This window comes from Vicugna pacos, chromosome 2 (assembly GCF_048564905.1).
Source record: "Vicugna pacos chromosome 2, VicPac4, whole genome shotgun sequence".
NCBI classification, from domain to species: domain Eukaryota; kingdom Metazoa; phylum Chordata; class Mammalia; order Artiodactyla; family Camelidae; genus Vicugna; species Vicugna pacos.
In genome coordinates this window covers 123,523,232-123,595,320 of record NC_132988.1, presented here as the reverse complement: position 1 = coordinate 123,595,320, position 72,089 = coordinate 123,523,232, and the positions used below count along the sequence as shown (strand labels likewise).

Genomic DNA, 72,089 nt, shown 5'->3' with positions numbered 1-72,089 from the left:
TGATGACTGTCAGGACCTGCTAGATGCCATGGGGGAGGGACTGCATGATGAGGAAGGAGTCTGGAAAGCAGGTGGCTGGTCCTGGGCAACTGGCTACAGTGCTGAACAATTCAAATCGGCTGCCCGAGAAGTGGAAGGTAGCATACAACTCATCCTGGGCTATGAATGATAAAGCATTTGCCCAAGGAGGAAACTGAACCCTCACTAGGTACTATGTGCTATATGCTTGTGTGAGCCAAATTTGTATTACTGGAGATGAACACGGGCCTAGGTTAAAAATCGTTCAAGGATATCTCTTGCCAGAAACCAAACAAAATATTTCATTGCTAAAATTTTAAAGAAATAATTAGAAGAATAAAAAACATTTAATTTCCCAACCAGTAGAGGTGAAAAATGGGGGAGAACAATCCCCTCCAAAACCTTAACCAATTAAAAAAGAAAAACCATGGAAGAGACAAAAAGTATAGGAAAAAAGATAAATAAAAATAATACAGTATAAATATGTCCAAATATATGTTATAACTATAAATGATCTAAATTCAGTGGTTAAACACAGAGATAGTCAGATCAGTTTAAAAAATTAGAATTGAGTACATACATCTGAAAGGTTGAAAATAAAAGAATAAATAAATATAAACATATAAATATATTATTTATCTATCCAACTCTCAAAAATACCAAACAAAAGCTGGATAGCTTTATTAAAAGTAGACAGAGGGATTTAAGACCAAAAGCATTATTAGAGATAAAGATGTTGTCAATCTAATGATAAAACTGTAATTCACCAGAAAGCTGTAACAACTCTAAATTTGAATATCAAAAATATAGAAAATCAAAAATTGACATTATTACATGGAAAAATGGACTTATCCATAATCTTAGAGGTTTTATTATGTAATTCACTATAAATGCTAACTCTAGTAATTAGATATTAGTAAGAATACAGATTATTTGACAACACAATCATCATGCTTGACATAATGGATGGAAATAGAACCTTATATGCAACAGTTTGAGAATAAACATTCTTTGGAAACATCTGTAGATCTTCTATGAAAACTGACCATGGATCATGTCTCTCAAAGCAAAGCCATAAGCAAGTCCCAATAAACTCAAAAGAAATAACATCATAGAGATCACAGTTCTGAACAAAGTGCAAATAACTTGGAAATCAGTAAGAAAAAGAAAACTAAACAATCCCAAATATTTGGGAAATTAAAACTCCACTTGTAAATAACTCACAGGTCAAGGAATAAATCATAGTGGGAAGTTAAAATTATTTAGAACCAAATACTACTGGAATGATAATATACAAACTTGTGGGGCACAGTTACAATGATTTATATCCAAGAATATTATGCCTCAAATTCTTCCATTAGAAAAAGAAGAAGAAAAAAAAACCCTGAAAACCAATGAGTTAAGCATTTATTCAAAAAATTAGAAGAGAGAGTGAAATAAAATTATATATAAAGTGACTTCTATTCTTGTCTATGATGGAAAGATTATATAACATTAATCCAACTACTGATAATAATTATTCAAGAATAATTATACTGGGTAAAAATTAAAAAAAAAACTGCTTGAAGTCATCAGAGATCAGCTAAGGTAGACAGGATGTGAGCATCCAAGATCTTAAAGGGAAGATAAGCCCATTGAGGGCAACATCACATTAGCTTCCATTTCTTTCCCCAAGGGGATTTGCTAATTTGTGGAAAAAGGAAAAGCAATAGAAAGCAGCAGCTTGTGGTTTCTGATAGTCTCACTGAACTGGAGAGATAGCAGTTAGAGTTTGGATGATGCAGGTGGCCAGGACTTGAGAAGTCTAGATCTCAATTAAGTGGGAGGTGCACAGAAGTGAGCCTCAAATTCCACATGTACTTTCCTTCAGAGCTCTTTTTCACTCTCTAAGCTGCATGTGCACCAGGCAAGGAGCCGAGAAGCCAGGGGGAAAGCAGCTTCTGTGAGACTGAAGAGCTTGGCTGGAGAGAAAGAGGTTGCAGCTGGGACCTATGAAAGTAGAAGGGCCCTGGTTGACACACCTGGCTTTCCATGGAGACACCTGAAGAGTATGCGCTAGAAGTCAGAGCTGTGCCCTAGGAGCAAAAGCAAATTCAAACTATAGTCCTTTCTCCCCAACAAAGACTGAAGCCCACCATCAACTCATCAGAGTGATCCGCTGGTACTCTGAACACCTGGTAGGAAGAGAACATCACCCAGAGCCTTAAAAGTTTTTTTTTTATTGTTATGTACAATGTCCAACATTCAATAAAAATAGGAAGCTAGAAAGAGGCTCAAATGACCAAAAGCAAAGTTAAAAATAAAGCGGAAACAGTCCCTCAAATGATCACAGTATGATTGTATGCTCACAAAAATAGAGGGGGAAATGGAGCCTTTCATTAGAGAATGCATCAGAGAATCTGTAAAAAAGGAATCAAATAGAAATTTTAGACTTGAAAGTCTATAATAAAGACTAAGAATAATAATTTCATAGATTGGTTTAATAGTGGATGAGACACAGTAGAGGAAAGGATTCGTGAATTGTAAGTCAGTGAAACAAAACTCACTGAAGTTCAATACACAAACATAACTATTTCTATACATCTGTAATAGCTATAGAATATAGAGTATGTCATTAATGGTAAAACAAGTATCTAGCAGTAAATCTAACAAAAGAATATAAGACTTTTATGGACAAATTTATAAAGATCTACATAATTGGAGAGGGCTTCCTTGTTCATGGATTACAACAGGGCTTCCCAAACTTTAATATGCATATGAAACACCTGGGATCTTGTTTGACCGCAGACCCCAATTCAGCAGATCTGGGGTGAGGCTCGAGATTCTGCATTTCCAGCAAGTTCCTAGGTGATGCCCATGCTGCTAATCTACAAACCACACTTCGAGTATCAAAAATTTAGAAGACTTGAAATCACAATTTATAATGATGTACATAATTAAATAGTATAATTAGTGTAAAATGTACGATTTACCCTAATATGTCCATGTGATTCAAAAAAAAAAAAGGACAGTTCTTTGGTACACCTTGATAATCAGGCTCTAAAATTTATATGGAAAAGCAATGTGCCACAAATAGCTAAGGCAACTTTGAAGAGTAAGGTTGAACAGGGTTTACCCTGTCAAATACAAAATGTTTTTATAAAGCTATAATAAATAAAATAGTGTGGAATTGACACAGAGAAGACAGATAAACCAATGGAAGAGAATAAAAGGCAAGAAGCAGACCTACACATGAATGCAAAGTTGATCTGTGATACAAGTAGAAATATAGAGCAATTAGAAAAAAAATTTTATCAAAGTTACTGGCACAATTAGTTATTAGTATACAAAAATAAAATTGAATCTTACCTTATACCATACTTAAACTAAATTCTAGGTGGGTTTAAATGTTACATTTAGATAGCAAAACTTTAAAATTAAAAAAAAAGTAGGAAAATATTTTTTATGACTCGAAGTGTGGAAGGAAGGATTTTTTAACAAGGCAAGTAAGTGCAAATGTTAAACTAATTAAGAGCTTTAACTATATTAAGATGAAAACTTCTGTAAACCAAAAGTTGCCATTATAAAAAGTGAAATGAGGTGAGACAGGGAGGAGACACTTTCAAAGCAAACTACTGGGAATTTGTATCCTTCGAATTCTAAAGCATCCCAAGATCAAGAAGAAAAGAAATTTGAAAGAAAACTGAAGTAAGAGGGAGAAACACAAATGGCACAGGTACAAGTGTGCAAAGATGGTCCCTCTTACTGGGGACGAGAGAAATAAAACACAAGTGAGGGTCACTAGAGGATCCGATCTCAAGCCCGCAAGAGTGGCAGATACTAACATGCTGATAATTCTAGGAATTGATGAACATGAAGATCCAGGTGAAATGACATTTACAACTGGTGGGAGGGTGATTTAGTTGTAACTTTGGAGAGCAGTTTGACAAAATCTATTAAGTGGACAATACAAATCCCCTATTATCCAACAACTCCTTTTCTGGGGATTTTCTCAGGAAAAATTCTTGCAAGTGTGTACAAGTGAGCATGTACAGGAAAGGTGACAGCAGCATTTTTGGTAATTGCAAAATTTACAAAAAACCTAAATATGTATAAAAGGTAGAATTAATAATTAAATTATAGTATATTTGTGCCATAGAATACAATACAGAACTGAAAGTAAGTACATTAGAGATTTATGTATTATTAAAATGGTGAAACAAAAATGTAGTTGAAAATGAAAGTAGCAAAATGATACTGTGTGATACCATTTTATAAAGCTAAGAAATATATGAAGCGACCCTGCATATTATTTGGAGAAATGTATGAGTGTGTGAAGGACCTAAACACACCAAATTCAGCACAGTGTTTCTCTCTGAGAGGGGGAGTGGGAAGGAAATTGGAACTGAAAGGAGATACATGGAGGCCTCAAAGGTATCCATAATATTCTAGTTCTTAAGCTGGATAATGGTTGCACAGGTATTCATTATACTATTTCTTACACCTTTTTGTATGTCTGAAATATTTTACTCTAGAACAATTTTTAAATCTTCCAGACTTGGTAAGTCTGGACGACACTGCTAGGGGCAAATGCTTGATGCTGGATGAGATCACCTCTGCCATCCAGGGCGCCACTGAGAAACTACCGTGGATGACAGCTGTTGCAAATAAGCTAACAGTAGAAAGATATGAAGCATATCAGGAAATCCATTCTCCTAAGAGAGAGGCAACAGACACAATAAATGAGAGAATGTCCAGTTGAGAAACTGAAGAAAACAGACCATTTTCCAAAGGACTTCAAAAATAATTACATTCAAAAATGTTCAAAGAGCTAAATAAATCAACTGAACTCATCATGTTAGAAGAAATTATGAAAACAGAGTAAGCAGACTTGAAAATAAGCAGATATCGTAGAAATGAAAAATATTGCCATCATGATTATAAAATTCAACAAAACATGTCAAAGCAGACCAAAGCAAGAATTAATAAACTGGAAGGTGAATTTCAGAATGCAATGTGAAGACCTCAAAAGATGTATGATAAGAGAGAGGCAATGAAGGATGTGAAGAGTGAGAAACTCCAGGATGTATCTACAAGAGTCCCAGAAGGGGAGAGGGAGGAATGCAAGAGGAGTAACATGCTAATATGTTGGTGGAGAATTTTGTAGGAAGACATTAGCTTTCAGACTGAAAAGTCACACACAAAATCTCAAATTGAAGAAAACTGAGGTGGGGGTGGGCAAGAGAAACAGAGAGAAAGAGAGAGAGAGAGAGACTGTAGTACATCAAATATAAAGATAAAAATTTTGAGACCACCAGAAGAGATAAGGTAGGAAACCTATGAGGAAAAATGATCAAATTGACATCGGATTTCTCATCAGTCAGAAGGTAATCTGGAAGAAAAAAGAATAATGCCTTCAAAGTGTCAAGGGAAAAATGTAACAGCCAATCCAGAATCTTACACTCAACTAAATTATCACTCAAGAATGAGAGTGAATTAAGATATTTTAAGAAATACAAGCAGAGTTTATTACTTATTGGAAGAACTTTCTGATAAGGGAAATAGCATCTAGAAGGAAGAAACAACCAAAGTGATAATGATGAGAAAAACATTAATAAGCATTTTCACAATTAAAAATTACACTGAGCAGTGAAAAATATAACTAAGGTGAGAGTTAAAAAATAAGGTTTTATGAAATATGAATTATTTTGTTAAGGGGGGAGTAGTTTAGAAAGAATTAGAATATTCTATTTTCCTCACTGTCTTTTGGGTGAATAAAAATGATTAACTTTGCACGTTGTTAGAAAAATATAGTAAGATATGAGTCTTAAAAAAATTTAAGGGCAATCACGTGAAGAATAAAAATTACAAATTGCAACCTAGAAATAGCTAAAAGGTAACTGAGAAACTCACAGGTGAGTAGAAGGCAGGAAATTAAGAAAGAAGGAGGGGAGGAGGGAAAGGAGAGCAGATTTGGAAGAAGAGAAGGAAGGAGAGGAGGAGAAGCAGCAGAAACAACTAAAAAACTCAATCAAAAGAAAAATCTAGAAGATGGTAGGAATTAACCCAAATACATTAATGATAACAATATACCATTTGTAAGAGTTGGCTTTATTTATCAACTTGACGAAGCTACAGTCCTCAGTTACTCAAGCACTAACGCAGATGTTGCTGTGAAAGCACTTGATAGATGTGATTAAAGTCCATAATCAGCTGACTTTAAGTACTGGAGAATATCCTAGATAATCTGTGAGGGTCTGATTCAATCAGTAGGAAGGTCTCAAAAGCAGAGCTAAGGCTTTCCCGAAGCCTGTGGGCAGCAGCTTGAGTTCATGCCTGGAAGTTTTAGACTGCCCTTTCTGACAGCCTTCCCTACAATTTCCAGACTTGCTAGCTAGCCCCCATAATTGTGTGATCTAACCCCTTGCAATAACTCTCCTAATATATGTCTCCTACTGGTTCTGTTTCTCTAGTTGAAGGCTGACCCAAACATTATGTAAATGGATTAAACTCACATCTCTGCATGCACAGATTTGCAAATTGCATTAAGAACAAATAAAATGCTTTTTATGAGAAAGATATATAAAACATAATGAAGATTGAAAATTAAGGAATCAAGAGAATCCATAAAGTGGCACATGTGCATCAAAAGAAAGCAGTGACAGGGACAGGGGTGCCTCTGATGAGTCTCTGATGACATCAGGACCAACAAGAGAGTCTCCCATGCTGTTGCCCATTCTTCCAGTGAGCTCCCAGCCCTATGAGTCTCTGGTAAACTTGGTGATTCCTTTTAATTTCACAGAAGAGCCCAGACCACTTCCCTTAGGTTAAACCTGAACATTTAAAATTTTAATTTCAAAATAATTACAGATTCACAGTAGGCTGCAAAGACAGTATAGAGAGGTAGAGTGTACCCATCACAGTTTCCCCAGAGGTCACGTTTTATGTAACTATAGCACAACACTGAAACCAGAAAACTGACCTTGCTGCAATGTGTGTGACGAGCTCTGTCTTTTTATCACATGTGTAGATTCTTGTATTCATCACCCCAATCAAGATACAGACCTATCTCGTCATCAGGAAGATCTACCTGTGCTTCCCTTTACAGTCACACCCACCCTCCTCCCCTACCCTTCTTTAACCCCTGACAACCACTCATCTGCTCTCCGTCTCAATACTTGTGTCTTTTTGAGAATGTTATACACCTGGAATCATGCAGAATGTTACCTTTTGAGATCTGGCTTTTTCACCTACAGAACACCCTCAAGACCCATCCAACTTTGTTGCATGTCTTATTAGTTTATTCTTTTTTAATGCTCAGTATTATTCCACAAATCTGTGCATGTTTCCAAGTTCTAAAAAATCCAGTAATTTCATAAATAAAATATTAATTTTTAAAATATTTAAACAGGTGGAAGCTCTTAGGATTATAAGATCTTAGAAGTTTTACTTTAAAATAGTCTGAGGTCACTAATTTCACTGTATTGGGGCTTACATACTCTCCTAATTTGGGGGAAAAGAGATCATTTATGTTCTTACCAAATTGTAAACAGAATGGGCATAATTACTCATTTAGGACAGAAATATGTGGTAAGTGCCAGCGACATCTCACTGTGCCGGACGCTGGTGAGCATGGAAAGAGGAACGAGATATTGATCTTGTGTTTAGCCCAGAGCCCAGCACATAGCAGGCCCTCGACGGCTATTAACTGGCTGAATCAATCTTGCTTTTAAAAGGAATTTACAACTTGGTGGCAGAGATCATATAAATAAATGAGAATCACAAATAAATGAGAGTTAGAAGATGGCATATATATCACAAAGAAGGTAGCACAGTGGGACAGTTCATGGGAGAAAGATTATCCTTTGAGTTGTGAGGACCAGAGAAAGCTTCAAAAGACTGCTGATGTGTGTTTAGCATTGAAAAATGGTAAGAATTAGTATAAAAATAAATTGGAGGGAACGGGAAATAATCACAGTAAAGTAACTGACAGTTATTTCCATCTTTCTGTGTGCTGGGCACTCCACTAAGCATTTTACGTAATGAAATCAAGCCATCCTCACAGCATCTGGGTTATTACCTGCCTGTTACAAACAAGAAGCATGGAGAAGTTGTGTGCCCTGCCCAGCATAACAGCTTGTCATGGGCTGAATCTCTCCCTCTGATGGAGTAAAGAGTGGAGAAGAAAGAAGCATGGGAGGTGAAAACAGGGAACTGTGACTCCAGTCTAGAGTGTGCAACTAGGGGCAGGAAGAGAAGCCCACAAAGATAGGCAGGAACCAGGCCCTGGAGAGCTTTGAATGCCATGCTAAGTGATTTGGACATGTTTTGGAATGCTTGTGAAGGTTTTGAGCACAGGAGTGACTTGAGGAAAGCTGTTTTGTTTGTTTCATTTTTGGCTGTATTCAAAAATATAGCATTAAGAAAAAGCACATAAATTTAGATGTGGGAAACTCAGTTAACATCAGTCCAGGCAGGAGCTTAGAGGGCATCTGTGAGAATGAAGATGATGGGCAGTTGAGAGATGCTGTGAAGATGGACAACTCAGGACCTGGTGACGGGCTGGACCAAACAAGAGTGGGTGGGGCACAGGGATGGGAGCACCCACTGTACCTTAGGGGCTTCTCACCTGCACACCGGGGCAGACAGCGGTGACTTCTGCAGGAACTGGAAGAGGAGGAATATGTTTCAAGGGGAAAAGAGAAGTCAGCTTCAGATGTTTTAAATGAAGGATTCCAGAAGCACCTCCAGTTTTCAGGTAAAGCACTGAACTCCTGGAAAAAGTCTGGAGGGGCTGAAGGTGGATGAGCTACTTTGGTACAGAAATGTTTGGATTCAAGGCTTAAAGGAATGGCAGTGGGAATTCACACTGGGTTGTAGGGAAAAAAACACAACGGTCACTCATCCTAAACTTGTCATGATTTCAATTTACAAACAGGAGACAATCATTCTTGTTAGCAGCTGCTGCCCTTTTGAATCACCAGCAGATGCTTGCCCGAGCAGAGCTGTGAAAATTTCCAGAATTTTATATTTAACTTCCCTATTTAGTATTACTTAGGTAAAATTTTAGATTTGGAGCAAGTGACTAGAATTACAGAAACTGTAATAATTTTAGAAAGCAATAATAATAATGACAGTGGCAATTTCTGAAATTAATAACCTTTTGGGCCTGCCTGGAAGGCTTTTAAAAATCGGATTTGCATCTCTAAAGTTTCAGAAGTTCTTGCAACAGGCTACTGGAAGTCTACTTTTTATTTTACTGTTTTTAAAATAAGTTCCTTTCTGAAATTTAGGTGTTAAGTTGAAATATTACATGCAGAAAAGACCAAAATGACTCCCTTACCTATCTGTTATCCCCTAAGAAGTCAGTACTGTGTCACCTCTTTGCTTAGAACATGCCTCTAAGGGTGCCCTAGAGGAGGGACTCAAATCCAGATCCATAAAGCGGCCTCAAGCAAGACCTTGAACTTGTACATGAAAAATTTAAAAATTTGAGTGAACTGCATGCATCTTCCTGGAAACTGGTTTTACAGAGCTTCATCACAGTCTCCAAATGGTCTATTAAGACTCCAGAAGCTAAGACCATATCCTAGGATCCTTCTCAGTTCAGGAGGGAATGAAGCAGCAAGGAGCATCCACTCTTAGCTGCCCCTGCAGGGCGGCGTGCTGTACTGGGAAAAGATCCAGGCTGGGATTTAGGAAGTTTTTATTCCAGTTCCCGCTCCACTCTGAACTTTCATGAACTTCACACAAGTCACTTAAGTGCTTTAGGCCTCAGTCTGTTCATCACTTAAATGGACAAGAATGTGTCTGACCTGGACAGACTCAAGCAGCTCTCACGAGAATAAACCAGTGTAGGGGAAGTGCCTTGAAAAATGCAAAACACTGTAACGTGGGCAGGTACTCCTCGGTGCCCTGGTGGCTGCACCGTTGGCTCCTTACTTTTCTGGCTTCTCTGCTCCTTTCCTTTCATAGAGGCCATTGGTTCCCTCAAGTCTACATCTCTGCTCTTTTCTCCATGTTTTTCAGGTGCTGCTTCTTGCAGCAGAGACAGAAAAAAGAAATGGATGCAGAACAGGCAAGGGGTCACTTTAAGAACGTGCTTCTGAGAGGAAAACATTAACACTTCGCTTTTGTAGTGTGCTTTACAGTTTTCCAAAGCATGTCAAGTTAATTGTCATGCTTCTCTGTTACCACAGAACCAGGAGGAAATTTCCACCACGTCCATTTTATTTGCTCTGGAAACCAAGGCACAGAGAGGTCAGAAGTCCAAGGTCATTTGAGTTGTCTATGGTTGTGCTAGGGCTGAAACTGGGTCTTCTGACACTGGAGTCCCGGCTTCACCATAGTTCCCCTGGGTCTCTTCCTAGGTAGGAGGTGCAGCCTCAATCATGATAATATTAATTAGTCATATAGTGAGACGGTATTCACCAGCAAAGGAATGAAACACCCTTTTCCCTGTACAATGGTGCAAGAAAAACTGTCTTCCATCGTGCCTGCTTTCAGATGAGGTTTGACCTTGCCACTGAGTCTTTCTCTTGCTGCTGACTCTGCTCACCCTCCTTCAGCTTGATTCATTTGGGCCCCACTGGGCTCTGTTTGGGGAAAGGCCCATCTGGGAGTGCTCAATACATTCCCCTGTCAAGCAGAGGAAAAGAGCTGCATTTGCAGAATAAGGAAACTTCCAAGTGGGCTCTGGCCAGAAGTCAGCTTGCAGCTTTTGCAAGTAGCACTCGATCCGGGCACTGACATAACATGCCTGTTGCTTATAACATCACAGACACTGCTACGTGTCTTTTTATTCTTGCCCATTGCCATGAATCCTCTAACCCAGAGTACTGCTCAAACTTTCAACATTCATTCAACATGCAGGGACCTCACATACAATTATTGAGCACCTCCCATGTGCCGAGTGCTCTGGGGAATAAGAAAATGAAAGTTGATGGGTCTGCTCTGAAGCCTGCCAGCCTGCAGGAGACAGCAAAGGTAACAGGGATGCATGGAGCTTCTGGAGAGCTCAGGGCTCTGGGAAGAGGAGAGACTGAGTGGCCAGCCCTAAAATGTTAGCTGCCATGGTACTCCGCGTGATACGTCATTAGGGAAATGCAAATGAAAACAATAATGAAATACCATCACCTGCCAATTAGAACGGCCAAAACCCAGAACACTGACACCACCAAACGCTGGCAAGAACGTAGAGCAATAGGGACTCTCATTGGTTCCTGGTAGGAATGCAAAATGGTACAGCTACTTTGGAGGAGAACTCGGCTGTTCTTGTAAAACCAAATATACTCTAGCAATTGCGGTCATCTGGTATTTACCCAAAGGAGTTGAAAACTTATGTCCATACAAAAACCTGCACACCAGTGGATGTTGATAGCAGCTTAATTTATCATCATCAAAATTTGGAAGCAACCAAGATGTCCTTCAGCCGGTGAATGGAGAAATGAACTGTGCTCTATCTAAATGATGGAATATTATTCCATGCTAAAAAGAAATGAGCTCTCAAGCCACAAAAGACACGGAGGAAACGTTAATGCATATGACTAAGTGAAAGAAGCCTATCTGAAAAGCCTACATGCTGGTGTTTTCAACTATAAGACAGTATGGAAAAGGCAAAAGTACGGAGACGGTAAAAAGATCAGTGGTTGCCAAGGGACAGTGGGAAGGAAGGCTGAATAGGTGGCACACAGAGGGTTTTTAGGGCACTAAAACTACTCTGTCTGGTATCATAATAGGTGCATGTCATTATATATTTGTCAAAACCTACAGAATGTACAACACCAAGAGTGAGCACTAATGTAAAATATGGACTTTGGGGGATAGTGATGTGTTAATATAGGTTCATCGATTGTAGCAAATGTACTGTTCTGATGGGGGATGCTGAAAATGGAAGAGGCTATGTAAGTGTGGGGGCAGGGGATATATGAGAAATCTCTGTACCTTTTTGCTGTGAACCTCAAACTGCTCTAAAAAATAGAGTCTATTAGGAAAATTATCTCTCCAAGGGCTGGGGAACTGCATTCCACTGCTGGAGCATGCCCCACAAGGCTATGTGAAAAGCTGCACAAATTTTTGTTGGCTTTTTGACCCATCATGTATGTCATGTGACACACACTCAGCACAAATTCATGAGTGTCCCTTGTATGTGCAAAGCCTTCTCTGGGTTGCGGGAGCAGGGGGTGTCTGGAGGAACAGTGGGAATTTGGACAGGGGTCAAAGTCGACAGCAGAGGTAGACCAAATAATTGGTCTGAACAATTCATGGAGAAGCAGGACACCCTCAAATATTCAGTTCAGACCTGATGAGGACTGAGGCCTTGAGTGAGGTCTTGAAGGAACTAAACTTGGTGGTGGGTAAGGGGACAGGGTGATGTCGAGAGTGTTACCAGGAGTCTGGGGGCAGGAATGAGCAAGGCAGACAGGTGAACAGAGAGGGCTCTTGTGTGGCTTGGGGCAGCATGTTCATGGGGGCAGTGGCAAGAGAGCCTGTTTTTACCCAGTTGTAAAAATGGGTTGGGTGGTGGATCAGTTTCCCAGCGCTGCGGTAACAATGACCACATTGCTGGCTCCCGGCGATCCTTGGGGATCTTTGATTTGTAGCTGCACCACTCCAGTGTCCATCTCTGTCATCTCATGGTCTTCCCTGTGTGTCCTCACATGGCCTTCTTCTTAGCAGGACACCAGCCACTGACTGGATTTAGGACCTCCTCTAACCCAGTATGACCCCATTTAAACTAATTACATCTGCCAAGACCCCATTCCCAAATAAGACCATATTCTGAGGTTCCAGGTGGACATGAATTCTCAGGGGGACACCATTCAACCTAGTACAGCCTTTCCATGAATGGTGCACTTTACAACATGCCTATCAAGATCCTGCTTCTGGACACAGAGACAGACTCTCCTGACCCAAAGGCAGCTGGCCCCTCAAGGTGATGGAGGCTCCTCCCGTGACCACCAAAACGCCCCCAAATCATGTCTAACCAGCATCCTTTCTCTGAGATCACACTGAGATGCCCAGCGGGGAGCTTTTCCGTCCTCTTCTTATTTGTTACTTTCCTATTGTGGGCAACAGGAATGTTGCTATCCTCCCTCAAATAGTTTGCCTCTGCAGACAATGCACCGCTTTCCCGTTTCTATTTTAGAGCTGCGCACGCATCTGTTAGAAGACCGGAGTGTTATGTAATACCTACCATTTTTGTCAGAACCTCATCTCACCCCATTGCCTGGTACAGGAAGAAGTTACTGGTGTGAAATTTGCTGGTTTTTTTTTTTCTAGGTGAAGAGTATATTCAGATGGATTTCATACCACACATTCATAAGCAGGTCAGTGTTTAAAAGACTGTATGTACTGTGCTAATGAAGATGAAATCCACATGTCTCCCGTATAGCATGCCAGCAGCCACTGTACCAACATGGCTGAGTACCCTGCCTTTGCCACTCCAACTATTTTAAAGAGGTGCCCTGGAGGGAAGCATGCAGATTGACTCACAGAAAACGTATTAAAGAGAGGAAGATGACCAAGAAGATTTTCCCTTCTAACCGGTTATGATGCTTAAGGGTTCGTACACTTGGAACTTGTCATCAGGACTTTTTCAATTTATAAATGAGATCTGCAACAGTCATAGGGAACTTCGGGGAGGGGAAAATGATTTCAGGGAAAAGAGATTTCTTTGTTAGGATCTGGGCTTTGTGAGAGGTGAGAGGGACTAGTGCAGAGAATGCCAGGTCTGGGACGCCATCAGGGCTGCAGCCGAGGCAAGGCCAGGTGTCACGGCAGGGGGGCTGGGGCAGGGCTGGGAGCACAGACATGCAGAGGTGAGTCTGCAGCTGCTCTAAATGTGGAGGCCAGTCTGTGAGAGGAACAGCAGGAAGATGCTAAGTACCACTAGACCGAAGTTCAGAGTATTGTCCAAACAGAAGGATGAGGTACGAAGTTGGCTGGAGTCCAGACAAGAGATTGATACTGAGAAAGCCTGCCGTTGGTTCCTGGGATCCCAGTTATGGGAAAACTAGGGGTGCGAGGGACAGACATCCAGTCCAGCTAAGTTCTGCAGACACTCCAACCTGAGCTTGGGGTTGGGGTAAAGAAGGGTCTTGGTAACCTCTCTGGAAACTGTACCATTTGTAGGAAGGACTGACAGACACCTCCTATATGGGGTTGAATGAGGTCCACCTCATTCATGTCCACCGGAACCTCAGAATGTGAAACAGTATGTTACCTTATTTAAAAAGGAGGTCTCTGCAGATGTCATTAGCTAAGCTGAGACGAGTCATGCTGGATTAGGGCGGTCCTAAATGCAACAACTGGCATCCTTACAAGAAGAAGGCCATATGAGGGACACCAGAAGGAAGACCATGGGATCGCGGAAGCAGAGACTGGCATGACTCAGCAGCCACAAACCAAGAACGCCAAGGACTGCTGGGAACCAGCAGAAGTCAGGGAGTGGCAGGAAGGATTCCTCCCTGGAGCTTCCTGAGGGAACCTGCTGCAGAAATCCATGCGCCCGTGACGCCCACCCCTATTGCCATCATTTCTCTCTAGTCCTGGGTCTGTGTGTCCCACACCCGTTGGGTCTGTGAGCTTCTTAAGTATGATGCTGGGGTCCAGGGGCCGGGGGAGGGTCACTGTCTTTTGCTACTTAGCTTTGACATATTGAAGAGAATTGGGCTTAAATTTAAGAGCCCTGGACTGTTTTATTATTCACTCATGTTATGCATTTAACCATTCAGCAAATATTTATTGAGTCCCTAATGTGGACCAGGCCCTGAGCTAGGCCCTGAGCTAGGCCCTGGGGGGAAACAGATGATCACAGAGTCTCTGATGTTGAACGACACATCCAGTCAACCACACGCCCACAAAATCATGCATCAAGGGTGATAACAGAGGATTATGAAAGTCCTGAGGAGACATCCCAAAGCCCACCGAGGGAGACAGGGGAAGGCAGAGAATGGTCCTGGGTGGTGAAACCCAGGGTGAGCAGGAGCCAGACGAAGAGGGAAGGAAGGTATTTCAGGGAGAAGAGACACAGGAACAAGCAGTGAGGTGACATACATGGCGTTCACAGAGACCGATGATCAGACTGCGCGGCTGGGCTGGAAACATGCAAAGCAGGGAGCAGTGAAAATAAGGGCAGCAACATGTATGGGGAACAGATGGTGGAGAATCTCGAATACACGTTAGAGTTTGGACTTTGTCCATGAGTAACAAGGAGCCACTTGCAATTTTGAGCGGAGAGTGGAAGGGTCAGAACTGCGATGTACAGGCCAGACCAGACTGGGACAAAGCTGGAGGCGGAGATGCTGTGCTAGCTGGGGTGAGAGGTAGCGCTGCTCTGAACCCAGCCAGTGGGAGGAGAGCAGGCAGTGGTGTGTTTTAGGAAACATGTAGGAGGACAGCCCAGGACGCCAGGCTCGTGAGCTTATATAAATTGCTTCACTTCTCCCAGCCTTAATTTCTTCGTCAGTAGAATGGGGGTAATGACATTCTATTCACAAAGCTGTTGAAGGATTAAATTACGTCACCAGCATGCAGAGGGTTTGCAATCTCTCTAACAGCCCCCGGGATGCGGCCGTTAGTAGGTTTCCCCAAATATTTCTGGGATGACCCACCCGGTGTCTCAACAGTGGCCAATCTGGAGAAACAGGTAAATGCTGGATAGTTTCACATACTGATTTAGAAATTTAAAATGTAATTTTTAAGGCCCAGGTTTATAAGTATTTCTATGCTCTTTCTAAAAGATATAATTATGTTCTCTGCTCACATAATTTTATCCATTATAAAAACTGAACATATCACTGTCACTTTCATTACAGGATACTGGCAGAACTTGCTTTACCTAGCAGATGTGTTCCTGAAAATTTTACTTGTAAATTGATTTTAAAATGAGTCAAATCATACTTTACTCACACTAGGGAGATGAGGCATTTCAAAGAACTCTCTGGTTGTGACTCCTTGGGTAAAATTAATAATTATCCTTAATTTTTGAGGGATTAAATGTGAACTTCCATATATCTAAGTGGGGGTGGTAGTGGTCAATATATAAGAATATGTATGTGTGTGTATGTGTATATATATATATATATATATATATATATATATATAAATGTATATTCTAATGTACAAAAAATGCAGAGTGTTATCTGTTCAAATCTGCCAGGCCGTCTCTCTCTCTCCCAGCCTGTTGCTGTGTGGCTGCACTTTTTAACACCCACCCATTGCAATTTAAGACATTCCCCCACCAAACATGTCAAGTTAGTACCCACATTCATCTTCTCCCTGCTTGACGTAGATCCAGCCTCGACACATCCGTGACTGACACGAGATCAATTCACTTGCACAATGTAATCTTCCGTGAGACAGTAAATTATAAACTTCCTATCTAGTATCCAGTCAGCATCTGATTGCATTCTGATTTGTTTCTTGATGTGCGGGTGGAGTGCTGAGACTTGGACATGGCAAGTCGGATGAGTCATATTTGCCTAATTATAACTTGTAATTGTAAAGCATAACAGCATTAATATGCTAAGTGATGCAAATCGATACTGAAAATGTTCGAGCAGGAAAGATTTATGGCAACACGGATTTATAATAATCATCGCCATTCATGAAGCACCTACTATGTGCCTGGAACTGAATTTGTTACATATATACGTAATATATATGTGGATATATACATATATATGTTTTATATCTATATATTTATCTCTCCCTTGACTCTAGCAGATTGACTTATTTTTATTGTGGATGACAAAATGGAGGCCCACCAATATTAAGGCATTTCCTCTGAGTTAATGCTAGGACCTGGTAGAGCTGAGATGGGAGCCCTGAACAAACATTAGGCCTCAGGTCCTCTTATTTAGGACACCTGGTCCCCAGCCCTGTGTGAGCCACTAAGCTCACCTTTGTGCACAAGTGCCTTATCTGGCTCAGAGGGGTTCGGCCTCTCTACCTCCGAGACCCCTTCTGCTTCCTGCTGTTTTTCATGAAGTTTCAAGAAGGCCTTGGGCTACTTTTAAACAGCCTGGCATTCCACCTCACCTCCCCGTAGTCAATGAAATCCAACTTGAAATCCAAGAATAGCTAAACCTCCACTTCAGTCCCAAGAACCATTTCATTTACTGAAATACTTACCACACTACCATCCAATTACTATGTAAAACACCTTGGGATACCATTAATACAAAAGGTTACATATTCTAAAACCCAAATGTCATTTTGTATTAGACATTTTCTTAAGGGCTACTTATCTCAGGATGAATTCCAAGAATGAGTGCTTAATAATTATTTTGCATTTAAACAACCTACTTATGAATTCCAGGGATACACTGTGGCACAGTACAGCTTCTGCAGGATACAGCAATTATTATAAATGCTGGTGGATTAACTGCCAGAGCATTGCAGCCTGACAAAATGACACATCTGTATTAGATCACTGGTGGGTCATCAGGCGAAAATCCTTCTTTCCCCTTAACCCCCAATCCCACCCCAGAAAAGAGGGTGGTGTGTAAAGTTTCTCAATCTCACAAGGAATAATATAAAACCTATGAGAACCTACATATTTAGACCCCCAAATACTGGGGCTGGCCACAGACATTTCATCGTTTGGGGAACTGCAGGGCAAGCAGTTCCCTCTTCAAAGGTGCTGGGAAGATAAATTTTTAGAAGCCAAGGTATTTTTACATAGACTCATGAATTTGACTTAAAAGCCAACTCAGCCACAGAAATTTGGGGTTTAGGTCTATTTAGCTTTATAAAGTTTGTCCTTGAAAGAAAAGGTCATAACTCGGGAGAAAAGAAGGTTTAGATCAAAACGTGTGGATTTATTCTTCTGTGCACGTCACGTGTGAGTGTGTGTGTGTGGCACTGGGGTGGGGAATAAAAGTTCAGTTAACCTCTTCTGAACCCAAATAGCCAAGTTCCATGCCACTTTAGTAAGTAACCCTTGGTGATGAACATTTAATAGTCTCATTAAATCATAATTTCAAAGATTGGCTTTTTTTCCCCCAAACAAATAAAACTTTGTTAAATTCTAATAAGAATCTTCGAAACAGCTGTTTCGCGCTTCGGAATGTGTAATGGCCTTATAATTGTATTAGATGTGGCATGGAAATGTTTATGTTTCCTTTCTAGTCTGAAATGTGCTAAACAGCGGAAGCCAAAGAAAAGGGATTCATTATGAATTCCAAAGGACTCAAGGGCCGTGTTTCTGGAGACGGGCGGTCCTTAGTCAAAGTCTGAAGTGGATGCTAGGCTGTGCAGGGCCAGACTGAGGCAGGCAAGCTGGTTTCCATACAGTTGCAGTTTTTTCTGTGCCTTCCTTGACACCCTGTCCTTCACCTCGAGCATCTAAACACCTGCCTGAAACCCTGGATCTTGGGAAGACCTGCCCTGTTATCATAGACTCTTGGGTTGCAAGAGGCTCAAACTCCCCAGGGCCAGCCCCTATGTCCACTCAGCACAGTGCTGGAACCCCCCAGCAGGGGAGCTGCAGGGTTGCTGGTTTTGCTCCAGATCTGCTAGCCAACGCTCACCCTCCAGTCCCAGGAGACTGGCCTGCCTGATTTCTAGCCGCCGGCTTCCTGGCCTTCTGGTTCTCATTGGGTTTGGCCAATGGGAGCAGTGCTGTAAGGAAAGCATACTTAGGTAAATACTTTCCTGGCTCCTTCCCTGTGGGGTAACCATGGGTTTTATCTGTCTCTCTATCAAAAACCTCAGTGCCTGTCCAGAGGCCTTGCCTGCACAGTGCTTTGCCTGGAGTTTCTGGGAAATGCTACCTCCCCGAGTTCTTTCAAGCCTAGAAGTGGTAACAGATCGTAGCTGTTAACAGCCCTGCAATGCTTCTTATAGTGACGTGCTGGTAAATCAGCTCTCCGAAAACAAAAAGCAAAAACAAAAATAAACTCAAAAGCCTGATTTGTGGTGTTTGACGTCAATGCTCCATCAATGGCCGATGTCAAACTACCAACATGAAGTCTGAGTGAGGCAGGGGGGAGGGGGGCAGGGCACAGCCATGAAAAGAATGACCCAGCAATTAGCACCAAGATGGCAGAAGATTCAACTCCCAGTGGACCTTGAGCATCATTATACGCTCATTGAAATACAATAGCTGCTAAATGGTCCTCCCACAGGCGCCATAAAGGCTGACCATCAGAGGTCAAAAAGTGGGTGGTGGCCCATTCCTGGGACTCCCAGCCCCTTCCCCAGAGTAGTTGGAATAATCCTCCCACTTGTTAGCATATGAAGTTACTGAACCCATAAAAACTAACACCGCAGGGCCGCTCTCCCTGCTGAGTAAGACAGCCCACACTCTGCCTGTGGAATGTGTTGTCTCCTGGGCCATGGCCTCCCTTGCTTCTGAGACAGCCTGCACTGTCTATGGACTGTGCATCTCTCTGAATAAATCTGCCTTCAGTCCTCAATGGCTCACTCTTGAATTCTTTCCTGCGTGAAGCCAAGGACCATCACTTGATGGGGTGCACCCCAGGGACCTGACTGAGACGTGGGGCACGGCCAGCCTCTCGCCCCACATTTCCCTGTACCAGGAGCACACGCTGTCGGCCGCGGTGGGCCACTCAGAGTGGCCGCAGCGCACGGCCGCTTCTCCCCAGCCCGCCCGCCCTCGGAAGGCGCCTCTGCATCCAAGCTCCGCACTGATTACCCGCTTAGACCGCGCTGTCTGCTCCCTCCCAGCCCGTGACTGGCACAACCTCGCTCTGAAACAGTGGACCTTCCAGGGATAGGGAATCCTCTTCATGGAAGCAGAGTCCCTCTGGGGCCAACTTAGACAGCTACAAGTTCTTCTACAAGCCACAGGAGTGTCCTCACCCCTGCGTCCCCAACTTGTACCCGTTCTGCTTCCAAAGCACAGATATCTGAGCTCATCTCTTTCCCAATAAGGGTCTCCTTCCAAGTGGCCTAGGGTGCTGCGGGAAGGAGTCACCCTGCCATTGAACCGACGGTGGGCAACTCCCATCCCAAACGCAGGGGCAGCTGCCCAGAGAGCCTGTCCCTGCCTGGGTCCAGGATGGCTCCTCTCAGCCAGCCACTGCTCCCGGGGGTTCCCTCCCGGGGGCCTCCTCCCCATCCTCGGGCTGCAGCACTTGCGGTCGGGGTTCATGTCTGACGAGGTGTCCCACCCTGAGCTGTCCTTTTTTCCATTCAGGATGAAACCCCTCTCTACTTAGTGTCTCCAAATCAAATGAGGGTTTTCAGCTAATCTGCTCCAGCCAGAGGACCCAGTGGTTCATCAGGTAGAGCTTCCCGTTCTGGGATGGCTCAGACCGTAGAAATAAGAAAAAGCTTATGTATGTCCCTTGAAGCTAAGGAGGGGCTGGGCTGTACTTCCACTGCTGCCACCACCCCGCTGCTGCTGCTCATAGTAATCCCCAGCGTTTACTGTGCACTTACAGGTGTCGCATCCTGTCTAGGCACTAAGTGTGAGATTGCTGTTCCCAGCACTCTGCTGGGCTAGGAGAAGAGGAGGAACCCGTCCAGAATCCCTGCAGGACAGCAAAAGGAGGAGCTTCTTAACATGGAAAAACCTTGCAGAGAAAAGGAAAGAATGCAAGAGAATCGAGGAGAGATGCAAAACAAAGGACAGCCACCGGATGCGGGAAAGCGAGGAGGAGCTGGTACTGGGGAAGACAAGGGGAAGTCAGGAGACAAGGGAAGGACAGAAGATGAGGAAGTACTAAAGGATAAGGAAAAGCCTGAGTGTGATGCAAAGCCAAAAGAGGGAAAGCCAGCCAGCAAACCAAGGGCTGGAGGAAAGCACCCAGCTGGGCTGATGTGCCCAGGAAAGCCAAAAGAAAGACCAATAGGGGCCAGCTCAGTGTCTCAAGGAACATAAGGAGGCCATACAGGATGTGCATTTGAGCAACGAGATGATAAGAGTATGACGAGATGGCTAGGGTGGAGGAAAAGATGAAGAAAACCATACAAAAATTATGGGGCGGGGGTGCTATGTGGATGTAAAAAAAGCTTACAGGACGCCTTCTACCCAAGGAGCCCAAGGGAACTCAGGGGTGGCTGCAGGACCCCACAAAGGGGCTAGGAAGACATTCCTTTTGCGTAGTGCCCCTGGCAGGCACTTGCCGGGCTGTGTGCTTTAATGTTTTGCAAATACTTTTGTGTCAGGTGTCACTCATGTTATCAACAAGATTTGGTCCATACTAGAGTGCTCTATCAGTAGGGGATTTTCAGCCATATGCTTTGCAAAGATATTATGAATCTTGGAAAAATAAAGCAGCTTATAATATCAAAAAAAGGGTATAAATGAAGAGAGTTTAGGAAAGGAGACACTTACTCTTACAGGTATGCAGTCTGGATGAAGAGAACGATCAGGGATGGGGCAGCAGCCACAGACGATGGACAGTGGGAATCACAACCGCTCGTGCAACAATGGAAAAGGGCAAGGAAGGTCATGGTGTTTTAGGATCTAGAGGCAAGAGCTGTGGCGGAGGGGGCAGCATCCACTGCCCCAGTGAGGGGGCGCTCAGTGAGAGCGGACTGTGTGGAGGTCCTGGAAGGTAAGAAGTTCCCTGACCCTCCTCATCCCACCGTCCATCGGCTGAGCCACAGAGGAAGTCACAGGGCCCTGAGCTGGGTGGTACAGTCCACAGAGGGCGGCCTCTTGGGTACTGAGCACCGCGGTGGAAGGCGTGGGAGTGGATCTGAGAAGGGAGCTGATCACCTAGTCTAACTCCAAGAGGCAAGTTTACTGTTGTTTCCAGGAAACACAGCAGATGGGTTTGAACCCAGGGAACTTAGTGGGAGAACTCGTGCCTTTGACACTGTGCTACACTGTTTTCCAAAAGCTCACATTGGAGGGAGAAGGCGGGGGGGGGGATGATACTGTTTCCTACAAGTTAGCTACCTTTCAACATCCAATCCCCCACAGATGTCATGGCCATGAAAATCGGAATACAAGTAAGTTACCTTCTCAGAAGGAGGGTCATCCAAAAGGTCCATCTAAGGCAGAGTAATTACTACCTGAGCTTGTGATAAAATCAATGGGTCTATGGGTAGTTTCTACCTGTTGCTCTTATTTCTATGCCCTCTCCCACCTGACAGGTCCTTGGGTGCCCAAGGGCAGCCACCCTGCCTCCTCCTGGTCTCATCTGTCTCACCAATCCTCACACCCCTCTGCTGATGTTTGGTTTGCCTTCACTGGATGCGCCCCCCTCCTCTGCATGCAGCCCCATGTGCACCCCTCTTAAAGAAGGCTGAGAGCAGTCCTCTTGGAGAAGTCCTCTGTTTGCATACAGGGAGGCAGAAGATGGAATCGTTTTAGAGAAATCTTGGACCCAGCTCCTCCAAGGAAAAGCCTCTATATTTAAAATCCTTCCATGTTACCGAGATCAAATTTCAACTCTTTTTCAGATAGATTCTGTTTCTCTATGAAGGCAGCAGAAGGCTACACATGCATTGACTGCATTATTTTAACTCATTGAAGCACCTTCCTAGAATGACAATTAAGCCCTCGGTTTTTGTAAGGAAGGTCACTCAAAAAACTTTCCTGAAATTTCTATACAATCATTACCATAAGCAGCCTCTACGATGTTGCTTATTATCCTTTATAGAACAAGGACCGAGGGAATAAATCATCCCAAGAATGTAGTACAAGAAATTGGTATTTCTTGATAATATGCTGTTTCTTCTTTGATAAGCTAGTGAGGACTGTGAAAAGCATCATTTTCTTTTTTTGCCTTGACTAATGGGAAATTCCAAGCCAACTTATTCACGGCTCCGTTGCAGTAATCCGCTTTACCCTAGGCTTTCTGGCCCTACTCCTGTTCCTTTATTCCCACTTAAATCATCCTACAATACATGCGTCCTTTATTCTTTTTGTAAGTTAGCAATAGTAGTATTAACTAGTTTTGTGTGTGTGGTAGGTGGACAAAGTGATTTTTATTTTCTTTTTTGATCCCAGCAACGGCCCTGTGAGGTCTGCTGGATTACTGTTAACTGGAATGTTTGCAGGTGACATTCAGAGAGGTGAACTAATCGGGCCCAAGCCACCTGCCTGGAAGGGGTGGCCCTTTCAGAAAGCAGAGCAGCATGAGTTCAAGCTCTGGAGTCTGGCTGGGTTAACAGCCAGCCCACTTGACCTTGGACAGATCACTTACCCCTGAGTTAGTAAGCTTCAGTGCTTGAGTCTTCAGAATGGGGGAAATACTCACACCTAATCCACGGACTCAGAAGGATGAAATGAGATAATCCATACAAAGCACTTGGCACCACACCTGACACTAGATAAGAACCCAACACGTTACTGATATGATGCTGATGAGGAAGAGTACTGAAATTTGCTCTGTCTTTGTTTTCCCAAGGCGAGCACGCTTTCTAGCACCAGGCTGCCTTTCAGAGATTACAGGTACATTCTAACTGCTCTGCATTCAAAAATTTCTGGACTTTTCCTAGCCCCTGTGTTGACTTGCAATCTAGCAGACGCTTTGGTTATGCAATGTAACTAGAAAAAGTTCTGCCTGGGAGCGGGTTTTGGTCATGTGTAAATGCACCAGAGAAATGGTATGCGTTGGCCCCTGAGGATGGGTTTTTGCCCCAGATCAGGTGCTCTCACCTCCCAGGGGCACATCCTCTCAGAATGGAGCCCATAAAGAAACAGGCTATTTGAGCAGGTCACTTCCCGTTCTGGGCTCTGTTTCCTCATCTAAAAGTGGAGCGGGTGGGTGGTGGTGAGAATGGATTCCAAGTGCCCCTGTCTGACTGAAAAACAATGGGGCTCCTCTGCAGGAAAACTTCCTAAAAGGCTCCCACATCCCTCCTCCTGCTGGCCTGTCCCCGCCCGCCCTGGCATGTTCTTACGGCACCGTGTGATCCACGAGGGATCAGAGGATGCAAGGATTCACTTAGCAGATGAACACCTGTTATCAATCACCAGCTCTAGCGAGAGGGGGACTTCGAAGGAAGGAGGCATCTACCTGTGAAGTCTGAAGGTTGAGGGGGTAGGAGAGTGGATGACACTCTCGCTCTAAACAACAACAATGCACCCGACTGCATTTTACAAAACACTGCCTTACGCGTCGTCTCGTTCTCCTGACCAACTCTGAGAAGTAGATGCTGTCATGTTCCTGACTTTACAAAGAGCTTATGTGAGTTGCCTGAGCTCACACAGAGAACGGTCTGCAGAGCGAAGACCTGAAATGAGAGCTCAAAAGCCAGGGGACGTTCCCATTACATCACACTTTCTGCTTCTCTGTGGCTCAGTCCAGAGCTCCGTTTTCCTGAGCCACATGTTTATATTACTCATAAAAATCTGAAAGAGCCACTGCCCCTGTTTCCCCAGACAGCCTGTAGCCATGGTAAACCAGGAAGGATGGCCCTGCCCAAACACAGACACTGCTAAGGTGGCCTGGGGGCAGGTGACGTCGGAGCTGTTGGTGAAGTTTCTTTTTAACACCGTTGCCTTGACTTTCAAACTGTAATTATGTCTGCACACTCCCCACCCAGGGGAGCCCATCAGTTCCTCTGAGATTTTTGAGTTATATCTAATTTTACAGCCGAGCAACTGATTTTTTTTTGTCTCTGCAGGTTTTGCTCGCTCAGGCACCTCGAGCTGTCAAGGGGCACGTCGTGTCCCCGGCAGTGAGTCACAGACCCGTCAGACCGGAAGTTCTGCATGGGCTTTCTGAGAGGCGCTGAAGTGCGGATCAATGGTCCTCAAGGCGTCACAATCATTGGGAAGGTCTGTGAAAGCACAGGTGCTGGCCCCACCCCCAGAGCATCTGGTTCAGTTGATCCGGGGTGCAACCTGAGGGTTTGCATTTCTAACCAGTTCCAGGATGAGGCTGATGCTGCTGGTCTGGGGGCCACATCTGAGAACCGTTCACACAGAGTGAAGCAAGTGAGCGTTAGCATCACCAAGATTTGGGTACAACTGTGCCTCAGCTTTGGGGCAAATTACAAGACCTCTGAGGGGTCTGGCTTCCTCACTTCCAAGTGATGATAATGGTACCTACTCCACAAAGTTGCTGACAACGGTAAATAAGATGGTCCATGGACAAGAGGGCCGTTTCCCTAACCATTAGCTTCTGGGTCCCTGCAGATAGCAGAACTCAAGTTTGTTTTCTAGTTTCCTAGATGACCTTGACCCCCAGTAAAAACTCACTTGTGGAAAAGCATCAATAAGCATGTAGAGTCTGACAAAGGGTTTGTAGAGGACACAGAAAAGGAAGTTACATCCCACCCCACAGCCAACACCTTGACCTCTCTCCTTGGACCCTGCTGTTCTACCAGCATCCCTCTCTGGTCTCTTGGCCACGACCTGGGTATCACGGAGCTCCTTAGCGTCACCGGATGTCTTCTTTAAGTTGTTCCCAATGTTAACGTCTCTTGAGTTAGCAGGCAGGCCAGTTTAACACTCTGCTAGCCTTTTCCCTCCCATGGATGCCCAAACTCACCATGACGTTTGCAAACCAAGGTCCTCCAGTTAGGAGCCTGTCAGCTCCTGAAGGCTGGGCCTGGCCGTCCTTCATCACTTGAGCTTGCTTTTGCCCTCCTAGTCCCCATCACGAGCAGTTTATTAGAGCATCTCCCCCTTGCCCACCTCCTGTTCATTGGCCACCTCCCAATAAAGAGAATAAGATGTCTTCCCTGTCTCTATGAGCTATTATATGACTGTTCTCCCAAGGGAGTGATGGTTTAGGGAAGAGGCGAAACAAACAGCAATGGGTGGTACTCAGGCCTCCCTCACCTTCTCCTGAGGGGTCTGAAAGTGCTTGCTTCTGAGAGCAAGTCTGAAATAATTCCCCTAGATCTGATAGCTCATAGCTGAGGAGTGGTCCTCATCCTCCTGGATGACACCTCCAGTGGTGTGTCGGCAGGAGCTGTGCGTGTGAGTGCAAACAGAGTGGCATTACAGGGCAGCATTGGTCCCCAGGTGGGTGGAACCCATGGCCAGAGGTTTCCTCATGATTCCTCACCGGCAGAGCCAGGACCAACCCGGGGCTGCTTGCCCCCTCAGCTGGACTGATGCCTGTCCCCTTTCTCAGCCTCAGCCTCTGTCAGGAAGATGAGGTTCCCTGTCTGCCAAGGCATTTTCCCCCTTAGCGTGATAGCTTGTTTTCCCATCTCCTCCTCTACTTATGACACAAAGTCCTGGTTCCAACACACTTGATCTCCTCCAAGGGCTGTAACTATCACCTCCATTTCCCTCTGTAACTTAAAATCAGCTTCACTGAGAACAAGAGCTGGGGAACTCCCAATCCCGACCCCACTGGGAAGTGAGCTGTGACGCTGCCCCACCATGTTTCTCATGAATGGCTCTGTCTAACTTATTCCTCCAAGCCTCCCTTTGCAAAGCACATTTAAAATCTGCATGTCTCTTAGTTTGCTGCCACTGTCTCTTGAATCCCAAAGTCAAGGTAAAAGTCTTTTTTCCCCTCTGCAGTTCCATTTGCAGCCAAGGTCTGGAGAGTCTTCTTACTCCTGAGTACCCAGATGAGCCACAGTTGAGATGCTATTCAGTTTGGGGCTGCGATTAATGCCTAAGGTTTGATCTAACCAGCTTTTCATTACCCTTCTTTGATTATACACCCATGCATCACTTTGCCTTCTCCCTGCAGCCCCAGTTAACTACCTTCTTCTTCTTGTGGTCGGAGGAATTTAGGATCTAAGTTGAGAAAACTCATGAGTTCAAATCGGATGTGCGGCCACCTGGCTTGTTTGAGAAGGCTGTTTCACCCCTCTAAGCCTGCATCCGTGTCAAAAAGGGATAAAACAGGGCTCGTGCTAACATCTGCTCCATGAAGGACTGAGCGAATTCATACATATGTGAGGGCGTTTGTAAACACTTGGTACTTCCAACACACACTTTTCTTATTTCTAGGTGCACTCACCTATTCCTCTCATCCCAGACTTCCTCTCCAGCTGGTACTAACTGAGAGTTTGGGCATAATGGATAGAGTAGGACACTCTTTTACTAATTTTTACCCCAAGTGACTAGGCTGTCTTTGCTTCCATGGACGGAATCACATCCAAGTTGTTGCCACGTTAATCACAGGCCAACTGGGAGTCAGCGATTTACACTTGTGTCACTTCCTCCAAGATTCGATTACTGTAATTGCCTATTGACTATGTGCCCTGCCGGCTTCCACACCAGCTCCAGCTGTCAGGGTAGGGAGCTGTGGGCCGTGTGTGTCATGGTAAAAGGGGAGGCTCCCGACACGTACACCAAACCAGCTTCTGAGCCTCTTGGTCCACCATTCCCAAGGCTTTGTTTAGTGTGCTGATCCACAAATTGCTCCTTTTACCTCTTCTGGGTCCGTTACAATGTGTCCCTAGCCAAGGATATCTCTGGATTGTAACCATGGATTTTGTGGTCAATTCCTGCCCAATGCAATTACCCACGCTTATACAGAGTCTTGTTTAAAGACATTTATTTTCATTTGGAATTGTCTGATGCCCTAACTGTATTTTTTTAAATGTAAGCTTTCTGCTTATCTCATGCAGCTTAAATTGATTTTTATGAATCATTTGGCTTCTCTACTGATTTTTCCATTTTTTTTCATTAGTGTCCTTGGGGGAGGGTGACAGTGGTGGTTGACTGTTTGCTTTTTCAGTCAACCAAGTCACGAGCTATCTAACCTCACCCTCAGATGAGAGGTCAGGTGCAAACTTCCATTTTATTCAATCTATAAATTGGTTTGAAAGAGGAGCCAGGAATGCATTTAATTCCTGCTATTTCAGGTTTGAGAGCCCTGTTCAACATTCCTGCTGATTCCTCTGCTAAACTTTACACAAGTTGTCCCATAGCTCAGCTGTCTTGCAGAACTGAATTTAGCTTAAATCACTGCCATCTACTGCGATTGCCCCAGACAAATCTTTTCAGTCATCTAACTCTTAAATGAAAAGTGCTTCCTCACTGCTCATTTGATGGAGGGTAATGAGGTGCTGTTTCTACAAGATTACTTACCTGATGAGACAGGAGGACGCAATTGAAAAGACCCAGGCAGGACCCCAGATGGCTCTGGCTGAGCACTGCTGGAGGATGGAGGTAGCATTTTTGTAGAAAGAAGTCAATGCTTTCCTTCTCCATTTTGGCCTCAATAAATTAATGTGGTTCTTTGTCTTCAGAAAACAATCTTTCAACATCTTCTTTTTTCCCCCAGCACCTAGAGCAGTGGTTCTTTCTCTTCAGCATCCATCATTATCACCTGAAGTTCTTCTGAAAACACAGATTCCCGGGTCCTAACCCCTGAGTTCCTGATTCAGTAGGGATGGGTTGGGGCCTGACAATGTGCATTCTGAACAATTTCCCAGGTAAAAGTGATGCTCTGCTGGTTTGGAAACCACACTTGGAGAACCACTGGCCCGGAGTTTATAAAGCCAGCCAACATAATCAACTATTTTTTTCAATGTATACAATTGTATTCCTGGCCCTGTAAATACTCTTGGATAATTAAATAAAATGAACTAAATTGCTATTTAGACAAACAATATATTTTAATGAAAGCCTTCAAAGTAAAATTAAGTCAGTGCTCGGTTTCTTTGAACAAGCACGTATTAAGCAAAGCCAACATGTATTTGCCTTTGCAGAAACTGATACTCGAGCAGATACAGTTATAATCAAAGGCAGAGACCTCACTTGATTTTTTTCATCCCAACTCATGCATCCTAATTAAAGCCATATGAATGAACTTAAGCTATTAATTTTACATAACCTGATATACATACACTGCTGAATAAATCCAGGGTCCTTTAACCAAATTAGAGAAGTTAACTGTAACGGATATATTTGTTGGCTGGGCCCTAACATATAATTTACTTAAACCAATATTAGAATTGAAACCGACGTGTCTGTATTTCAACCACATACTTTTCTCCAGCATATGTGATTGTTACATAAATAGATACACATTCCTCTAGACCATTTCATATTCATGAAGCCAATGAATTAGCTGCCTTCAGCAGATGTGACAGAATAATCACCCTACCTTCCATTTCCTTTTTTCCCTTTTTAAACATGAACTTTAAAATATACTTTTGTGAAACAGGTCAGCTAGGGGAACAGAAGGGAGTATATCATGAGGCAGAATTAATGAGCTGTCTGTTGGGAGGAACACAGGGGCAGCAGTCAGTGGTTGCAGGGTCTGTACCGGTTCTGCAGCTGCCTTGTGTGTCCCGGGACAAACCACCTACCTCCTCGGGGCCTCGTTTTTCTCACTTGTAAAAATGAAGATAATGCTTCTCTAATCATACAAGAATTAAAAGGAGATAAATATACAAGCTTACTTTGAAGTGGGCTTTCAACCACTGCACAGAGAATAGGGATTATTGTTACTGATAATTCCCATGTCCTCAGATGCAGTAAATGGTTGCCAGTGGCCAAATAAAGTCATAGTTTAGCAGCAGTTGTACCAATTCCATTGAATGTTTCTCCTTTTCCTGTGACAGGCTCAGGCTAGAGTAATGTTCTGAGTGACCAGACAAGAGTACTGCTATTTATTCCATGATTCAGCCACATTATGTTTCTCGGTGGCCTCCATGACTGGCAAGAGTAATACCCAAGAAGGAAGAACAACTGCTGGCTGTTATCGGTTATGTTTGAGTGTTCCAAATGAGGGAAGAAAAAGTAGCAGGTTTTTATTTTATTTTTTCCTAAGCAAGTAAGAATATAAAAAGCATACTGTAGCTCAGCAAGTCCTGAGTAAATAACGAGTTACGTTCTTCCAGGGAGCGATAACGAGAAATGTCTCATCCGTTTTGGACAATGCATATAAAAAGCAAATCAATGTTGATCCCGCACGTATGGGGTATCATTGGGCAAATCCAATGGGAGTTTAATTGAAGACTCAGTTCCTCACAGGTGTCTGCAGACTTTGACCTGACTTCTACTACAAGAACTTTTCACCTCTGCATTTAAGTGACTTTATTAGTTGAAGAACGGAGAACAGCTATTCAACACACTGTCTGAAATTCTAAAACTTAACGAACTTTTCTGTAGTGTTGCTCTTCTCTGTTCCGAGCTCTCTCTCAGGGCCTCGTTCTAAGATAACTTCCCAACAACAGTTGCCTTGGGCAACATTCTTATTGCCTCACCCAGTAATTTTCAAACTTTCTTTTTTTCCTACAATAAATTATGTTTAAAAATACATTTTATATTCTGACCCAGTCTAGACCTATATACATATACATCTATGTAATAGAAAAAAAAGATTTCTAGAAAAAAATTTCATCATCATATGATACCCCATGAAATTTCTTTGATTCTATATTATTGTGTAATATTTCATTAAATATTTTTGGTTGATACTCAATTGATACCAGGATTTACCGGTTAGAAAATATAGTAAGAACACTGAGGTAGACAAGAGTTTTCTCTTCAAAGCGCCTCTTCCAAAGAAGCGGAGGTTTGTGTAATCACGTGAGCATGTTTACTGATAAAACTATTCCTTGAGATATTTGTTTTCAAACTTGATTCTGACTGAGTTGAAGAATCATGGTCTTTAGGGCCAGATTTTACCAGGTTTGAATCCTGTGTATTTGAGAAATGATTCATAAAAATCTGAGTTTTTGTTTCTTCAATGCAAGCAGGGAATAGTCTTGCTTACCTCATTGGCTGTAGTGAACGTTAGTGTGATAATACTGTTTGTGAAGGTGCATATTCTAGGTATTCAGTATATATTGGTTTCCTTCTTTCTCTCTAACTTCATTTCATTTTTTTCTTTTTTTCTTTCTTCTTCACTTCTTAAGAAAGCTATGTTTTGATATCTAAAGGATTGAGCCTGAAATGGTTAGAATGGAAGAGATAATGCTTGCAGTATATATGGTGATGATGTTTGCCAAAAAAGTAAGGCCGACACTTCATGGAGGAGGCTGTCAATTAGAGACTGAAAGAAAGGAAATATTCTCAGGAAAATCCTACTAGCACATGTGGCAGAGAAAAGAGCAAACGGTATTTGTGACTTTGGACAGCCACAGTGCTGGGAAGTCATAGGATCTCCTGTTTGCTCTCTATTTTATACTTGCTAGCCTCTCTAGCCTAGAGAGACCACAAATTGGAAGTCAGTCTTGACAGAAATTATCTTTAAACCATATTAATCCAAGCATCATGATTCCCAGAGGCTTCCAGCGTGGATCAGCCCCAGGGAAACATGAGATCTTTGTTTTCCTATAGCCCCTTTCTTTGTTTCTCGTTCTCTCTGCCCTTGTCCCGTCCAATACTCCAGAGTTTTCTTGTTGCCTGGAATCCTCGCTCAGACTTTTCTCCATCTTCATATTAGGGTCAAAATTCATCTCACCTTTGCATCTCTAAATTAAAATGACAGTTTGCTTCAGATTCTCCTTAAGTATAAAAAGCAGTTATATAAGTCAGTTTACTCAAAGTAGCAGATATGAAAATAACTAGAAACCAGTTAGTAGTCTGTGCCTTCTTGATTCTGGGAGAATAAAAACAGACTTTTTGTGCTCAAACTTCGGCTTGCTCTTGAATCACCTCAGAGCTTCACTCCTAGAAATTTTAATTTAGTAAACTGGGCAGTGGGCTGTGGATTTACCTTTTCACATATTTTATAGGTTTTTCACATGATTTTAATCTTGCTTTTAATTAATACTTTGATAATTTCTGCCCAATTCAAAGGGTTGTTTTACAAATGAAAGAACAGATGGAGAAATATTTAGGTGTAAGAGTTTCCTTTCTTAAAATTGTACTGGAGAAAGGATTACTCACAAAACTTGTGTCTGAACTCCACTCTACCTTTGAATTACCACCATTTCAATGTGGATGATGAAATAAGGTTTTCGTACTGTGTGCATTTTAAGAAAGCCCCCAGTGAGTATCTACCCTATGGCTTAAAGTGTTACTCATTAATGGTTCCATTGTGAGCTCCTCACAGAACCTGTGGAACAGGGCATGCATCTTAAATTAGATTCTGCAAAAACTTCATCAACCAATTATAATATTATAGATGTTTTGAGCTAGGTTGATGCTTGAATTTTTCCAAATGGAAAAACCAAAGCCAGAGAAGGAAAAATGAGCATAAAGTCACACAAGACATTTTTATTTACCATTTATTCATTACAAACCATCAAGGTAGAAAGGGTATGCAACATCATATCTGTCTACCAGCATAAAAACTGAAACTCAGCATGTATTTGATGTGTTTGCAGTAACACCTCTAGTCAATGACTGAGTTAGGAATTCAGTCAGATCACCTGATGATACTTCAGGGCTCTTTGACTGCATTTTGCTTTATACTTCAGGGTCAAGTATGAATATTTTTTTAAGAAATGTTTATTAGAGCAGCAAGGTTGATGTATTAGATATTGTTGCTTACTGACTTTTAACCACATTGATTTAGCATATGATTTAAGGAGTCAGAAATTAGATTGATCTTACTGGGCTGTTTTCCAGTCATAGCTTGATTCACTCATGTTATGATCAGTTGCTGGTCATTTAGTGGCTCTGATTCTGGGTATTGTTTGAGTGTCAGCCCTGTGGAAGCAAGGATGCCATATGTCTCCCTTCATCTAACTGACTGGTCCAGGACTGTTTACATGGAAGTTTGACATAGTTCTCAGCAAGGGGGCAGAATCTGCAATGCCCCTTAAGGCCCATGCTCAGAACTAGAACAACATACCCTTGGTCACATAAAGTCACAAGGTAAGATTTGTGACAAGGAGTGGGTAAATAGACAAGGGGTGGAAAAACAGACTCCACCTCTTGGTAGCAGGAGCAAGTTATATTGCAAAAGAGTGTAGAAGAGGAAGAATTGGGGTAATCTGTGCAACATATTATTTAAAAATTGTGTTTTTTATGTTAGACAAATTAACAAGGGATATGGTATATATATATATATATATACACACACAGCCAAAAATATTTAAGGATTTACTATGTGTTACAAATTTTCATTTATGCTTTTTTTCTATTTTCCTGATTTTTTTAAATATTGGAAAAATGCATTCAAAAAAGCTTAAGCCCACAGAATTTTTGAGAATACTTTAATTAATGGAAATCAATAAAGTACAAGAAAAACTCTGGAGTGTGGCTAGAAAATCTTTCCAGTTATGAGGGTGTTCATTATCCTTTTCCATATCGACATGATGGGCTGACACGAAATAAAGTTTTGTGCACCAAAGAGTATTCAAGTAAGTGTGGATGTTCTGAATCTGAGGGTTGTAAAATTCCTGGTTGGATTATGCGTGGAGAATTAATGGATCTGCACCATCTCTTAAAATTCTTTTAATCTCCTTGAACAATTAGAGATATTCAACAAGGCTCTAAAATAGAGGCACTTAGGTTTAGTTGGGTTTAATTCATAACTCTTCCACTTATGAGATATGTAGTTTGCCTAAGTTACTTCATAGGTGTTAGCCTTAGGTTTTACATCTGTAAAATAAAAGTAAACTTGGAGTGGCCACGGTGGAAGAATAGGAAAACCCTGAGCTCACCTCCTCCCATGGGTATACCAAAACTACAGCTATTTACAGAGCACCTATTAATGAGAACAACCTGAAGATTAGCAGAAGAGATCTTCTATCATGAAAGAAATGAAGAAGGAACTGCAACAAGGTGGGTAGGAAGGGTGCATACATGGTACATTCAAGACTCATATCTCACAGTCAGTGACCCCCAAACAAGAGGATAATTACACTTGCAGAGGTCCTCCCCAAGGAGTGAGGGTTCAAGCCTCGCACTGGGATCCTGCACCAGGAAGAAAAGCCCCCCAGAACATTTGGCATTGAAGGCCAGCAAGGCTTACTTTGGGGATGGCCAGAGGGCTATAGAAAACAGAGACTCTAATTTTAAAGGTCATACAGAAAATGCCATGTGTTCTGAGACTCAGGGAAGAGGAAGAAATTTGAAAATAGCTTGGATCAAACCCACTTGCTGATGTTGGAGAGCCTCTCAGAGAGGCAGAAGGAACTGGATTCACCCAAGGGGCACGCACAGATGGCAGCCTTTTTGAGGAACTCATTCTACTACAACTCATTCTAGTACTGGTGAGCGCCATGTCGGAATCCTCCCTCTACCTTATTAGCACCAGACCGGGCCTCAAACACCAGCTTGTCAGCACCAGTCTTAGGATCCCCAGGCCAAGCAGCTAGCTGGACAAGGACACAGCCCCACCCACCAGTGAGCCAGCTTTCATAGGACCCCATGAGCCTCCAGCTGCTCTTGGACATGGCACTGATCACCAGAGGGCCCAGTAACTAACCCCACCAGCTGGCTGGCTGGCACTAGCCCTGGAACACCCAGAGGCCTGCATCAAGTCCTGTCAGGACCTGGCCCCACCTACCAGAAGGCAAGAACCAGCCTCAGGGCCCCCTGAGCCCCAATCCTGCTCACCATGGATTTAAACTTGAGTGGGTTAAAACCAGTTCAAGGACACCTCAGTTCCCTCAATCAGCCACCCTGGGATCCAGCGCCACATAGAATGGCTGAATAGATACAAAGATCCACACATATGCTGCCTTCAAGGCTCACTTTAGGTCTATAGACACACACAGACTGAAAGTAAAGAGATGGGGAAAAGTAGTCCTCACAAATGAAACCAAAAAGAAAGCTGAGGTAGCAATACTTATATCAGACAAAATTAACTTTAAAACAAAGATTGTAACAAAAAGCAATAAAGAGCATTACATAATGATCAAGGGTCAGTCCAAGAATAAGATATAATAATTGTAAATATATATATACACAACATAGGAGTTTCTAAACACATTAAACAAATATTAACAGACATAAAGGGGGAAACTGATAGTAACACAATAATAATGGGGACTTTAAAATCCTACTTACATCAATGGACAGATCATCCAGACAGAAAATCAATAAGGATACAGTGCCCTTAAACAACACATTGGTGCAGATTAACTTAATATATGTATATAATATAGTATAATATGTATAATAATATATACATATAATATAGAGAGAGACTATTCCATCCAAAAGCAGAATATGTATTGTTTCTGAGTGCAAATGTAACATTATCTAGGATAGATGGCATGCTAGGCAACAATCAAATCTCAGTAAATTTAATAAGACTGAAATCTATCAAGTATCTTTTCTGACCACAATGCTATGATACTAGAAATCAACTACAGGAAAAAAAAAAAACTGCAAAATCACAAATGTAAGGAGACTAAGTATTTTACTAAATAACTAATGGCTCACTAAATAAATGAAAAAAAATTAAAAATAACTGGAGATAAGTGAAAATGAAAAAGGAGCTACACAAAACTTACAGGACAAAGCAAAATCATTTCTAAGAGAAAATTTTATAGCAATACAAGCCTATTTCAGGAAAAAAGAAAAATCTCAAATAATCAACCTAAACTTATACCTAAAGGAAATAGAAAATGTTGAGCAGAACTCAAAATTAGAAGAAAAAGTGATATATTAAAATCAGAGTAGAGATAAATAAAAGAGATTGAAAAACAGTAAGAAAGATTAATGAAACTAAGACCTGATTCTTTGAAAAGATAATCAAAATTGATAAATCTTTAGTCTGATTCTTCAAGGTAAAAATAGAGAAATCAAATAAATAAAATCAGAAATGAAAAATGAAGAGTTACAAACCAATATCACAGAAATACAATGGTTCCTAAGAGATAACTATAAGCAATTCTATGCCAATAAAGTGGATGGCTTAGAAGAAATGGGGAAGTTCCTAGAAATATACAATCTTCCAAGACCAAACTAGGAAGAAATAGAAAATATGAACAGACTAATTATAATAATGAAATTTAGTCAGTAATGAAAAACCCTCAACAAACAAAAAGTTCAGGACCAGATGGTGTCACAGGTGAATTCTACTGAACATTTAAAGACAAGTTAACATCCGTCATTCTGAAACTATTCCAAAAATTTGCAGAGAAAGTAATGCTTCTGAACACATTCTACGATGCTGGCATCACTCTGATAACAAAACCAGGAAAACATATCACAAAAAAGGAAAACTATGGTCCGATACCACTTAAGAGCATAGGTGTGAAAATAATCTACAAAATAGTAACAGACCGGCAGAGGGCGGCGCAGGCGGAGCCGGGCGGGCGGGCGCGCGAGCGAGCCAGCGGGCAGCCGAGCCGGCGGGCGAGCGGCGGCGGCGGCACCGGCACCACAGGCCGAGCCGGCGCGGGAGGAGTTCCAGGGCGATGGGGCCGCGGCCGGGGCTGACGCTTTGACAGCTGGAAAGAGCGCGGAGCCAGCGCCTGGGGGGGAGGGAGGGGAGCGCGGCGAGGAGAGCGCGAGCGAGTGAGCGAGCGAGCGCCGGGGAGGGGGCCGGGAGCGAGGGGGCAGCTCGGGAGCAGCCGAAGCGGTAGCGGCGGCGGCGGCGGCGGCGGCAAGGCTCGGCGCTCTCTTCTCTGCAAACCATGTTTGCCAAAGGCAAAGGCTCGGCGGTGCCCTCGGACGGGCAGGCTCGGGAAAAGTTAGCTTTTATATGTCTACGAATATTTACTGCACGTCGGAGCACAGAAATCTGCACAGACCTTCTTGTCGGAGATTCGATGGGAAAAAAAATCACATTGGGAGAACCGCCTGGGTTTTTGCACTCGTGGTGGTGTGTATTTTGGGACCTTTACTGTGCAGCTCCTGAAAGGCGAGACACTTGTGAACATTCAAGTGAAGCAAAAGCCTTTCATGATTACAGCGCAGCAGCCGCACCAAGCCCCGTGCTTGGCAACATTCCCCCCAACGATGGGATGCCGGGAGGCCCCAACCCACCAGGTTTCTTTCAGGGTCCTCCGGGGTCACAGCCCTCGCCGCACGCACAGCCTCCACCTCACAATCCCAGCAGCATGATGGGACCCCACAGTCAGCCTTTTATGTCACCGCGATACGCAGGCGGCCCCCGGCCCCCGATCAGAATGGGAAACCAGCCTCCGGGAGGAGTTCCTGGGACACAGCCACTGTTGCCCAGTTCCATGGACCCCACGCGACAACAAGGGCATCCCAACATGGGAGGATCGATGCAGAGAATGAACCCTCCCCGAGGCATGGGGCCCATGGGGCCTGGCCCACAGGGACCCCCTGGTGGTGGCGGCCCCCCAGGAACACCTATCATGCCTAGTCCTGCAGATTCAACAAATTCCAGTGACAACATCTACACAATGATTAATCCGGTGCCGCCTGGAGGCAGCCGGTCCAACTTCCCGATGGGTCCAGGCTCGGACGGCCCGATGGGAGGCATGGGCGGCATGGAGCCACACCACATGAACGGCTCGTTAGGGTCAGGTGACATAGATGGACTTCCAAAAAATTCTCCTAACAACATAAGTGGCATTAGCAATCCTCCAGGCACTCCTCGAGACGACGGCGAGCTAGGAGTGAACTTCCTCCACTCCTTCCAGAATGACAATTATTCTCCAAGGATGACGATGAGTGTGTGATTCCCCCCTCCTCGTCTCCGAGACGCTGAGAGAGCCAGCACTGCAGGCGGGAAGATGCCAGAAATTATGCAAGAAGAAGTGAGGTGTCATTACCCAGGAGCTGGGGGAGGGGCGTCTCTTGCTCCCCCTCAACCCCCACCTTCCCCTCCACTCCCCACCCTTCCCAATTTTAGTTTCATGCAATAAAAAGGCCAAACTTTTTATTCCATAAAACATGAAGGACAAAATTCAAAATAAAAATATATTTCAAGTCAATGACCAGAGAAATCCCTTGCCCTTCCCCGAAAGGACCTTTTATGTACATGACACTTTTTTGTTGTTTTTTGTTTGGGGTTTTACCGTTGTTGGGATTTTTTAATTTGTTTTCAGGGGGGATTTTTTTGGGGAAAAATTTTTAAAAATGGAAGCTTCTAGCAAGCCCCCCAACCCACCCCAATCAATCTCTTTGCTTTCTTCTTTAAAAAAAAAATGAAAAAAGGACAAAAAAAAAAACCCAAGCCCTGTTGTCCGTCTGTACCTAAGCCCTTCCACCAGGAAAACTAGTCTAGGTGCGAGGCCTCACCTGTCTTTGTAGCCATCTAAAAATAATAATTATTATAATAAACTGGGCAGTTTACAATCGGTGGTTTCTTTCAAAAGGCCTTCTTTGGAAAGAAAAAAGGAGTTACCCTCTCCACTTGGGGTTTTTGGTTTGTGCTGACAGGCAAGGGAGGGGCAGAAAACTGTTTTGTTTTTGCTTGGTTTCTCCCGGCGAGGTGGCGACAGCAGCTGCACAACTTGGACCCCAGACCCCTTTCCCCCATTATGTGGCCGGAGGGGCCAGACCACCGACCGCTTTCAGGATCCCACCCCAGCGGAGATGCGCTGTGACCCGGTGGCATGCACTGTGTTCCCAGAACTGCTTCCTCCTCTCTCTTCTGGACCTCCCTGCCCTCCAGCCCCCTCAGCCCCCACCCCAGTCTTCCCAGCGAGAATCCTGCCAGCGGGGTGGTGGCCTGGAGCAGAGTTGGGGAGGCCGCCCCCAACAGGATGGCTATGATCTGGGACATGGAAACTGCGACCTCCGAGTTCTCATCCCTCACCTCGTCCCCATCGTGTGTGCGGGCAGTGTAGGGCTGGAGTTTGGGCTTTCTTTTGTTTTTTCCTCTTGATTCTTCCTTTTTCAAAGATGGGATATTAACCAGAATTGCTCTGTATATGCTTGGAACTGGATGGAAAGACTTTGGAATAGCTGTGAGGGGCAGGGGGACACCAACAACCAAACAGATGTGCTGTTTCCGGTCTTGTTTTTATTTTCAAAAACCAACAAACTCGACAGTGGAGCCTGTCCCCTCCCAGGAGGGGTGACTCATGGCCTCCCTCACCTCACCACACCCCCATTGAAACCTCTGTGTCTTGCCCTGAAGACACCTGAATTCTTTGTACATTTACACCCTCCTCCCCGCTCCCCTGTAGCTGGCCTTTGTTTTCTTCCCTCCCTTCTGATCCATGTATATCATATTATGTGAGATATCATCTGCCTGAAAAAAGACCTTGTGCGGATTATTGGGAATAAAAAAATAGTAACAGACCAAAGTCACAACAGATTATAAGGATCACACACCATGATTTAATGGAATTTATCCCAAGGATGCAAAGATAGTTCAATATCTACAAATCAATTAGTGTGATACACCAAATTAACAAATTGAAGAATGAAAACCTTGTGTTCATCTCAATAGGTATGTAATAAGCTTTTTACAAAATTCATTCATGATAAAAACTCTTAACAAAGTGAGTACAGAGGAAACACACCTCAACAAAATGCATGCCATTAATGACAAGGCCACAGCTAACATCACCACAATAGTGAGAAGCTGAAAGCATTTCCTCTAATGTCAGGAACAAGAAAAGAATATCTACTTTTGACACTTTTATTTAGCATAGTATTAGAAGTCCTAGCCACAGCAGTCAGACAAGAAAAAGATAAGAAGAATCCAAGTTGGAAAGAAAGACATAAAACTGTTGTTGTTTTCAGATGACTTATACCATACGTAAAGATTCCTAAAGATGCTAGCAAAAAACTATTGGTGCTCAGTGAATTCAGTAGAGTTGCAGGATGCAACATCAATGTGCAGGAATCTGCTGTGTTTCTATACACTAACAATGAACTATTAGAAACAGAAATTAAGAAAACAATCCAACTTATAATCATGTCAAAAAGAATAAAGTATTTAGGAATAAATCTAACTAAGAAGGTAAAAGACCCCTACTTGGAAAACTATAAGATACTAAAGAGAAAAATTGAAGACAACACAAACAAATGAAAAGATATGCCACATTCATGAATTGGAAGAATATTGTTAAAATGATCATACTACCCTTTGCAATCTCCAGATTCAATGTCATCATATCAAAATATTAATGACTTTTTTTTACAAAACAGGAACAAAAAATTTTAATTTATATGGATAGACAAAAGACCTCAAAGAGCCAAAACAATCTTGAGAAACAACAAAGATGGAGGTATCACACTACTTGATTTGATTTCAAACAATGCTACAAAGCTATAATAATCAAAACATTCTGGTACTGGCCTAAAAGCAGACACATAAATCAATGGAACAGAATAGAGTCCTGAAATGAACCCACACTTACATGGACAACTAATTTATGATAAAGGAAGCAAGACTACACAATCGAGAAAAGACAGACTCTTCGAAAAATGGTGTTGGGAGAATTGGACAGCTATATGCAAAAAGATCAAACTATACTTTTCTTCCACCATGCACAAAAATAAATTCAAAAAGAATTGAAAACTTCTATAATAAAATACAAGTACTCATTGCCAAGTCATTATTAACATTCTATTTCTGGGGGATATGTATTCCTAGACAAGGGCAAGAAAAGCAAAAATAAGCAAATGGAACCAAATTATACTAAAAAGCTTTTGCACAGCATAGGAGATTATCAACAAATCAAAAAGGCATCATACCAAATGGGAGAAGATATTTGCAATGACATATTCAATAGGAAGTTGATATTCAAAATATACAATGAACTCATTCTACTCAACATAAAAAAAGCCACCTGATTAACTATGGGTAGAAAACCCAAATACACATTTTTCCAAAGTAGACATACAGAGGGCCAACATGCACATGAAAAGATGTTCAGCATCACTAATTATCAAGGAAATGAAAATCCAGACCTCAGTGAGATATCACCTCACACCTGTCAGAGTGGATACTGTGAAAAAGACAAGAAACAACAAGTGTTAGTGGGGATGTGGACACAAGGGACTCTTCAGCACTGCTGGTAGGTGTGTAGGTTGGTGTGGCCACTGTGCAAAACAGCACAAAGTTTCCTCAGTAAATTAAAAATAGAGCTACCATATGATCCAGCAATTCCACTGCTGGGTATTTATCTGAAGAAAATAAAAACAATAACTTGAAGAAATATATGCACCCCAATGTCCATTGCAGCATTATTTACAATAGCAAAGATATAGAAGCAACATAAGTGCCATCAATAGGTGAACAGATAAAGAAGATGTGGTGTATATCTATATGCAGTGGACTGTTATGCAACCATAAAGTGAATGAAATCTTGATATTTGCAAGGCAGGTGAAAAGATATACTACACCCATGAATTTGAAGAATATTGTTAAAATGACCATCCCACCATTTGCAGCAACAGAGGTGGACCTAGAGGATATTATAGTGAGTGAAACAGTTCAAACAGAGAATGACAAATACTGTACAGCTGCACTTATATGTAGAATCTGAAAAGCAAAACAAATGGGCAAACAGAAGAACAGAAACAGAGTCATAGACACAGAGGAAAAACAGATGGCTGCCAGAGGTAATTGGGGTGGAGGGACAGGAGAAATAGGAGAGGGAGATCATGAGGTACAAACTTACAGTTACAAAATAAATGCATCAAGAGTATAAAATGTACAAAGTGGGGAATATAGTCAACAACTATGTAATATTTTTGTGTGGTGACAGATGGTAACTAGACTTATCGTGGTAGTTATTTTGAAATGTATAGAAAATTGAATCACTGTGTTGTGTAACAGGAACTAACGAAGCGTTGTTTTTACACTTCAAAAACAAACAAACCAATTCATAGAAAAAGAGATTAGTTTTGTGGTTACCAGAGGTATGTGTGGAGGAGGGGATTTGGATGAAGGTAGTCAAAAGGTACAAAAGTCCAGTTGTAAAATAAATAATTACTCGGGATTTAATGTATGACATGATAAATATAATTAGCATTGCCGTATGTTACATATGAAATTTGTTAAGAGAATGAATCCTAAGAGTCCTTATCACAAGGAAATTTTTTTTCAATTTTTTAAAATATTGTATCTATATGAGATGATGGATGTTCACTAAACTTACTGTGGTTATCATTTTAAGATGTATGTAAGTCAAATCATTATTCTGTACACCTTAAACGTACACAGTGCTATATGTCAATTACACCTCAATAAAGCTGGATTAAAATAAAGTAAAAGTACACTCTTACTGTATCAGTTTGTTGTAGGATTAAATAAGATTATGTATAAAAAGTGATTTTGTAACCTTTAAAGGGTTACAAAACGTAAGATGTCAACTTCATCTGAAGTTATTCCAAAACTTTCGAAGAATAGTATTTTTCTATAGATTTTGAGATCATGATAGATTTACAGGTATAGAATGACAGCTCTTAAATTTGCTATTTCACTTGATAACCTGACCAGTTTGTCTACCGCCTGAATATGGATGCTTCTTTTTTTTTCAAATTCATTTTTGAATCTGTTGTCCCAACCTAAAGGCTTTTTGCTTGTACCTCTTTAATCAGGATTTATCCATGTAAATTAAATCATGCTTTCCAAGGCATGAATCAAAAATGTTTCACCTTACGGAGAGTTTCCTGCTACTCCAGTCCCATAAGGAAACATAGTGGAGAGTGGCCAAGATGGTGGAGTAGAAGGATGTTCTTAGCTCACCCTCTCCCACAAATACACTAAGAGAGACATCCATGGACCTACCCACTCACTCAGAATATCTGCTGAACTTTGACAGAATGTTGTCTTCTTCAAAAGACAAAATTCCCCCACAAAACTGGTAGGAGACAAAAAATAAGAAGAAAAAGTAAATTAGTGTGGGGCCTGTCCCATGGGAAAGGAACAGCAAAGGAGGACTAGTGCTCTTAGGCTGGGATGCCCCCTCTCCAATGGAGTGGGATGGAGGGGTAATCCCCAAGGCTCAGAGGAGTGCACAGCAGCCATTTGGCCAATGGAAATGAGAGAAACTGGCACAAAGTTTCCCTGCGATCCCCAGCCCTAGAGGCGAGTGAGCAGGGGTGGGCCAGGACTGGCTGCCTGAGCCAGATGGAGGCTGGGGCTGACTAAGCAGAGGAAGCATCAGAGGGCTGGAGTGTGCTGCGGGCCGTGGCTGGGAGTGCATACAGAACAGGATAGCCTAGGTCCCCCACTGACAAAATAGCGACACTGCTGGTGCACAGGCAGGGGAGGGGCATAACACAGCTGGGCCACAGCCACCGCCTCTGCAAGCCTGCAGCAGTACTGCTGGTACATTCACAAAGAGAAGTGGGGCTCAGCCATATTCGCTGGTGCATGGCTCTCAGGTGGAGGTGGGGTTGAGATCTGAAATTGCACTCAGGGCTCCACCACTTCACACTCAGGACTGAGATTTGTTTACAGCCCCAGGCAGAGGGGACCAATTTGCTCCATGAATGACTTTGTGGACCCATGCCTCTAAGACAAATGAGCAAGGAGCGGAGCTCTGGCACCCAGTGCGGGTGAGGGCTGGTGCAGCATTTTCGGTGGGCCTGCCCACCACATGCAGAGGCAGTGCTGGGGATAGCACTGACACAGTAGAATGACTGCACAATCACTACAGGTCTGGGGCTCAGCAAGCGCAAGTCTCTAAAACAAGTGAGCAGAGTTCACACAATGCTGGCAAGCACAGGAACAGCATTTGGTGATGGGCACAGCACTGGCCTGATAGCATGCCATGATCCAGGTGTATGGCCCAGAAGGTGGCAGACCTGCTCTGTAGCTCTGAGGGCAGAGATGCTGGGGGACACCAGAGCAGAGTACTGACACTCCTGCAGCTCAAGTGGGGACAAAGGCAGAGTCAAAAAATGTACTTGAAGCACTCTAACCCAGCCTACCATGCACCACAGCTCAGAGACAGTTCTGGAAGCCTCCTCTCCAACCAAAGGGGAACAGACCCAGCCCCTGTCAGGGCTGAGACAACTACAGGAAAAACGAGGCCGCACTCAACAACCAGGACAGGCACTGACCACCACAACATTGGACACACCCACAATCAATGGGATAAAGGCCAACACACATAGAAGAAAGACATGAAATCCTCCCACAGTAAAAGCAGGACTCATAACAATATCAGAGGTGCACAGTCTACACAGGACTGTATCCTCTAAAAAAAAAAAAAGAAAAAGACCTTCAAGACCACAGTAGACAGCTGATCTTCCATAATCCACAGTGCCAAACAGATTTAAGTAAAATGAAGAGGCAGAGGAACTACTCCCATACAAACAAACAAACAAAGAGAGAATTCCCCTAAAAAAAAAATCAAGGAAATAGACTTCAAAAATATACTAGATCATGACTTCAGAATGGGGATGATAAAAGCACTGAAGGAAATGAGAGAGACTATGAATACACATGCAGAATCCTATAAAAAGGAAATAGAAACTAACAAGAGGAGCCACTTAAAAACAGAAAACTCAATGCCTGAGATAAGAGCTGAGTGAAAGGCAGTCAAAAGCAGACTAGATAATGCAGAGGAACAAAATAGCGACTTAGAAGACAGGATAACAGAAGTAACCCAATCAGAACAGCAGACAGAAAACAAAGTGAAAACCAATAAAAACAATATAAGGGACCTATGGGGTAATATAAAGCATGCCAACCTAAGCATAATAGGGATCCCAGAAGGAAAAGAAAGAGAAAGGGGGATTGAAAGGTATGTAAAGAAATTATGACTGAAAACTTCCAAACCTAAAGAAGGAAACAGATATCAAGTACAGGAAGCACAGAGGGTCCCAAACAGGAAGCGCTCAACCAGACCCACACCAAGACATATCATAATGAAGATGGCCAAATTTAAAGAAAAATAAATGATCCTAAAGGCAGCAAGAGAAAAACAAAGAGTGAGTTACAAGGGAAACCCTGTAAGGCTTTCAGCTGATTTCTCTAAACAAACACTGCTGGCCAGAAAGGAGTGACAAAGTACATTCAAAGACCTGAATGAGAAAAAGCTGCAACCTAGGATACTCTATCCAGCAAGGCTATCCTTTAGCCTAGAAGGAGAGAGAAAGAATTTCACAGATAAGAAAAAACTAAAAGGAGTTAGTGATACTAAATCTATGCTAAAACAAATATCAAAAGGTCTACTCTAAATAGAAAAGAAGCAGGATGTTATGAAAGGAGAAAACCATAATTGGAAATGAGATAACTACATTGAGTTGCAAGAGAATAAACGAAGATGTAAAAGAGGACATCAAAATAATTAAAGGTGGGAGAGGGGAGCAAGAAAATATAGATTAAAAATTTTTTTTTCATTCCCCTTAGGATGTGTTTGAGTTTATATGACTATCAGTTTAAAACAAAAAGATACACTAGTGGGTTAATATACTTGAAAAAGAGGGTAACCACAAAGCAAAAGCATACAATAGAATCACAAAAACCAAAAAGAAACCAAGCTAATATGAAAGAAAATTATCAAACCACAAAAAGAAAAAGAAAGGAACCAAGAATAAATATCAAATCAACAAAAAAATTAAGTTTAAAATGACAATAAACACACATTTATCAAAAATTATCATCAATGTCAATGTCCTAAATGCTCCAAACAAAAGACATAGAGTGGCAGATAGGACAATAAAACAAGAACCTACAATATACCACATACAAAAGACCCACTTTAGGGTGAAGGACACATATGGATTGAAAGTGAGAGGAAGGCAAAAGATAATCATGCAAATGGAAATGACAAGAAAGCAGGAGTGGTAATACTTATATCAGACAAAGTGGCTTTAAAACAAAGGCCACAAAGAAAGATAAAGAAGGATACAATATAATGATTAAAGGAGCAATATAAGATGAGGATATTACACTCATTAACATATATGCACCCAACATAAGAGCACCTAAATACATAAAGCAAATAGTAAAAGACATAAAGGGAGAAATTGATGGGAACAAAATCATAGTAGGAGACTTTAGCACCCCAGTAACACCATTGGACAGATCTTCCAGATCGAAAAATCAATAAGGCAATGGAAAAGCTAAATGACATAATAGAACAGTTGGACTTGGTTGATATTTTTAGGACATCACATCCCCCTAAAACAGAATAAACATTCTTTTCATATGCACATGGAGCATTCTGTAGGATTGATCGCGTAGTCAGGCACAAAAGAGGCCTCATTCAACAAATTTAAGAGGATAGAAATTATTTCAAGAATCTTTTCTGACCACAAAGCCATGAAACTAGAAATCAACCACAGAAAAACAAATGGGGAAAAAAAAAAACAACAGCATAGTGATTAAACAACATGCTACTAAATAACCAGTGGGCTAATGGCAAAATCAAACGAGAAATTGAAAAATACTTTGAGACAAACGGCAATGAAAACACCACCCCACAAACCTATGCTATGCTGCCAAAGCAGTCCTAACAGGGAAGTAAATAGTGATACGGGCTTTCCTAAAAATACAAGAGCAATCTCAGGTAAACAACCTACTCCATCACCTCAAAGAATTAGAAAAACAAAAGCAAGCAAAGCCTAAAGCAGCAGAAGGAAGGAGATAATACAGATCAAGGAGGAAATAAACAAAACAGAGATTAAAACAGTACAAAAATCAGTCAAAGCAAGGGTTGGTTTTCTGAAAGAGTAAACAAAACTGACAACCTTTTGGCCAAGCTCTCCAAGAAGAAAAGAGAGAGAACACACACAAAATAAGAAAGAAAAATGGAGAAATTACAACCAGTACCATAGAAATAAAAAAAAAAAAGAGTGAGAACACTATGAACAACTACATGGAAGCAAACTGGACAACCTAAAAGTAATGGGCAAGTTTCTGGAAACATACTGAATCAAGAAGAAATGACCATTTGAACAGAATGATCTCTAGAAATGAAACAGAAACAGCAATTTAAAAATCTTACTACAAGCAAAAGTCCAGGACCAGTTTGCTTCACTGGGGAATTCTACCAAACTTACAAAGAAGAACTCATACTAATCAGTCTCAAACTCTTCCAAAAGATTGAAAAGAAAAGAACACTCCTAAACTCATTCTATGAAGCCACCATTACCCTAATACCACAATCAGAAAAGTCCTTTCTCTACTCATCTACAGTTTTATATTTTCCTACCACACTCTGTTATATAAAGTCATGATCCTCTGTATTGGTCCCTCTCCATTCCCATTCTTACGTATCCTAAAAGACCTATGAATCCCCACTGGCTTGGCTAATCTCTTAGAGTTATATGACCCACATTTTAAATTAGTGATGACAGCAAAACAACTCAGCATTCCAAAGGGCATATGTATTTTCAAAATTTATTTTCTGTATGTGAAAGTGCTTAAAAACACACTCCCAAGTTCTAAAACTTAACTCCTGTTCACAGTAAAATGAGATTACAGGAAAAATGTTTAACCTTCTTACCATCCTCCCAGGTTTCAAAATCATGCATTTATATAAGACTTGGCTTAAAAAATTGTAGAATAGATAAACAATATTACACTGTATAGCACAGGGAAATATACACAAAATGTTATGATAACTCACAGAGAAAAAAATGTGACAATGAGTGTGCATATGTCCATGAATGAATGAAAAATTGTGCTGAACGCTGAAATTTGACACAACATTGTAAAATGATTATAACTCAATAAAAAATGTTAAAAAAATTCTTCCTTTTGAATGAATTTAATTTTCCTTAGGTCTATTTTAAAAAGCAAGGAAACACTTTCCACACCAGGTTCTATTACCAATAATGGTCAGCTCCTGAAACACCATGTCCATTGCCCTAGGGTTTCCTACTTACCATTTCAATCCACCTCCCCAGTAAAAGTAACCTAACCTGTTTGATTGTACAATCTCACATGAACGCACTCCCCCTCTAAACACACACACACTCACACACCTTTTTCTAAACAGCCACAAGTTGACACTATTAGAAATAATACATTTCCAGTTTGGACCTCAGCCTGCCAAATATTTTTCTGGAGGAAATATGCATGAGATAATTTCTTCAGATACACAAATCAAGAGCAACTTCTACCTTCACTGGAGGTGGGATAATGTACTGAAAGCTGCCTTCAGCTCTGTTTTATAACATTCGTGCTTTCCCCCCCAAAACAAGATATCCCCCATTTTCCTTTCCATCATCTGTATGAACCTTGCCCCTCCTGTAGGAGCTAACCTATCTCAGTTCTTCCATATGGCCTTTCCTTAATTTTTCTATGTAGTTAAAGAAGCTTCAATAAAATTTTAATATATTCAAGTCCTCTCTTCCTAATCAAGAATAATATTCATTAAAGCTAAAACTCTATATCCTTCAGCACGTCTATACCCAGCACTGTATCCATCTATGGTCTTGGACACAGGAGGATGTGTAAATTATTATCATTGTTTGATAGCTTATGTCAGATAATGTTGTCAAATCAAGTGTGACAACTAAATAACATTCAAAACACTTAATTTTTAAAATTTTATCAGGTACTTTCACATTTTTAATTAAAACATAAATTCCTAGTGAAACACAGGATATCAGTTTTATATTGCAGCCTTAACAAATTATCATATATATGGAGGTTTAAAATATCACAAATTTATTACTTCACATTAGGTCAGACATCTGAGTTGACTCAGTTGAGTTCTGTGCTTTGGGTTTCAGAAGACTGAAATCAAGGTTGTCGCTGACTGGGATTTTATTGGGAGACTGGGAAGAATCCACTTCTGGGTTCATTTAGGCTGTCGGCAGAATTGAGCCCCATGTGGTGGAAGGGCAGAGGCTCCAGCTTTCTGACTCAGCTCTCTGGTCAGAGCCATTGTCAGGTTTTAGAAGTTGCCTACCTTCCTTGACTCCTTGGCTCACGATCCCCTCCATCTTCCAGGCCATCAGTAGCACAATAACTCTTTCTTTTGCTTCAGATCTCTGACTCTTGCTTCTGCTGTCTCTCTTCTCTGGTTTCCTTCCTCTGTTGCTCTCTTTGGCCCTCCTCTTTACTCTTTCAGGGTGTATGAGATGATACTGAACCCACCTGGGTAATCCAGGATACTTCCTCTAGGGTCAGCTGACTGCATTTTCAGAGTCCTTCAAAGCAACCCTTATATGAGTATGTGACTGAATAAGCAGGGGGCAGGAATACCGTAGGGGTTACCTTTAGAAGCCTGCTTACCACACGCAAGACTCAAAAAGCTGCTCAGGTGATTTTGATGGTTAGCCGGGTTTGGGAACCATCTCACCAAATAATTGGTGAGGGCAACAGTTAATTTGGGATGTACATAGATGTAGCTGATAAAAGACTGGGGTCATAGATAATGGTCATACACAGTGGAAAACTTTAACTTGATTTCACCAAGTCAATTTAAATTGGCCATAAATACATTTACATGTTAACCCTAAAAAGAAAAGAAAGGGAAATAAAAATTAAAACCAAGAAAATTAAAGAAATGTGATTTTTTTTTTCTTTCCAAACCAATTGTCCTAAAGTTCCAGTCAACTGGATATAAGAGAAGTTTCTATATATGTGGCCATTAAGTCAGTTAATCACAACCCTATAATTCTAGTCATTACATTGGCTGAAAAACCACTGCACACAATCTTTATCCTGGAAGCTTTCATAGTGGCTTATTTTATGGGCTTTATTGGAGTTTATATTTCAGCTGTTGACATATTTCTCATACTCTTGTTCCATTTATTTTTACATTTCTAAGGTGGTCTCATTTCAATTCTTCTTTGTTTAGATCTTTAAACCAACTCCATACTAATCAAGAGATGAGGAGAGCTTAGATAACAGGTTGAAGGGCCATCTGAGTACACTGGTCAGAGTTCTCCAGAGAAACAGAATCAATAGTATATATATACACATAAAGAGAGACAGAGTGACACAGAGAAACAGAGCAAGAAACAGAGAAAACATTACAGGCAATGCACAAGGCTACAATTACAGAGGCTGACAAGTCCCAAGATTTGTGATCAGCAAGTTAGGTAGAGCCACTGGTGCAAGTTTCCATCTAGATCCACAGACCTGAGATTCAGAAGAGATGATGGTGCAGTTCCAGTCCAAATGTTGGCAAGCTGGAGACCCAGGAAGAGCTGTTATATCAATTTGAGTCTAAAGATGGGAAAAATCTGAATCTCCCACTTAAGGCAATTGGACATGAGAAAATTCCTCATTACTCATGGAAGGGTCAGTCTTTTTGTTCTAGTCAGACCTTCTACTGATTGGATGAGGCCCACCTACATTAGGAACACCAGTATGCTTTACTCTGTCTACCTGTTCAAATGTTAATTTTATCCAGAAACACACTCATAATACTGTCTGACCAAATATTTAGGAAATCTCTGACCCAGTCACGTTGGCATATAAAATTAACTGTCATACTGTGATAGGCTGAATAACAGCCTCCAGAGATACTTACATCATTATCCCTGGAACCTGTGAATATTATCTTGTATAACTAAGGAAATTTTGCAGCTATGATGAATTTAAGGATCTTGTGCTGGACAAATTATCTTGGATTATGTGGATGGCCCCTCAATGTAGTCGCAAGGGTTCTTTTAAGAGGGGGACAGAGGGAGGCATTACTAGAGTAGAAATCAATATAATCACTGAAACAAGGTATTATACTGCTAACTTCGAAGACAGAGGGAGGGGTTATGAGCCAAGAAATACAAGGAATTCAGCTCTAGAATTGGAAAAAATGAGAAAATTGGATTCTCCCCTTGGAGCCACTGGGGAGACCATAGCTCTGCAAATACCTTGATTTCAGCCCAATGAAACTGACTTGGACTTCTGGCCTCCAGAACTTCAAGAGAATAAATGTATGTTGTTTTAAGTTGCCAAGTTTGTGAATCTGCTATAGCAGAAACAGGAAACGACATCTTATGTAGAAGCATCAGCAGATGACAGTATTTATGTTCTTTATTTCATGGGAATATCTCATCTCCTCATCACTGCTCCATCCCCACCTCCTGCCTACCTATTCCTTCCTATCACAGGTCAATCTGAATGCCAGGGAAAGAAAGGGAAGGGGTTGTTTCTCCTGACTCCTGTATAGCTCAGTGATTCAGTCTCTATTAGGGAAAGAATATAAAGCTTCCTTTTATCCACTCCATTCAAGCAATTTATGTCATAGTATTTTCATTGTTTCACCTTTAAAATACTATCAATATTTTCTAATCATACATATTAATCAAAGTCTAAGCAGAAAACACAATTCCAGTTCAGATAGTTCACTATAACAAAGGAACTAATTACAGAAATGTAAGTAGAGTTAAGGGAATTGACAAGGAATACCGTGGCACCTAGAGATCAGCAAAAATTGAAAACTATTGTCAAGCTTAGACCTGAAGGAGCCAAGGGGGAAGCTAGTGACACCAGCAGGGAGGATCTGCTGTCATGAGTTATAATCGTGGAGGGACATGGCTACTACTAGGTAACATGTCCAGAAGAGGCAGAGTACAAGGAAGATGTGTAACAACACAGCTGTCTTCCTCCCTCTAAGCTCCTGCTGAGGCCTCCCATTAGCCACACTCATCCAAAATCTGAAGGGCCAGTCAAGGTGATGGAGTTCATAAAGTTTTCCCTCTTGTGTCTCAAAGAGCAAATCAGGATTTAAAACTGCATCTGGTGGGGATGAGCAGAAGAAAATAGAACAACAGGCATACTACAGAATCACAGAATGGTAGAATTAAAAGAGAAGGGAGTTCAAGATTTGTAGCTACAGACACATATATATGAAATAGATAAATAATTTTATATCATATAGCATAGGGAGCTATAGTCAATATCTTGTAATAACATGATGAAAATGAATATATGTATATTCATTTATGACTGAAGCATTGTGCTGTGCACCAGAAATTGACACAACATTGTAAACTGACTATATCTCAATAAAAAAAATGCAACAAATGTCTTTAAAAAGGGGAAAAAAAAGAAAAGCAAGTGAAATTGGCCAATATCTTTGTCTTATAGGTGAGAGGTCTTGACTAAGGTCCTGGCTGGAATGTCTGTGCAAATGTAATGTACGGCTTGGACATGCTGAATTGTGTCTACATGCAGTATTGTCTTCTAAACAGTGATCTGGTTTTGTACCACAAGTAGTTAAAACCTACCTTCATTTGTCTCTTGGTCAGTTATTCTTCTGACACTACCAGAGACTTTGAGGTTTTCTGAGGCAGACTCAAAGTGTTTTATTGAATTAGGTGAGGGACTCTCAAGCTCTGGGACCTGAATTCTTCACTACGATCGTGAAAAGAGCAGACTAAGCAGGGTTTGCGGACATGTTCACTGGAGACAAAACCACTTTGCCACCAAGGACTATACGAGGACAGGGATACACAGTATCAAATGCTAGAAACTCAGATAAATCTAACCCTCAATGATTTGGAATGATTTGGGAAGTTTTGTTTTAAGCTGATGCACAAAGCATTCAGATATCTGAAACCTTAGAAAATCATAGGCGTCACTTGTCTGGAAAATATTCAGATATCTTGGCAGAAAAAATTGTGGATCCAGTGGATGTGAGTATTCAGGCTAACTGATCCCTTCTCATCAAGCACAGATGATTTTTGATTTTAGTCTAATCGCTTTAATAACCCATTGCCTTACCTCCCTTGAGATGGAAGAAAGCAGGCATTTCAGAAGATACTGAGAGGCCCTCTGCCATCTGTTTATAGCTGTTACGGTGTAAAGAGTCTGCAGAAGGTACACAAGTCAAGGACTCTCTTTATGACAGCTGTCAGTCTCCTTGTAATTAAAGAATTTAATGCAATTTAATGACATTATGATATCAGTGTTTTAGTGTCTGTGCTTTTAGGGATGGTCTCAGGAATGGAAGGCTATAGAGTTAGCAACAGATTCAAGAAAAAGTAAATTTTTGCTCAATTTTAGAAGATACATAGAGCTTAAGAAGCAAGAGTGGAGGAGAGAAAACATTTAGAGGGGCTGAAAACATGTTGGGAGTGAGAGTGAGGAGGTGGGTCTGTGAAATAAGAGATGAGAAGCAGTGGACAGGTGAGAATGATGGAAAGAACCAATGAGACTAGTAAGAGTTCCTAAAAGTGAGGTGGTAGGAAATAAAGCAAAAGGAAAAGTTCATGCTTTTGGCAGTGACACAACAAAGACCCTGCTAGTGGAGCTGAGCCCACCAACCATTTGCTGAAAAGACTAGAAGAGAAAGTGCCAGAAGGGAGGGAGACCAGCTAAGTGCCTATGACAATAAACCGCCCCTCGGGGTGTAAATACACACAAAGTGAACTGTAAACCCTTAAGAGCATGTAAGCATCTATTATCCATTTTATGTAAGAAAAAAATATCCTTTTTTTTTTTAATGGAGGTACTGGGGATTGAACCCAGGACCTCACACAGGCTAAGCATGTGCTCTACCACCTGAGCTATACCCTTCCCTCATTAAAAGACAGTAGAAAGCTCCATAAATGGAAGTCACTTGTGTTGAACATACTCACTTTTCTTCCATGCTTGACAGATGAACAATCCAGGTAGGCAGGACGGTCTTAATAAATTGTCCCCAGCCTCCTCCTTCAGCTTCACCATCTCCTTGGATTCTCTTACTGTGATTTCTGCTGCTACCTTCTAGAACATTTTTCAGGAAGACACTGTTCCTGTTCTTGTTTAAAACAGGGCCAAGCAGGGACATACACCCTTTTCTGTGTTCCTATGATTACAGTTAAGATGAGCTCCAATATTAGAAACAGGGGAAAAAATATAAACTTGACCTAGAACCAAAGAGTAACAGAATGAAGGCAATTACCCACAGGCAGTAAAGCTTGCAAAACTCAGGTTTCTAATCCTGAGGTAACTGAACCCTCAGCTCAGGGATCTGAGCAATGTCTCCTCATCGCTGGTTGCTCTCTTCTGACTTTCTGACCTTATATTATGGCTCAGTTCTAGTGTCTTGCCTGGTGGTCAGCGTTATACGTTTTCATCATCATTTGCCAGAATTGTGTTCATTGGACATGAGAAATGCTCCCGTAGTTTTTGGCTCTGACAGCTTGTGGGAATGTCCCCTCAACTCATACAAGGAAGAAACCGTCCATGATTATGGCAGAGCCAATGAGTCTCCACTCAGCTTCAGATGAATCAAAGACTTAACAAACATAACACACGTGGAAATAAAATGAGTATGTAGACAGTGACTACCACCTCTATCATACTGAGAAATCAAGAGCATAGCAGAGTCGAGGACACCATGGATCAACTCCTCCTGGATGCATAACATGGTGAGTTTCTTAGTGTGGTTGTAGATGTGGGCAGTTTAAAGCAGGCATGTTCAAGTAAGCATAACAAATACAATTTGGGTGCCCCCTCTAGAAGTGTGTCAAGATAAATAAACTAGCATGTATTGGACCCAATATCATGAAAGGTGGGAAGGGGAAGATGGAAAGCAAAGAAAATCTAGTTTTCAAACATTCAGAATAGAATATGGCTTAATGGATGAGCTGATAGGAGTCTAAGGAAAGAGTAATTAGCAGAAAGAGAGACATGGAGAGAAAGAATATTCAAGAAAGTAACATTTAATCTTTCATTTTGGTGTGGGGAGGAGGTAATAATGTTTACTTATTTTTAGAAGAAGTACTGGGGATTAAACCCAGGACCTTGTGCATGGTAAGCATGTGGTCTACCACTTGATCTATACTCTCTCCCACCAAGAGGGAGAGAAAGAGAACATTAGATGTTCTTGAAAGAAACAAAGGAAGAAAAACTCCTACTTTATCATCTGTCTCTGGGAGTCATATCAGTTTGACAGCCCTGAGATTTTTCTCATGATTGAAGCATTTAGCACAGTGCCTTGTGCTTTCTAGATACTTGATATTTATTAAACATGAAATGAATTAGAAAAATGTCCGTGATCCACTCTTCCACACCACCCCACTCAACCAATGGTGGGTGTAGACAATAAGTTCATATCAAGCATCTTCCAGTGCTGCACACGCTGAAGTGTGAAGAAGACGGGCAGCAGCTTCTCTTTTCACTGTCTAGAGGAGTCTATCCACTGAGCATATTTAGAAAAACAAAGTAGTATATGAATATATGGCATCTGAAAGCTCTTTATGGATGGAAAATACTGTACAAATGTTAGGATTACAAACGTCAAGTGGGGTGGTGGAGACTGAGTGCCACGGCAAGTCTGAAAGAGAAACTCACTATTTGTAGGTCCATGTGTGAAAGGATTCCCTAGGACCTCACCATTCCATTACCTGAAGAAAAAAATTCTCATTTGACTGTCATGTACTTGGAGCTCCATATATGTTTGATAAAGTTCTGTGCATTGAAGTGCACCAATATCAGTGAGGAAGACTTCTTGAAAGACTTAATATTTCATGTCAGCAGGCCTTGGAGGATGAGTAGCATTCAGGTAGGTGGGGAACTGGGGTGAGGGGCAATGTGGGGAAGGACAGAGCATGGTGTTTGAATTGCTTGGAGCAGTTACATGGGAAAGAGAGTACATTTTAGGGAGCCACAGGGACACTCATTAAACATTTATAGAAAGATTAATTACATTAACTTTGATGAGTCTAGAGAAATAGAATATAAAATTGTGATATGGTTACAGATTAGTTGTCTACTGTCCTTGACCCAGTTTGTTAAATGTCTGACTTTTTGATGGTCCACACCTTCTCTTATCTCCATTTTTGCTTTCAGTAAGCCACTGAGGGGACGGGTCAAGCCCTGCCAGGGGATTTGTCCCAAGCTGAGATTCCTTCAGGCTCATTTCAAATAACTCTGTCATTCCCTGCAGACAATTTTCCTTTTGACCTTAAAGTCCCCGGTTTCCTTCTCAGGACCTCCCACATTTTAGCTGAAGGGCTCTGGCTACTGGATTTGGATTTGGCCTCCTCTCTTTTCTCACATGAGTTTTCTGCCAGGGGTGTGTTGGCAACCCACCAAGTCCTCTTGTGTTCGAGCATTGCCCTGCTGCCAAAGAACTCTGCTCAAAGTCTTCGCTTCCTACAGGCAGCTGGCCCTCCCCTAGAAGGGTGTTATGCTCCATTCATGCTCTGTGCTTTGTGCAGCTGTCACACATCCTGTCACTTCCACTCAGATAGGTACATTTTTCTAAGGAAGCCTTCAGTGGAGGAGAACAGGAGGCCTAGTATGTGAGTCATTTGTTGTGTGTGTCTCTCCAAGGCACAAAAGCTGCCTGCTTTGCATAGCTTGGACCACACGAACTTCCTCATCATCTTAGGGAGACTGAGCAGGCTTTGTTTACCTGCGGATTTGAAACTGTTTCTGTTCCTAGGAAAGTGGCATTCGAAGCTGCCCTAGGTCTAGATTTTTCTGTCATTATGCCTACTTTTCCTCTGAACCTTACCACTGCCTAGTTATCCATTATTGGAAAACCATTTTATCTCAAGATGACAACTTCTCAATGCAGATAACAAAATTCGCTGTCTCCTTCGTGGGGTTTTTTAAGAACATGAAATGTATTGATGGCGGCAAAGCGCTCTGCAAGCTGTGTGTCGGTAGTTTCCCAATGCAAATGTTCCCTGGGTTGAACAGGTAAGGTTATTAACTGTAGAATTAGCCATTTAATATACACAGTAATGACATCACTTAATTGACCTAAAAAGTTTAGCAGCAGACTATTAGACTACAAGATCTCTGATTTTTCTCCTCTAACACTAGTAATTGATAACTTTCTGACTTTTTTTTCCTTCCATAGGGAGAACATGTTCATAGCTAAGTGTGAGACCCAGAATTTGTCCTGATTCCTCTGCTTCTCCATCTCAGTGCTGATTTTATTGACAGCCCCAGAAAAGATCCATGAAATTGGTTGAATACCTAGTCTGTGAAGTATTGTGTTTATGCTATGAGCACCAAAGTGAATAAGATGTATGCAGATCCTTCCATGAAACACCGGTGTGATTATTCAGGGGAAATCCTGTTGTAATCTCCTAAAGGTACTCTCATTTAACTCTGCTACCTCCTGCACCTTGCAAGTTCTAGACACAAAGCAGATTAAGTGATCAATTAATCAATGGGTTGACAGTTCTGACATCTCTACAAATGCCAGACAATCCACAGCAGGCTGGGCTTCTCAGACATCTCAACTCAGGGAGAGGATGAGTAGAGGTGAATACAGATTGTACTCAGACTGAATAGTGGCCTAATTGTGTTACTGTAAGTCTGAATACAGAGATAATTAGCTTGAATGACTGTGGAATATAGAAACTATATCATAGCTCCACATTTATTTTTATGAAATCAGTTAGCAGCAAATGAAGCCCATTGAAATGAATAGAAGCTAATTGGAAGTAATAGAGAATTACCTGAACATATATTGCCAGTAAATTAAATTAATTGAAGGTAATTGATAGTGACTGGAATTAATAAAAGTAATGGAAACAAATTGTACTTAATTGAAATTTATTGAAATTGAATTAAACTCAATAACTCAAAGTCTATTAAATTTAATAGATTCTAATTGATATTAATTATGGACAATGCTTAATAATAACATACCATTCTTCAAGGCCTCCAGCTGCATTTGCACATTACCATTGTCTTTACCGTGGAAAAATAAATTCTGAGAAAACAAATACATTCATAGGGATGCTGCTTTAGAATTTTAGATTTCTCTGTGGAGCAGCTGAATTGGAAGAATTCAATTCTGATAACAGAGCTTCCCCTGAAGACTTAGGAGATAAAAACTGTTTTACTTCTTTTAGGAAGGAGCGTTTTATTAGAGTCTAATGAGAACATTTTACCTGTTAAAACACTAGCTTTGATTTGATGAAGACTCTTGCAGGACATGTTGTATTTAGCACCTGCCATCTTTACAGCAGTGTTGTCAGATTCCTTTATTTCATTTTAAATTTATTTTTCTTTCTTTTTTCCTCCCTCAGTTACAAAGGATCCACAAAAGCTAAGGGGTTCTCATAGATGTGCTAGAGGATGCAAGGACTTGCACTTTCAGCTTCTTCTTCCTCGGCTTCAGGCATTTTGAGAAAAAAAACATGCTGGATTTTCTGTTACGGAATTATATCAGCTGGGTCCTTCTACTTTAGCAACTGTAACAGTTAATGCATGAACTTTTTTGTATATGTATATTTTTTTATTGAAGCATAGTCAGTTTACAATGATGTGTCAATTTCTGATGCACAGCATAGATTCACTTATACATGAACATACACATATTCATATTCTTTCTCACTGTAAGTTACTATAAGATATTGAACATAGTTCCCTGTGCTATACAATATGAATTTATCTGTAATATATATATATATTAGTTAACATCTGCAAATCTTGAACTCTCAATTAATCCTTTTCCACCTCTTCTCCCCCGGTAACCATAAGTTTGTTTTCTATGTCTATGAGTCTGTTTCTGTCTTGTAAATAAGTTAGTCTTCTTTTTAGGCTCCACATATAAGTAATATCATGTAGTATTTTTCTTTCCCTTTCTGCCTTATTTCACTTAGAATGACAATCTCCAGGTCCATCCATGTTGCTGCAAATGGCATTATTTTATTCTTTTTTAAGGCTGAGTAATATTCTACTGTGTAAATATACCACAACTTCTTCATCCAGTCATCTGTTGATGGACATTTAGGTTGTTTCCATGTCTTGGTTATTGTATACAGTGATGCTATGAACATTGGGGTGCATGTGTCTTCAAGTTAGAGTTCCCTCCTGATATATACCCAGGAGTAGGATTACTGAATCATATGGTAAGACTATTTTTAGCTTTTTGAGGAATCTCCATATTGCTTTGCATAATGACTGCACTAAACTACATCCCCACCAACAGTGTAAGAGGGTTCCCTTTCTCCACAACCTCTCCAGCATTTACTGCTTGTGGACTTTTGAATGATGGCCATTCTGACTGGTGTGAGGTGATAAATCATTGTAGTTTTGATTTACATTTTTCTGGTAATTAGCAATATTGAGCATTTTTTCATGTGCTTGTTAGCTATTTGTATAGCTTCATTGTAGAATTGTTTGTTTAGGTCTTCTCTCTATTTTTGGATTGTGTTGTTTGATATTTTCACTTATTAAGTTGTATGAGCTGTTTATATATTCAGGAAATTAAACCTTTGCCAATCTCATCTTTTGCAAATATTTTCTCCCATTTTTAGGTTTCCTTTTTGTTTTAATTATGGTTTCCTTTGCTGTACAAAAGCTTGTAAGTCTAATTAGGTTCCATTTTTTAATTTTTGCTTTTATTTCTATTGCCTGGGTAGGATGCCCGAGGAGAACATTGCTAAGATTTATGTCAGGTAATGTTTTGCCTATGTTTTCTCCTACAAGGTTTATCGTGTCTTGTCTTATGTTTAAGTCTTTAAGCCATTTTGAGTTTATTTTAGTGCATGGTGTGGGGCAGTGTTCCAACTTCATTGATTTACATGCAGCTGTCCAGTTATCCCAATACCATTTACTGAAGAGACTGTCTTTACTCCATTGTATGTTCTTGCCTCCTTTGTCAAAGATTAATTGGCCAAAAGTTGTCAGTTCATTTCTGGGCTCTCTATTCTGTTCCATTGATCCAGATGTCTGTTTTTGTACCAATACCATACTGTTTTGATTACTGTAGCTCTGTAGTATTGTCTGAAGTCTGGGAGGTTTATTCTTCCAGTTTCATTTTTTTCTTCAGTAATGCTTTGGCAATTCTGGGTCTTTTGTGATTCCATATAAATTTTATGATTATTTGTTCTAGTTCTGTGAAAAGTGTCCTGGACAACTTGATAGGGATCGCATTAAATCTGTAGATTGCTTTGGGTAGTATGGCCATTTTGACAATATTAGTTCTTCCAATCCAAGAACATGGGATATCTTTCCATTTCTTTAAGTCATCTTTAACTTCCTTAGTGAATGTTTTGGGGTTCTCTGCATATAATTCTTTCACTTCCTTGGTCAGATTTATTCCTAAGTATTTTATTGTTTTGGATGTAATTTTGAAAGTGATTTTTTCATTTTCCTTTTCTGATATTTCATTGTTAGTGCAAAGAAATGCAACCGATTTCTGTATGTTAATTTTGTGTCCTGCTACCTCGCAGAATTCTTTTGTAAGCTTTAGTAGTTTTTGTGTGGAGTCTTTAGGGTTTTCTATATATAGTATCATGTCATTTGCATATAATGACAATTTTGTCTCTTCTTCCCATTTGGATCTTTTCTCTCTTTTTCTTGCATAATTGCTATGGCGAGGACTTCTAATACTATACTGAATAAAAGTGGCAATAGTGGGCATCCTTGCCTTGTTTCATGTTTTACTGAGAAGGCTTTCAACTTTTCACAATTAAGTTTTGGTGGTTTGTATACTTCACGTTTTCACCGACCTTGATGCTTACTAAATAGCATTGCTTTGGGAAAAATTAATTTTCTCTCAAGAGATCTGCATCAAATTTATTTCACATGAAATATTTATTAAATGGTTAGAGAATTGAAGATGATGTTCACCATGCAGAGCAGGAATAAATGCCAAACCACTTGGCTTATATCAGGAGAAGCCCAGGATTCAGTATGTAAATCAGTGATTCTCATGCTAGCCATGTATCAGAAGCATCTGTGTGACATCCTGAAATTGTTCTGGTCAGAGGAAAGGCCCAGGCATAGCATTGTCTCAAATCTCCAGGTGATTATGAAGCAAAATTAGGGAGAGCCAGTAGGCTAAATGAAGGTTTGTCTTAGACTTCTGCCTCCTTTTCCTCCTGTCTGTTTTTAATTTACCCCAGCCCTGGAGATCTTGGGCCAATTTTTTCACCCATCTTTGTTTTAAAAATTGATTGTAGATACTCAGTTACTTTTGTTTTGTTTTGCTTTTTCATTTTCATTTTTTTATTGAAGCATAGTTGACTTACAGTGTTTCAAGTGTCCAGCAAAGTGATTCAGTTATATGTGTATTCTTTTCTCCACAGCAGGCTATGCATATGTGTGTGTGTGTGTGTATTCTTTTTTCAGATTATTTTCTGTTATAGGTTATTACAAGATATTGAATATAGATCCCAGTAGGTCCTTGTTATCTATTTTTTATATAGTAGTGTGAATCTGATAATTCCAAATTCCTACTTTATCCATTCCCCCTTTCCCCTTTGGTAACCACATATTTGTTTTCTATGTCTGTGAGTCTATTTCTGTTTTATAAATATGCTCATTTGTATCTTTTTTTAGATTCTACATATAAGTGATACCATATGGTATTTTTTTCTCTGTTTGACTTACTTCACTTAGAATGATCATCTCTAGGTCCTTATATGTTGCTTCAGATGGCATTATTTCATTACTTTTTATGGCTGACTAGTATTCAATTGTATGTATATATACCACAACTTCTTTATCCATGTATCTGTCAGTGGACATAGAGGTTGCTTCCATGTCTTGGCTATCATAAATAGTGCTGCTATGAACATTAGAGTGTGCATATCTTTTCAAATCAGTTTATTTCTTTTCTGGATATGTGCACAGGGGTGGGATTGGTGGATGGTAAGGAAACCATCATCAAAATGAAAAAACAACCTATGGAATAGGAGAAAATATTTGGAAACTATGTGACTGACAAGGGATTAATTTCCAAAATAAACAGACAGCTTATACAGCTTAATATATTTTTAAAACCCAATCAATAAATGAGCAGAAAACCTAAATAGATATTTCTCCAAAGAAGACATACAATTAGCCAATAGGCATATGAAAAGATGCTCAAAATTACTAATCAGAGGAATAGAATTCAAAACTACAATGAGGTACCATCTTACACTGATCAGAATGGGCATCGTCAAAAAGTCTACAAATAATTATTGCTATAGAGGATGTAGAGAAAAGAGAACTGTCCTACACTGTTGGTGGAAATGTAAATTGGTGCAGCCACTATGGAGAGAACAGTATGGAGGTTCCTTTAAAAACTGAAAATAAAGACATGATTAATTTTAAAGGATAAGTAGCTCTTAAAAATCTAGACTACATTTACTCTCAAAGGAAATTTAACACAGATCAAAATTTTATGAGAATTTTAGGCACGAGTAAGTAGGATGAGATAAAAGCTCCAGAACCCTAGAAACCTTTGAGCAATCCCTGGTCAGACACACAGTGACTTCACTGACTAGGGGATTCCTCCTCATCCATACTTCTTTGCAACCCATGCTGAGGAATTAATACTGGCTCCTCAGTAAGGACTTTGTAATTTTAAAAGACTTTCTCTTATGGTAGGGGAGCACCAACATATATTTCAACAATATGTGTATGATTTAACCAGTATCTCTTTAAATTTTCTCAAAAATCATAAATATTCAAAACTTTTAACTCTACTGTACAAATGTACACATTTTAATATAAATAGTTCATTGGACCATTGGGCACAGAGCCGTAATAGGATTTGGATCTGGGTACCTGTTTAAACATGAATCATTCTTTCTACAAGATGTTGTCTAATCTTTAGTCAGGACAACTACAATGGAAATGTTAACATTTCATTACCAACATTCAATTCTGCATATATATTTAACAGAGCAAAAGAATAGTCCCCCAAACTGAAAGGAATTTCATGAATAAACTAGGCCAGATGCTATTAAGTATAATAAAATATTCAAATATTCAAAATCACATAAATGGACACAAGTGGTTCTCCTTGATGTTCCTGTTACAGGGAGACCCTGTGCTTTCTCCTCTCTCCTGTCGTTTCTCTAGGAGTAATTAAGAGGGACGGTTGGATGCATTTCCTACCCTTTCCCCAGTAATGCAGAAAAGTCTACCCCAGTTCTTGATTCTTAAGAAGAAGCATCCTAGGGGTGACTAGTTTTTGATTTGTATTTTCAGAAGACTCTGGCTTCTGGAAGTGTGAAATTCCCTAACTTCTAGTGCTCCTCCCTGTGGAAAAAAAGACCGAGCAGCTAGTTTGCAGTGAAAGAAAAAGGCCTGATACAGACATTGACACTTGATTCACTTCTGTATTTCACTTTCATTATTGATCAGGTTATAATTTAGAGAGGGGGGAATTTTAGCTTTTTAAAATATATATATTATGCTTTTGACCAGTTTTTAATCAAGCAATTTATGTGATATTTGTTCCTTGGTTATTATCCTCGTATTATTTGTGAACTTGCATACTTAACTTACATGAATTCTTTAATTTAAGAGACTATTAAATTCCAAAATATTGCATGCTCTTTTAATTAGTTCAATTTACATAAAGAATATTTGTTCTAAAATTTGGTTAGTTTTGCTTTAGTCTTATTTTGAGATGATCTAAGACCTCCTCTGCCCTTCTTTCCCATCATTCTTTTTAACAAAAAGTTGGATAATTGGGACTGGCTAAATAACTGATAGATGGGATGGATGGATAGATAGATAAAGATAGATAGATACATAGATATATAGATAGATTTTTTAAATAAATAAGAATATGCATTTATCCCTGAGAACCCCAGATAACCAACATTTCAAACAAATTTTAATAATATTAGCATAGGCTTCTGTTTAACACAGCAGGTTACTAACTAGCTAACTTGGATCACCTTCAATCTCACAACAATTAAAAACTCTGGATAAACTGTTTATCAATGAACTGGCTAGAAAGCTAGACATTTTTAAGAGCCCACAAAATTGAGGAATGCAAATCTAAAAAAGTGTGACACTTGCCTAACCTGAGCCCTGGTGAAACTGAACTTTGGTCTTTGCTCCGTGGAGCACTGCAGGCACAGACTAAGCACAACCCGAGGAAAGGACGTATTAGGGATCCCTTGTGTTAAGCTGAGACCACCAACGGCCATACCCTCGCTGTAAGGGTTAATAGGAAATAAACCTTAGAAACAAGCATCTTCATACATCTCATAAAACATAGCACTTTGTTTCACACATTATGGATGTCCAGTACATTTTTTGAATGATTTTTCTTATTAGAACTTACAGAAGGTACTTTTCTGCTTTGAATGCAGCCCATTGAGCATCCTATTGCACCCAGAAATGTGTATAAATGTAATCATGATGAAAGACCTCTCATTGGAATCTGAAGGATAAAACACCAAATTCATCCCTCAGAAGTCTCCTTTTAGAAATTAAACTTGCAAAAAGTTATGATATCGATTGTTACTCATTTATTGATCTGACCACCCAAGAAAATCAAATACAGGAGAATTTTGTTTCTCAACATTTTTCACAAAACCCCTGTCCTGGGGCAGCCCAAACTTTCCTGAGAGTCAGCCCCACTGCATCTAGTATTACGATTTGGATTCTGTACCACAAAAGTCCTGGAAGTTTTGATCTACATTGTCAGTTATGACTTAGTCACCTCAGCATATTTTGGGTTTTCATTTCCCTTTCTTCAGCATATGGTAATGTTGATATTCCATTCTTTTTTAAAACCCTCTTCTTATTCTGGTTCCAATACCCATTTCAAAATAGCCTCCACTCCAACTCTTTCCTAATTTCTTCTTTTGCCTCTCAAATGCAGGGATCAATTTATGGCCCTTGTGGACCTTAATCCCAGTCTCATTTACAGAATTTATCTTGTCATTGTAGTATATATTTTTTCATTCGATGCATAAATGAAAAAGTGCCTTCTAGCATCCTGACTATGAGGATCTATTGTTAGCGGTTACCGTTGTGCCTTTTCACTGACCTTTGCATCTGACTCTGTTATGCAGAAATCCTTTTGCTACAAAACATAGTACAAGTCATGCAATCTAGGACACATTCGCCAGACTCATCATTGTAAATTCTCAGAATGAACAGCTGGTTTGTGATTCCCTTTCCACAATAATCCTCAACAGAGAAGATGCTGGTAGTGCATAGTGAACTTTCTTCTTTGACATCATCCATTCATGAGGAAGTAGGAACTTAGGACCATGAAACACAAATATATGTACCTGTGTGATGATACTATCAAACCCTATTAAGTGAAATATTATGCTCAAGTCAAACTATATATTTTCCACTTCTTCATCTGTCAATTTTGTAATTTGCCATGAGAGGAAATATAATTATCTAGTTTATAAAGTCTGGTTCTCCATTCCCTCCCTATAATATTGATAATAAGATCCCCCATTGTGTCTTTTCCGTAGATCATTCTCTTCAACAAGAAGCAGTACAGAGTTATGTGGTTAAAATATGAGTTCCAGGTCCATACAGGTCAGCCCCATCCCTGACTTATGAGTTGTGCAGCCTTGGGCATACTGCTTCAACTCTCTCTACCTCAATATTTTCAATCTTTCAAGTGAGGATAATATTGCCTATGGCATACAGCTGTTGTGAAAATTAAACAAATTTATTTATGTAAAGAATTTGGCATGGAGTAAAAACTCAAAATATGAGAAATAAATAGGATGTTGATCCCTTTGAGGGCAAGGACAATGTTTGATTTTCTACTGTGTTCTAAGCAAGTCGTTTAAGACTCTAATGCACCAGAACTGAAACTCATTAATCACAGAGATTTAATCACTCTTCCTTGTTCATGATTTCCCGCACTCTGATTTCTTTCTTACTTTCCTCACTGCTCACTGAGCCCATGCTTTATACATAATAGATAAATATAATTCAGAGTGTTACTACATGATGCCAAGTCCACATGTCATCTGAATCTGGATGACACTAAAGTAAGTCAATCTAATAAAGCTTCTGAAATTGTTTGTGATTTCAGACCTACAAATTTTATAAGTTATTACCCCCCCCAAATAGTTTACTAAAACATTTACTTTATTTCTCATTAGATGTTTTGGTGTCACTGAACATGTCTCCAGGATGAAATCATCACTCAACATCTGGATGTTTGTCTATCCAGGTGTTTTGGATTCTTTGATTGAAAACTTTAATTAGTAGAATTCCCCATTTTTTGAGAGCTTGTTTGGAGGTTCCAGCAGGGGAGTGCAGCTACTCATATACCCTTGACCGAGAACGGTCCTTCTCTATCGGGGATGGTCACCATCCTCTTCTACCAAGTGTGCAGCTTCAGGAGGGATGCACGTGGAGCAGTGAGGGAGGAAGGGGACACCTGCCTAGCAAACCAGATCAGCCGAATCAACTCTGGTGATCAGTGGGGTGACAGATGTTGTCACCAGATCGCCCTCACATCCAGAATTCTCCATTTTTTATCTAAATATTTTTGTTACAAAAGTTTCTGTCTTTTGCTGATTGAAATAATTTTGTGATACTATTTAAAAGTTAATTCCACTTATTCTTCTCAGGCCTAACAATCAACTCAACAATCTTGAATTTCTGAAGACTTTTCTTTGAGAAATCAACTTGATGTGAGTTTATAGAGATTTTTATTTTTATTTCTCCAGAAATCAGAAAATTCTTGAATTAGTTTAGCTATAAAAGACTCAGCTGAGTTCTCCTGGAGCATTTAAGGTATAGATACATCAACCAGATTGCCTGGCATTTGATTTACTCATTCTTTACTTTCTTTCAGCCTGAAAATTCAATTTAACCACAGTTAAAACATGGCTTTCTCATATTTGGTGGAAGAATTGAAAAGCACCTTTTTGTTTTTCATTCTTGGTGCCACCAGGCAGCCAATGAAAACAGCAGCCTGACTGATGACTCCCAACCTCACCAGCTGGCCAGAGAATGGAAAGCTTGATGCACTGAGCCAGCTAGAAATTAGTAGCTCCATCAGGCCACTTTCTCAGCACTTAAACCATGCTAAAATCCTAATGCATTTCTGAGCCCATCTGCTTTTACAAAGTGCTTTAGAGTGGCCTACTTGCTTTCTGAAGAGACAGGTTAACTTTCATGAATAGCTCAGCTCACTTGAAATGGCTGTTCAGATTTTCTAAACTGCCACTTCACATCTTAGTATGAAATACACTTTTGCCCTTTTCAGTAAATTCTGTACAGCAGAATTCTATACATTGAGTTTCTCTGTCTCCTCTCTCTCTCTCTCTCTCTTTCTCTCCTTGAGATAATCCTTAGGACATTGTAAGAGAAGAGATGTATCTGAGCTCCTCTACTCCCCAGGAGTTTGATTTCCTTGTGGTAATTATACCCTCCTTCCAAGATGCTTTATACCATTATTATTGGTGCCTTATTGATAGAATACGACAGAGGTACCTGATGATGCAATTGCTTCACCTTATCATGCTTTAACAAATAACATTGGAAGGATGACTCCTGAAGTGAGTTTGTCTAAAGAGGCCAAGCACCCAAAGAGAAAGGGCCTGTCATACACCTCCTGTTAATCTGAAGAGCTGGAGGTAAGCAGCAGAAACATTAAAATCAGGTGTTTTGCCATGAGTGATTAAACAAAACAGGGTGCATCAAACAAGACAGGGTGTATCAGAGCACAGCGCCCTCATCAGCTACTTAAAGAGCAGATTGCTTATCCCAGTGTGAACATTTAGCAGTTAAGTGTCTTTTGAGGCGTGAACCTGAGATTTGTTTTTTCTCTGTTTCTAGACTTATCCCTGACCTTGTATCTAATGTAATTGCTGTAAAGGTGAATCAATATGTGTTTGAATCATTGGCCATTAAACAAAGAATGAGCTTCCCATGATCATTGATTTAATAACATCTGATAATTATTTCTCTCATTCACTTTCTTGAAGGTTCCTAGCTTTTCTCTTCAGCTTTTTGTATGTCCAAGGACCGTATTGATTACTACTTGACAGATCATTCTGATTATAATTAAAAGCCATCATTGTATACATGCAGAGCTCCTTCTTTTAATGGTGTGGTGACATGCTTATGACCTAATTAAGAAATATTCTTCAGAATATAGCCGTGGTGGAGAACACTGTTAAGCAAAGAATACTCTAAGCAATCTTGAACTGTCCATTCAAAGAAAAATGGTACCTGGATCAGAGGCTTCAGAGGGCATAGTGCAAGGAATAAGTTTGGCAGTGTAGGCTGGGGCAGGCACCATGTACTGAGCACTGTGTTAGGTGCTGTCCTCTCCAAATTGAGGACAGTGCCTGCCACAAAAAGCAGTATTCAAAGTATGTGGAATAGATGGATGAATTAATGAAGGAGCCAAGTCAGTTAGAAAATTTGAGGAGACTAAACACTAAATCATTTCAAAACAGATTAAAAAACTAATTCACTAAAAAAAATCCAGACATTGTAAATGTTTAAAAATGTTAGACAGTGTTATTATTCAATTGTTGTTTCATTGTTTAGTCTGTTATATTGTGATATTACCCAAAGAAAAGACAGAGGAAATTCAAATTTATTGCAAAGTGGAGTTGCAAGGGGGAGAGAATAGGAAGGAGAAAGAAAAGATGGAGTCAAGTACAGTATGATAAAGGATGTCTGAAAGCAATGTTGGTAGTCTAGATTCTAAAGCTCTCCATTCCCTATGCAGCCCAAGGCAGAATATCATTGATTATCTACTATGTAGCAGGCATTATGATAGACCTTGATTTACACAAAAAAGAATCAAACATAATGCCTATCTTCTCAATGGGTTTTCAACCCAGTGGTAAAATGGAAGAAAAGTTGGATGGTAACTTCTCAATGAGGAGTTCATTAGTCTTCCATTGCTGCAGTAACAAATTACTACCTTACAGTGACTTAAAGCAACATCAGTTTAGTGTCTTACAATTCTAGAGGTCAGAGGTACAACACGGATCTCACTGAGTGCAGATCAAGGTGGAGGCAGGGCTGTATTACTTTTTGGAGTCTCTGAGGACAATGTATTTCTTTTCCTTTTTCAGCTTCTAAAGGGTCCTTGCCCCTTTCCTCCAACTTCAAAGCCAGAAATGGTGGGATCTTCTCATACGGCATCACCCTGGGTTTTCTCTTCTTCTTCTTTTTTCTGCTTTTAAAGACTCTTGTGATGATATTTTGTGACTCTGGATAGTCCAGAATAAATTCTCTATTTTAAATCCAGCCAACTAATAACCTTATTCCACTTACAAATTTAATTTTCCTTTGTTAAGCAATGTAACATATTCACAAATTCTGGCAATTAGGATGTGGATATTATGAGTATGTCTTCCTTATTTTGATATGAATATGCGTGTGTATATATATATATTAAGATGCTTTAATAATAGTTAATTTTATAATACAGTATTTAAATTACAGGATATTAAGAACAAGAGTGAGCATCTTCCAAATATTTTTGACTACTGCTATTATTCTGACTACCGCAAGCAGAATCTCAGTATCTATTTTAAATGTAGACAATGGACTTGGGACTTTGTTTTCACATCAGATAATCTCAAACAAAGAAAAAATTAATATTCAGTCTTGTCCCCTTTAGTCATCTTTATGTGATATTTTAGAAGAAACCCATGCCTACGGAAAAAGTATGGTAGGTGAATCACTTTGGGATTGACAATGGAAATATACTTTCAGAAGTCTAAAGAAATATAGGAACACTCCAATGGAAACAATCAGAGCAAGGAACTGGATGAATACTCTAGCCACAAACATACAAACAAAATAAGTACATTAAAGAAATTTAAAATGGAAAACCTTTGTCTTATTTTAGTTGCAGTAAATTTGGTCCTGTGTAATGATGTCAAAAGGTGCCCTGTACCCAAACATTTTCCTAGAAGCAAGAAACCCCAGCTACCTCTTTGGGTAAGGCCCTGTGTGTTCCAGAGTTTCTCACTAACATAAAAAGAAAACATAGTGTATAATTGTTGCCAAAAATTGATGCAACCCAAGGAAATATTTTAATGCTAACTAACACAAAAATAAGGTTGTATCTGTTAGGGTTCAACCAGAGAAACAAAGATAGTAGGAGATGCCTATTAAGAGAGAATTGGCTAGGAAATTTAAAATTCATAAAACAAGGCCATCAAGAAGGGAAGATCTGGACACTTGGGTAAAGCTGAAGTCCACAGGCTTAATTTTTTCTACTTCTTTTTCAGGGAAGCCTCAACTCTGCTGTTAAGACATTTCAACTGATTGAATCATACCTGTAAGATTACCTTATATAATCTAATATAAATCTACTTATAGTCAATCTCTAATGGACTTTAATCATATACACAAATTACATTCACTGCAACACCTGAATTAGTGTTTGACTGAATAACTCAGTATTGCAGCCTACCCATATTTACACACAAAACTAAACATCTAAGTTTACAAACAGGTAAACACATATGTCTCCTTAATCCATAGTTAATTTCCTAGTAAAGACAATGATGATGCATTCTTCCCCCGAGCATGAAGCAACTATCTTGCATACAACCAATACCTGCTAAATCTTTCCCCTGAAGAGGATGCAAAAATCTTTGGACAATGCTCACTCTTGTTCTTAATATCCTGTAACTTAAACATTGTAGTATAAAATTAACTATTATTAAAACATCTTAACTGATAAAAGCATAAGAGAGGGAAATACAGAAAATAGTCTGTTTATTTGCTTAGTGTATATATATATATATATATATATATATATATATATACATATATAAACATTCACAACAAAATAAGGAAGACATACTCATAATTATTACAGTTCTCATTGTTGTAACTGGCCATGCGGTCTTAACCGGTATGTTTAACTGTCTCCCACTACACATTCTATATTCCCTTTGCTCTCAGTAAGTGCCTTAGCTGGTGGTTCTTTGTGACCCAAACTTGTATTCCTAAAAGGTATGGGCCATGAGCAGTAATGCCTGAATTGGGGTGTTGTATTGACTTTTAGTCACAGGCTATAGTAGTGCTAAAAGATGCTTTAAGGAATCTCCTGTGTTCCAGACATACTCTTCCTTTTTATGGTAGAAAAACCAAATTTGTCCATGATAGTCAGGGTCAACCACCCCAGCAAATACCATAATCACCTTCCTTGCCTATTGATTCAGAGACAAGGACAATCAAACGTGACTGGGTGGCAGTGGAATGATTACTGTGTCTCCCAGAGGCATTCTTTCATTTGGAGTTAAGATCTCTAGACAGCAGAGAATAAGATAATGCTCTTGGGAAACAAAATTATTGTTTTGGGATGACTAAGGACAAAAGTGAGTGAAGTTACTCCTATTTCTACCCATTGTCTCTTAGACCTGTGAAACAGTCTTGGTAGAAACACTATCATGCATTATGCCCTGCTTTACAGCACTTGCAGCATCCTTGAAGACATTGCCTTTACCCTGCAAGGTACTGCAATCTAGCTAGTACTGTAACTGGGTCTTCTAAAGGCCATTCCACCGTTCCATCAAGCCACTTGCATCAGGATGTTGAAAAACATGTTAAGACCAGAGAATTCCACAAGCATGGGTCCACTGTCACATTTCATTTACTGTGAAGTGAGTTCCATGATCAGAAACAGTGCTGTATGGAGCACTATGACAGTGGATAAGGCATTCTGTAAGTCTACAGATGGTGGTTTTGGCAGAAGCATTGAAGATATAGAAGGCAAGTTCATATCCAAAGTATCTAGTCTAGTAAGAGAAAATGACTACCTCTTCCATGATGAAAGCAGTCCAGTACAATCAATCAGCCATCAGATAAGGGGCAGATCACCCTGTGGAATAGCGCCATATCAGAGACTCAGTGTTAGGCTCTGCTGCTGGCAGTCTGGGTGCACAGCAATGGCTGTAGCCACATCAGCCTTGGTGAGTGGAAGTAGACAATGCTGAGACCATGTATAACCTCCATCTCTTTGTTAATGAGCCCACTGGACAGTGATAGAAGTGGCCAGGGAAAGAAGCTGACTGGCATTCTCAGAATGGGTTATCCTATCCACTTCATTATTAACATCCTCATCTGCAGTGACCACCCTTTTATGAGCACTCATATGGGACAGAAATATATTCACATTCTTTGCTCAAAGAGGTCTATCCACATACCTCTTCCCAAGACCTCCTTATCAATTGTGTTCTTTCAAGTTCCTCACCATTCAGCCAAACCATTGGCTACAGCATATCTGGCCATTGCTATGGACTCATGTCTCTGGTCATGTCTTCTTCCACAAAAAATAAGCCAACAGGTGCGCTACTGGAAAATTTGTCAACTGGGAGGATTTTCCTTTGCCAGTGTCTTTCAGGGACATCCCAGAAAGTGGTGATAGTGATGCAGCTATCCACTTTTAGGTGGTACCTGAATGTCGTGCAGAACTACCTACAAACTAGTACACAGTTTTCTATTTTTCCATCACCTGGTCATAAGGAACTCCTCATATAGTCATAGGTGTGGGCTTAGAGAGAGATAATATAGCAGAATTAAGGGTCATGGACATTTGGGTTATTTCCTCATGCAATTTACTTATGGCTTTAAGGCCTGCTCAAGTTTAATTTCATTTACACCATTTATATTTGATGATGGAGTGCTTCTGTGCATAACCATTTTTGTGGCTTAGTTGATCCAATAACGCTTAGTTTGCAATGAGCAGCTCAGGTCACATGGTAACTTGGTGGTCCATGGTTAAGTGTTCAGTCTCTACTAATCCCAAGATGTAAGCCAAAAGCTACTTCTCAAAAGGAGAATAGTTACTTACCCAAGACATCAGAATTTTGCTCTACATTTCTGCGTGTCTGAGGTATGACTCATCTCTAGGGGCCTGCAAAGTCTCCACATAGGATCCCCATCTGACATTAAAGCACCATTGGATCTGCTGGGTCA

The 72,089-nt window shown here is 40.7% G+C and overlaps 2 pseudogenes; both read left to right on the top strand.

Moving 5' to 3' along the window:
• Window positions 1-20,457: 20,457 nt before the first annotated feature.
• On the top strand, window positions 20,458-21,076 carry LOC116277349 (transcription elongation factor A protein-like 2; annotated as a pseudogene).
• Window positions 21,077-36,212: 15,136 nt separating this feature from the next.
• On the top strand, window positions 36,213-37,627 carry LOC140688516 (single-stranded DNA-binding protein 3 pseudogene; annotated as a pseudogene).
• The last annotated feature ends 34,462 nt before the right edge of the window (window positions 37,628-72,089 follow it).